The 72,089-nt window shown below is 47.2% G+C and overlaps 2 protein-coding genes across 3 annotated transcripts; one reads left to right on the forward strand and one right to left on the reverse strand.

Moving 5' to 3' along the window:
* The first annotated feature begins 1,395 nt into the window (after positions 1-1,395).
* LOC124629546 (protein borderless) lies at positions 1,396-31,733 on the forward strand. Of its 2 annotated transcripts, XM_047162974.1 has the most exons (8): positions 1,397-1,725; positions 22,441-22,672; positions 22,800-23,081; positions 23,152-23,342; positions 30,123-30,570; positions 30,675-30,881; positions 30,954-31,247; positions 31,310-31,733. In XM_047162974.1, exons 1-8 carry the CDS (start codon positions 1,543-1,545, stop codon positions 31,534-31,536), a joined length of 2,064 nt encoding a protein of 687 aa, XP_047018930.1. In that variant the 5' UTR covers positions 1,397-1,542; the 3' UTR covers positions 31,537-31,733. The 2 variants fall into 2 exon arrangements, with proteins under 2 accessions (XP_047018929.1, XP_047018930.1); XM_047162973.1 differs by having other exon boundaries at positions 1,396-1,725; positions 30,675-31,247.
* Positions 31,734-55,887: 24,154 nt separating this feature from the next.
* On the reverse strand, positions 55,888-57,813 carry LOC124629707. The gene has a single exon (XM_047163220.1). It carries the CDS (start codon positions 57,811-57,813, stop codon positions 55,888-55,890), a length of 1,926 nt encoding a protein of 641 aa, XP_047019176.1.
* Between the last annotated feature and the right edge of the window lie 14,276 nt (positions 57,814-72,089).

The raw sequence follows: 72,089 nt of genomic DNA on the forward strand, positions 1-72,089 counted from the left end.
GTAAGTGTATATATTAGGTAATAAGTTAGTTGTATGTTGTATATATTTTTATTATTAAGATATTGTTAAAAGTTATTTGTTAATTGTTAAACCCGAATAAAAATATGTGTTTAATTATTACCTAATTTTAGTTCTCATAGATATTTTGGTCACTTGAAAAAAAAGTAGATATGGCAACTATTTCTATCTTTCGTTTTTATTCTTAACTCGGCTTTTATTGTTTTTAATTAGCTGACCAGCCAAGTATCCGCTACAAAAGTTAGTGGTCAGCTCCCATAGAGCGTTATATCTAAACAATCTAAAGTATTAAATTCAATATTTTTTTCATCCCACCATCTCGGAAATAATTATTTGTTATACAAGAGTGCAAAGTTGCTTTTTATCCGCGTGCTCAATTTTGATGACCGAGCATGCGAAGGATTCTAAAATTAGAATCCTTATTATTGAAACACTCGCTACGCTCGTGTTTCAATTTTAGAATCCTGAGCGATAGCGAGGGAATCAGAAGAGCACAAGGTGAAAAATCTTTGCACTCAAGTGCAACACGTAAGTTTTCATCCCACCATCTCGGAAAGAGTAGTTTTACCCTTTGACAATCTTGATAAGACTTTTCAAACTAATACATATTAGACAAATAAAATACTGCTTAAAATAATTCCATCCTCCGAGCCTTTTTCCCAATCATGTTGGGGTCGGCTTCCAGTCTATCCGGATTCAGCTGAGTACCAGTGCTTTACAAGAAGCGACTGCCTATCTGACCTCCTCAACCCAGTTACCCGGGCAACCCGATACCCCTTGGTTAGACTGGTGTCAGACTTACTGGCTTCTGACTACCCGTAACGACTGCCAAGGATGTTCAATGACAGCCGGGACCTACAGTTTAACGTGCCATCCGAAACACAGTCAATGGTGTCTAAGATATACTTAGAAAGTACATACAAACTTAGAAAAGTTGCATTGGTACTTGCCTGACCTGGGATCGAACCCGCGCCCTCATACTTGAGAGGTTGGTCCTTTACCCACTAGGCCACCACGACTTTTTTCAATTGAAAATAATTAATTAAGTAATTTTTATTATTGTTTTTACATAAGTAGATTTTTAACCTCGTTCCATTTTTGAACTGAGTTTTCAAATAAATGAACTTTAATAGGTATAATGCGCGCCATTTTGTTTTTTTGAGTTTAGAAATTTCCTCGATTAGGTGGGATGAAAAGTTACGTGTTGCACTCGAGTGCAAAGATTTTTCACCTTTTGCTCTTTTGATTCCCTCAGAAACTCAGTTTAAAAATGTATTGTGAGTGGGTAAGTACCTAGTTAGACTAGCAAGTCGAAGAAGTTAAACGTAGCCGAGCGGGAATTAGCGTCGTTTCCTGCTTGCGAGTAGTTGCGAGCGCTCGCCTTTGTGTGCAGGCGGCGGCGCTTGCGACGCGCTGTGTGCGCAGGTGCGGCGCGAGGTCGCGCGGACCTTCCTTGCGCAGACTCCGTGTGGGAGCGGTCAATCGATCCCGCGCTCCGCTCGCGGCCACTCCTGTCCCGCTGACATGTGCGCGCGCGCGTGGGCGCCCGCGCTGTGCGCGCTGGCCGCGGCCGCTGCCGCCGCCTCGCTGCTGCCTCTGGACGCCGAGCGTCTGCACGCCAGCGTCGGGGGCTTCGCTGTCATGAATTGTCACCTTGACTTTCCCTTCGGCAACGAGATTCCTTATCACTTGCAATGGGATAAAGATGTAAGTAAGTGACATGCTGTATTCTAAATGACCCCAAATAGCTACAGTAGGTACGATCCGTTATTAAGTATATTACGATTAATCGTAACGATCCATTTGTCGCGTCTTGCCTCTCCACTCACAAAACTGTTGGTTTGAAACGATAGATTGTACTTATAGCTTGTGGTGCTCTTTGCTCAGTCTAGCTACGTAGTCAACAACAACAGGCATGTTATTGCGGGCTCTTGTAGTTGGAGCTATAGCTATAGCGGGTAAGGTACCCACAATGTCGGCAACCGTCACACATCTACTTTTTAGGGTTCCGTACCCAAAGGGTAAAACGGGACCCTATTGTTTCGCTCCTCTGTCCGTCCGTCCGTCCGTCCGTCCGTCTGTCACCAGGGGCCCGATTCTCCTAATTTTACTTAAGCAACATACGATTCACATTCGACTGTGATCCAATTCCGACTCGATTACGATTGAAGCGTATGTGGCATTCCGCTAATTTTTCTTTTTCTTTGAAATAAACGTTTTTATCCTTTTATGTCGTTCAATAATGAAACGAACGAATCATTTTGTCTGCAAATGATTTACGATTGCAATATGATTGTAGAACAAACTACCGTATATACCAAAATCACCAAAATAGCAGACCAATCGCAAACCAATCTAATGTCGTTGGAATACGATTGATCTTATATTAGCAGCAGAATGCCCGATTTGGTTAAAACTACTATTGCGATCATATTGCGATTCGATTTCTATTCAATTTTGACATTATTAACATAGGAGAATCGGGCTCCAGGCTGTATCTCATGAACCGTGATATGGCTACGACATATATATACCTAGTGTACATATTGTTATTTAAATAAACAAAGCATATAATAAAATGTGGGACCCTATTTCTTTGATCTGGAGTAGCACCAAATTTTTTAATATCTAAGGGATCTATCAGAGAGGGAGCGGTCCTAATTGGCAGCGATCGCGCGATGGCGCGATGCGTTTTTCATCTCACTTGCGAGGTTCCGAGGTTCAAATAGGACACTCTGATGAAATCTGGGGCCCGATTCTCCTAAGTTAATAATGTCAAAATCGAATAGAAATCGAATCGCAATATGATCGCAATTGCAGTTTTAACCATACCGGGCATTCTGCTACTAATAAAAGACCAATCGTATTCGATTGACATTTGATTGGTGTGCGATTGGTCTGCTATTTTGGAGATTTTGGTCTTTACGGTAGTTTGCTGTTCAATCATTTTGCAATCGTAAATCATTTGCAGACAAAATGATTCATTATTGAATGACAGAAAAGGATAAAAACGTTTATTTCAAAGAAAAAATAGCGGAATGCCACATACGCTTCAATCGTAATCGAGTCGGGATTGGATCTCAGTCGAATCGAGTCGAACGTGAATCGTATGTTGCTTAAGTAAAATTAGGAGAATCGGGCCCCTGTATGTTTGAACTCATCGCACGACGAGAACGCATCGTGTCATCGTGCGATCGCTGCCAATTAGGACGACGCCTCAAGCGGTCAGTTTTGCGTTCTTTGTGTTATACGTTACATAGATATGCTCACACAGGAGGCATTCTGACCGCGTTGGTCAAGTAGAAGTACCTAGTCGTAGTAGTAGTCGAACGCAAAACTGACCGCTCTGTCTGTAAAGCTGGGTACTCACTTAGATAGAAGTGTAGCACGTAACGTATCAGATACGGTATCAACCTGCAAGTGGGTACGGCTCGTCCACGGTCCTCACGAGCACACTGCGAGCCGCCTTTGTGTTCGCAGTGAAACCGCCACTCGGCGGGTCACTGCGAGCTTACAGCGCTCCACGCGCGAGCGGCTCGCAGCGAGCTCGTGCCTACGTATCAGATACGGTATCAAGTGAGTACCCAGCTTTAGAATCACTATCACTATATAGTTACCGGCACGGATATTGAGCTCTCGGCGGAAGAGTGGGGATCGCTTTGCGCTATGCTTTGTGCACTGTACACATCTATACTAATATTATAAAGCTGAAGTGTTTATTTGTTTGAACGCGCTAATCTCAGGAACTACTGGTCCGATTTGAAAATTTCTTTCAGTGTTAGATAGCCCATTTATCGAGGAAGGCTATAGGCTACTTTTTATCTCGGTAGGGGAAGTAGTTCCCACGGGATGCGGGTGAAACCGCTGGCAGAAGCTAGTAAGAAATAAACCAATAAATCGCTTCTGCGCAGGTGAAGGCCAGGGCTCAATATCCGTGCCGATACCTGTATCTTTGGAACGATTATTCTTATTAAAAGAAAAATCAGTTCTGTGCGAATTTATGTTATTTGATCACTATTTATGTCGAACGAAATTGTCTGGGCTGTAGTACCTACCTAGGTAAATAGGTAGGTATACCTACATATAATATGCGCTGCCACCCGTCCTCGCATCCATCTTAGCGAGCTCACGTCGTAGGTCACAAACAAACAAAGTGAATCATGGTTGTAGTAACTATTATAGTAATATGTGGTTGTAGTTCTCCGGTGGTGTTAACAAATAGCCAGCTGCACACAGCTGTCATACCTATTTCATAGCCCATATAATACGAGTGCTTATCAATGGCGTAGCGTGGCTATCCGCCGTCTGGGGCAGGAGCCACTTTTGCCGCCCCCAAGTTTAAGTGGGTATAACGTATTGGCGCATGCAGCTCGCGGCCCGGGGCCCGATTCTCCTAATTTTACTTAAGCGGCATACGATTCACATTCGACTGCGACACCGTGATCCAATCCCGACTCGATTACGATTGAAGCATATGTGGCATTCCGCTATTTTTTCTTTGAAATAAACGTTTTTATCCTTTTCTGTCATTCAATAATATCTGTCTGCAAAAGAAATTAATTCGCATTATTGTAAACATAGACCAAACCGACAGCTGCAAACCCTTCTTCATTAAACTCAAAATACTCACATTACCATCTATTTATATTCTAGAAATATGCAAGTTTGTTAGGAAATACAGTAACTTCTTCACAACCCGAGGAGACAAACACAAAACCAGATCACTTAGACATAAGAACATGCTCATGCTACCTACTTCCCGTATGACATTACATTCAAATAGTCCATATGTAATGGCAATAAAAATATATAATAAATTACCAAATGCTATAAAAAACGAACCAAATTATAATGTATATGTAAATAAAATTAAGGAAATCCTAACTAAAAAGGCATACTATACAATTCAAGAATACATGAACGACAAAATAAATATTAGTCATACATAAACAATATACACACTACAATACACTAAAATAGCTAATATCTAAATAATTTCCTAATATATATTTATACAAATATAAAGAAATATAACATATAATTTTAATTGTAAATTAACTATTCCTATTATACCTAATGTTTAAAACTACCGCCATAATAATTTAGAATTAGTTTTAAGTATTTTAAATGTTCTGGCATTAAATGCCAAATGTTGCTGTGCCCTAACAGGGTCCACAAATGTACGTAGCTGTAAGCTTTTGTAACACCATGTGAAACTCGTGGAACGCAATAAATGATATGAATATGAATATGAATAATAATGAATCATTTTTTCTGCAAATGATTTACGATTGCAAAATGATTGTACAGCAAACTACCGTATAGACTAAAATCACCAAAATAGCAGACCAATCGCACACCCATGGGCGTAGCCATACTGGGGCAAGCTAGGGCACTTGCCCCACCCTGGGCCCTGGCTCTGACCTATAAGGTGTCTGATTAAACAATGTTTTTTTTACTAACTCTAACTAACAACTTTAACAATCATATTTACTATCCGTAAGTTATTGCACAAAAAAATTGTCAACTTTGAAAAGAGCGCGATCAAAACAAAATACACACACATTTGAAAGCGAGCCGTATTCCCTAAAAGAATAGTTGCTATGTGGCGTAGCGAGCCGAGCCGTCCATCTAATGCAAAAAATATTGCATTGAAGGAGATGGAACTGGTAGAAGTGATCAAAATTTCGGAAATGCAATTTTATCCTAGTGTAAAAACCGCGCTTGCTATTTTGCTTGCCCAGCCATGTACGACCTGTACAATAGAACGATCGTTTAGCACAGTGGTTCTTAACCGGTCGTCCGCGGACCACTGGTGGTCCCTGGAGGCATTTCGAGTGGTCCGCGAAGCTTAGCTGCGCGACGTTGCTATACGTTAGGCATCTAACTTTATTTTATCGACTTATCTATGCGAGCGAGGGGGTTTTCGTATGGACGTAAATCGGGTGTGTCGTACCTAGTACCCCCCAGCGGCGGCCCTAGCTATGGCGCCTCGCCATAGGCTATGTGCGGCAGGTTTATGCGAGGCCCTTTGTCCTACGTGAAAAGTATGTGTTGCGAGAGTAAGCTGGTGTTTTGATTTAACTAATCGTCATGTTTGAGAAGAAATGCTCAAGTTAAACAAATTGATAAGATTTTATTTTTACTACAGTTAATATTTAAAGAATCACAAAATTAACAAATATTAAAATGATCTGATGCTTGCGACTCTTTCTCAATAATCGCATGAATGAGCAACATCATTTTCGATCGAAAGAATAGCAAGGGCTGAAAGTCGATCTTGTGTCATCGAATTCCTTAAACATGTTTTAATAATGTTAAGCCTCGAAAAAACTGCTTTTTCGACATTATTATTTTATTATTCGAATTCTCAAGACTATTTCGGTAGTGGGATAAATTTCAGTTAAATTATTTTTTAATATATATTTCAGCACCGAGATAATATTCAGCTCTTCGTATAACTGATTCAGGGCCGTCTCCAGCTCATGTAGCGCCCGGGTGCAATCATGACCCACCCAAGCGCCCCCTATGTATTGAAAGATTGTGATTTGTGACTTGAGTAGTTCGAACGTCGTAAATAAGAAAGTTCATACGAAAACTAGGAGTTATTTTCTTGTTAATAAAAGGACTTAATTAATCCAGTCGGCGCTACCTTCTAGGTTCGGCTAAAAAAGGATGAAAAAAATAAAACCAGTGGAAAGTAAAGCACCCGCGAGCGTAGCGAGCGCAAAAATTTTGAGCTTTGGGTCACTAAAGCACCTAAACTTGTATAATAAACAACAGAGCAAGGTGAAGTCGTTAGCGTAGCCAGCGCGAAAATTTTTGAGTTTTGGAACATAAAAGTACTCTAATCAGTAATCTAATAAGTTAGGAGGAAAGGTACTGATATGTGAACAGCCGCGAGCGTAGCGAGCGCGAATTTTTTAAAATTGTTTATTTAAGGACTCTCAAATTAAACTCGGAATTAAGCACAAATAATAAGAATCCGTGACTGGATCGAGAGCCAGTTGTTTTTGTTACTTTGGTGTTCCAACTTTTTGTTTAATTGAGGACTCAAAAAGTAAACGCAGAATGAATTAGAAATACAGAAAAAAATCTCATTTTTTTTCTTGGATCAGATATATATTTTTTAATTAAATTTTTTTTATATTAGTGTGGGTTGCAGCGCGAGGCCCCCTCAAGCGCGAGGCCCTGTGCGATGGCACAGTTCGCACACCCCTAGGGCCGCCACTGGATATATGTCGATTAACACAAAGAAAAAAGAAAAATACGTAAAAATAAAAAAATGCATTTTTCAAACAAAGTTAATAGAATAAAAATGTGCGAAAATTAGAACACCATATAGAAGTCAGTCATTACAAACAGCTGAAATTCTCCCTTGAAAACTGACAGCTGTCAACTGATCAAAACATCTAGACACACGGCAGTGTGTCCGCCAAGTTCGAGCAAAAAAGGCGACACACCGGCCGTGGGTTATATTACACGAACCATTTCGGGCCAAATTCGACCCCCCTGTAACTCAAAATCTATTTTATTTACGCATATCAAATTTCTAGTATCTGTTGAGACCCCCTCACTTATCTAAAATACAAAATTTCATTAATATACCTATTGTAGGTCTTGAGATATTGACGTCAGAAAATCGCTATTTTTACTATACACTGATTCACTTATTCACTGACTCACTCATCAAAAACCTAGACCACTTCCAATGGTCGTATTGACTTGAAATTTGGCATGGAGGTAGGTCTTTATGTCAAGGTAAAGGGAAAAATCTGAAAATGGCCAAGTGTGAGTCGGTTTCAAAATAATGAAGGTGTTTTATACCCGGTGTAAATTTATACCCCTAAGGAACTAAAACGAACTAAATTTATCTATATTTATATAATATATCTTCGAATGGTACAAAGGTTTGTATTTAGTCAAAGTAACGTAAAAATCTGAAAACGGCCAAGTGTGAATCACTTTCGAAAATAACAAATGTGTAACTTTGATCCACGAACATAATATATGATAACATGTCATGTCAGTCAGTTGGTAAATCTAGTCATAGTTAATCTAGTTCATTTCTTTGTAAGAAACATAGTGCATATTAAAAAATCTAAAAAATAGTATAAATGAGACATTTCTTTAACTAACTTCATCATAAGAAAAAAATAAAATAAACAACCTTACAAAAATAAATGAAATCCCACCCAAAACAAAAATGTGAAAGACTGCCAAGTTCGATAATATGGGAATGCTTCGCCTATAAAAGAAGTGAGATCTGAATAAGTACCAAGTTCCATACACATACCTCAGTTAAAAATAGTTACTTTTTAATGATGATTACTTGGCAAGTTTTAATAGAAAATTAAATACTTGATTCATTGCGTTTAGTAGGTTTATAACAAGGTGTATGAAAACTTGCCAAGTAACATCATTAAAAAGTAACTATTTTTAACTGAGGTATGTGTATGGAACTTGGTACTTATTCAGATCTCACTTCTTTTATAGGCGAAGCATTCCCATATTATCGAACTTGGCAGTCTTTCACATTTTTGTTTTGGGTGGGTTCGATACTCCTAACTTTATCTCTGCTTTACACATGATGTTGTAAATTATGAAAACGAAAAATGAGTCCTGTGGCTAAACCACTGAATGGATTATGTTATTTTTTTTATAATTCGCTATAGAATATCATGAAGTACATGTGATAGAATTTAATGTGATTATGAACGACACACCCGATATAGGTACTCGAAGTGCTTTGACTATGCTTGATAAAGCGAGCGACCTTTTGTTTTTATCCGCATACTCCTTACTTTTAATTTTCCACAATGCAGGATAATCTCTATAGAGAGATATTAATAGAAAAACAAAATCACGCTCGGTAATTTGGTCGGCGCTTGCCGCCAAAGCATATCGTCTCGGTTCGGTTCGATGTTCCGGCCGCAAATGAATAAAACTTGTCAAGTCGCATCAAGCGCAAGGTAGTTCAAGTGCCGTCAATCAAAATTTTTGTCAAGTATGGTCCAGCCCGTAGATACTTGACGGGACTTGTCAAGTCAACGCTGTAATATTCACTTCAAGCACGTAGGCTGGTCCAGTGCACTTGATCGTCTCGCGGACCCATAAGTAAAATTAGCAGAATCGTGCCCCAGATGCTATATCATTGTGTGTATTTTTATAAGTAGGCATTTTAATAATAATTTTGTTCACTGGCTTCTAAAACTGACTCGACGCGACGAGAGTAACCTAAAACGTTGAAATGTTTGTGAAAGCTAAACGTCAAACAAAGTTATGGGTCTGATAAACGGCCAAATATGGGCAGTTAAGTTATTCTCCGTTTAGACTGAGTTTAACTTAAGATGCGTTGATCGGAAACGCATTTGAAGGAGTTATCGAACCAGTAACTCTAACGGAGAGATAAACTCTCGTTAACTGGACCTCAGGGGCCCGATTCTCCTAAGTTAATAATGTCAAAATCGAATAGAAATCGAATCGCAATATGATCGCAATAACAGTCTTAACCATATCGGGCATTCTGCTATGCTATTTTGGTGATTTTGGTCTATACGGTATTTTGTTCTACAATCATATTGCAATCATAAATCATTTGCAGACAAAATGATTTATTATTGGATGACAGAAAAGGATAAAAACGTTTATTTCCAACAAATAATAGCGGAATGCCACATACGTTTCAACCGTAATCGAGTCGTGATTGGATCTCAGTCGAATCGAATCGTATGCCGCTTAACTAGAATTAGGAGAATCGGGCCCCAGAAAGCGGGCATAAGACAATTGCCTGTCTTTTTGGCTTTTGATTACTTACCCGTATTCGACTGCTAAAGCTTTTGCCAAAGATTTTCTAATGTCCGACGGGACTCACCAATTTACCGTGCCTTCCGGTCTGAAGAAATACACATATATATAATTATTATAGATGGTCATCTATCCTACGACCAAGGAAGGCGCAGGACGTTAGTCGTGGTGGCCTGGGGCACATCCGACTGAGATTCAATCACGACTCGATTAGGATCGAAGCGTATGTGGCAATCCGCTATTTTTTCTTTTTTAAATAAACGTTTTTATCCTTTTCTGTGATTCAATAATGAATCATATTGTCCACAATTTGATTGTAGAGCAAACTACACTATAGTATAGACCAAATGGCAGACCAATATCGCAAACCAATAATATATCATTGGAATACGATTGGTCCTAAATTAGTAGCAGAATGCCCGCTAAGGTTAAAACTACTATTGCGATTAAATTTTGACATTATTAACTTAGCAGAATCCGGCCCCTTATGGGTCAAGAACCAACCTCTCAAATACGAGTGTCTGGGTTCGATTCGACTTTTTTTAAGTTAAACTGTAGGTCCCGGCTGTCATTGAACATCCTTGACAGTCGTTACGGGTAACTGGGTTGAGGAGGTCAGATAGACAGTCGCTCCCTATCTCTTACTCGTACTGAGCTGCGTCCGGTTTGACTGGAAGCCGACTCCAACATAGTTGGGAAAAGGCTTGGAAGATGTTGAGCCATCCATCATCATCAGCATCGATCGACCCGTGCGGCTGATACTAATTAAGTACCTAGGTATATGATACTAGGTAGCCACGGTAGTAGCTCAAGATGGTACTACCTCTGTAGTGACTTTGTGTGCTTTACGCTACTCTCACTCTGCACAATAATTACAGCTCCAACTTAGGTAAGTATGGAGCATTAGAATCCCGATATTTTTGGAATCCCATTTTTGTGACGTTTAAAATTGGCTTGGTACTTAATCTCGCGACGGGTGTACCTAAGAGCCCGTTTGTTAATACATATAGATTAGTCCCCATTGCTGTTTTAACGATGATGGGGTGATTAGTGTGTTGGCTAATGAGATGTGCGAGCTCGGCACGGACGGGTGGGCGGCAGCGCGCCGCGCCCTGCGCTTGCTCCGCGACAATGCACAATGTTCCGTCACAAAGCGAAGAGCGGCGCGCCTCTCGCGTGCGCGTCACCGCGCTCGCGGCTCGGACGCGTGGACGAAATCAGCTCACACCTCATCTTATGTTCGTAACTAGCGCCGACTCACAAATTACCTCGTTGTGATGCTTATTTAGTCATCCTCGTCGCAGCGATCATCCGACGACTACCTACTTCAGTCGTTAACTAGCTTAATGAAGCAACCTACTTGGTCGCGTTACCAATTGTGTGCTATGCTGTTTACCACACTTGCGACTAGGTGTCATGCCACAGATGACAAGGTAGGTACCTATATCGGGTGTGTCGTTCATAATCACATTAAATGAAATGCGTTAATATACTGGTTAATATATGTCAATTAACAAAAAGATAAAAGAAAAATACGTAAAAATAAAAAAATGATTTTTTCAAACAAAGTAAATGGAATAAAAATGTGCAAAAATTAGAACACCATATAAAAGTCAGTCATTACAAACAACTGAAATTCTCCCTTGAAAACTGACAGCTGTCGACTGATCAAAACATACGATACTTCTAACTTTATCTCTGCTTTACACATGATGTTGTAAATTATAAAAACGAAAAATGACTCCTGTGGTTAAACCACTGAATGGATTAGGTTATTTTTTTACAATTCGCCATAGAATATCATAAAGTATATGCGATATGATTTAATGTGATTGTGAACGACACACCCGATATATACTTATTAATTTTATTTATTTACGAATTTTTGTACACACGCATATAAAGCAAGACGACAGGAAAGAAAGAATTTAATAAGGTAAGGTATTTAAAAAAAATATCTTTCTGCATTCCTGCGAAGGGGAAATAAGAATAAAAGAGACCCTGCGTGGTCATGATGTCTACGTAGATTTTTTGTACATGTTAACGGAAATGTATGTAATCCGTCATTGTATACAATTTCTAGGAAATCTGTGAATTTCCTAAAACCGCCCGGAAATGTGTAAAATAAATTACATTAGACACATTTCCTAGGAAATCTATACATTTCCTAAATAGTAATCGGAAATGTATATTTAAGATATCAAGGGGTAAGTGGGAGGGAGGTACCGAAGCGAGGGTATTGCATTATCCGATCGGGCGCAATGTTACCTGATTGAAGCGAACCATGCAAGAAGGCATGCAGCATGGAAACATACATGCAACATGCAGCAAGCATGGCTTCTGTCACGGCTCCGGCGCTACGGGGCTCCGGCGTTTCCATGCGAGCTTATCATCGCAGATGGTTTTCACGCTCACCACCGCAGTTTCGGCTTTTTATTTTATTAAAAAGAAGCCTGTTTAATTAGCACCCATATAAAATACATCAAATCTGACAAAGCAGCGAGGTGGAAAATAACTTGTATTAATTACCATTTACATTCATAGATGGAGTTGTACATTTTCCGTAATTCACCTTATTGTTAATCTGGGTGTCATTTTTCCATAGATATGATATTTTAATAGTGATTGTCAGTTTGCCGTGCAAGGAAAATTGATAGTAGGTACTAAGGCGATCTTCACACTGCCCCGCATCATGCTGCGTATTGCGTGTCGACGCACCTACGCGCGTTCCTGCGAGAGTGTAGATCTGCATCATCGTGTGGGTTTTTTGCGCACTCATTTGCGTAGGTGTGTTTTGTAGATTCACGCATGGTGGTTCTCATCGAGTTCCATTTTCAAACACACACATCACGCCCATTCAAAATCACGCGCGGCTCTGCGGGATTCAGTGTGCCATGCCTTGCATCTCGCCCCGCACCTACGCGCGGGGTGCATGTTTCTCTGCGTGTATGCGCGTGATCCGCACGAACGCGCGTATTTTCAGTGTGTTGGACTGTGCGTGTTTTCCATACAAACGGAGATACTTTCAAACAACGGAAGAACACGCATCCACGCGCTACGCTGCATCATGCGGGGCAGTGTGAGAATCACCTAAGCTAAATCTAAAACAATGCCATCTAAATGGCTTTTTAAATATTAACGTCAAAAATTTCACAGAACCATTAACTATCTTTTAAGGTCATAGATGGAGTTGTGTATTTTTAACCGACTTCCCAAAAAGGAGGAGGTTCTCAATTCGTCGGCAACTTTTTTTTTTGTTTTGTATGTTCACCGATAACTCGGAGACGCCTGGACCGATTTGCAATTTTTTTTTGTTTGATAGGGTTTACCTCCCAGGTGGTCCCATAATCACCAGGTCAGGATCTGATGATGGAAACCCTGAGAAATCGAGGGCAACTTTCGAAAATTATAGGCATACGCAGGGTAAAAACTTGACACTAAGGCGTATGTCTGATAACACTATGCAATGGTGAAGGTTTGGAGCTGACCAGATGATGGAGACCAGAGAAGGTCGAGGGCACTCGACAACTGAATATGTAAACTACCTCGTGTTTGGGCTTATATTATTCGTTTCCACTGACTTCTAGGCCGATGCACCTAAGAATAGTTTTTTTTTTTGCTTTTCATGCCATAAATAAATTAAGCTGGGGTTTTGTTAGTTTAGTTAGCTAATCTTCCAGGAATGTGGTGGCATAAAAGCAACTTTAACTTTGAATGAGTACCTACTTTTGAGTAGACCTTCAATAAATTTTATTGTGGTGAAAAGCATGTAACGCTTAAGGATCGTAGAAGAAAGGAGGAAGATTGATCTCTCGCCAGGGCTGCTTGGCGTGAGGCAAGGCTCCTGTAGCTTGAGAAACAAGCCCAAACACAAAGTGCAGATTAAAGAAATGGGACCTTCTCGCTTTAATACCATACGCACGTTAAATACTTTATCGCCTCCGGAAACGTACAAATAATGCGTCGCCTGCCAGAGAAATATATTTTCATTAAACTTCTGATTTGTCAGATCCGAGCTGAGTCTAAAAAAAGCCTTTTAAATAACTATGTTGGATGTCATTCAGTTACAAAGACAGAATTGCCGTCAAACGTGTTTTGGCCAAATGTGCCCCGCCTGGAAGAGCGCCGCCGTGTCCCCGTGGCGTCAATTGGCGCGGTGACCTCTTGCACCCGCCCCTGGTTCAAGCCATGGTCTGGCGCGAGTAATGGGATGCCGTTGCCTCCTTCTGCGTAGCAGGCATTCGGCAGCAGAACAACTGAAAATTTGCATTTCTCATCGCAACCGCTGCGGTGTACGTAAAAGACTCCTCGGGAGCCGGGAGTCGAGAGACGACTCCCGGCCACCGTTGACGTGGGTTTGTGGGTGGTGAGTTTGGATGGTTCGTCGTCCTTCCGTCTCCTAGGAGACAACAGATCCATGTCAGCGGCGCGCGTAGTTCCACGCACCCCTTAAGGAGAGTCAGCGAACCCCAATGGGGCCCACCAGGGCCAAAGCCTACCGGGGCTGCGACATTGCTTGAAAGAGTTACCGGTGATCTGGTATACTACATGGTGGGTTTTAGTCAGTATGTGTCTGACACTCATTCACGCTGCACCTACAGCCAGACCAGTCATCTTCAGTAAAGTGGATATGGTCATCTTCATCACGTATTTACCAACTCATAGTGCTTCTCTAACTTTATATATCGAATTTCCGTTTGTGCATAGCACAAAAACCAAAGAGTCGGCCTGCTAACGGCAGCTTTTAAACTAAGCAAGTGTAAAAGTAACCAGAATTATATTCATCCATGTTGAATAATTGAACACATTTTCAGAAACCACAATAACAGTAGGAACCAAAGCGAATGATCTTTTCATAAAGATCTGATTGACCCGAGGTGATCAAGTCAGGTCTGGTCTGTTCGCTCATCAGATCTTTGAAAGCGGTTCGGTGGATAGCTACTGTCGCCCTGTTTACGTGTGACACAAAATAATGGTATTTAACTTAATTTTGGTCCTCCGCAAGAGAGCGAACGTTTGTGCTATTTATAAATACCGATGTGCAGTAGTGACTCACAGTATAAACAGCACTTATGATTCTTCTGATTAGCTGGCTCCTCCAAGAAGTGACAAATTGCGAGCGCACATTCTGAAAATATTGGCAAAACTGCAGGCTTCAAGTACACATGAATTGGACTTCATCACTGATACTACATTGCCTGTTCGTGAACTAATGCACAAACATTTCGGTAGACTCCCAAGTTAACGTAGTGAGTACTTAGTGAGAGTGAGTGCACATAAACCTACCCTACCTTTGAACTGTATCAACATTGCAAAGTTTTGACTGTTAGACAGCTCTTCATTCTAATGACAGTTCTCAAAAAACATTCTTTAACACACAATTCAATTAGTAATTCCCAGAATAAAAGGATCCCCACTGTATGCACAATAAACAGGTACAACACCAGTTTCTCACATAATTTTTTTGGTTTTCTTGGGACATTCCTTTACCATAAAATATACCAAAAATTACATATTGTTACCAATACTAAATTACAATGTAAGAAGAAACTGACTACATGGCTTCAAAACTTAGATTATGACTCAACAGAAAAATTATTAAAACCTATAAACTAAGCTAAATTAGTAATTATTTATAGTAAAAACAAAAAACCTTCATTGTAGGACTACACGTCAAACACTATTGATACCTATGCTATTTATATAATATGTCGGAGGCGTCATCAGGATGGCACTATCGTCCGACATCAGTTAGGGTAATCAAGCAAAGAGATAACTCAAAGAAACTCAAAACTCAAACAAACTCAAACAAACTCAAAACTCAAACGTTTATTCAAATTAGTCAGAACAAAAGACAGCCCCCAAAACGCCCGGCCTTCGCCACTTCCTATGTGTTTTGGCTGGGGAGAAGAAGTGGCGGAATAAACTCCCAGCAACACATGTCTGTCTGTTAGGTTAGAAGAACCATTACAATAACCTTTACACTTTGGATCTACAACGGTACTACAACGCTAGGCAATAACACTAGGTACACTAGACCCTACGTCAGTAGGGTAGTTTCGAGATGTGCGCAGCACGACGACTCGACAAAGACTCGACGAAGCCTCGACCAAGACTGAACCAAGACTCGATCAAGACTGAGCTCCGCGGACGCCACGCTGACCGCCACGACTCTGCCAAGCGCGCCAAAATGTTGTTTCACCGGAAATGCCACCAGAGGGCGCGCTTGCGTCTCGTTTAGTGTCCGTACTATTGACTCTCTCCAACATATATATTGATAACTAAATGCAAAACATAAATTAGATATTAAAAAAAAAAAAAAAAAACTAAAGAAATTGATGATATTACCTAAAATATGAAACAAAAATAACTAATAATATGAAACTAAAATATGAAACAAAAATTAGAATTATTAAATACACCACTACTAACTACCTACTAAAATAAATTTATAAAAAATAAAAGTACTTTGCTAACTAAAAAACTTTCTAGGATTAATTCATCTGCCCTACCACAAATTTTATATCCTAAACTAATCTACTCTTTTAGGCCTGTATTTTTTTTTTTAAGTCTTGATTAGTAATTAAACTACATTTGATCTCAAAATGACTACACTTTTAAGTTACTATTAATTAGAAGTTCGCAATCGTATGTATTGTGAATGTAATTGTACCCACGGAAAAGTGGCTCTTAATATTAAGTTAATTTTGTGTTATTATTATTTACTAGCTGTTGCCCGCAACTTCGTCTGCGTGGGCAATATAGAATCGTCAAAATACTACTTATCCCGTAGGTGCATTCTTTCACGTGACAGTATAATTAGGATTAGCACTTAGCAGTCGCATAGATTCATTGATCAAGGTTGTGTTGTGGATGTGACCATTTATCTAAACAAAAGAAGTAAAGTTTGTGACGTTGTTCAGCCAATTTGGAAAATTATTACGTATGGTGCGTAAGTAATTTTCACAGGAAACAGCTATAATCTATGTCTACATGCTTTGAGTCTGACAAAGCTGTCATTTGTACATTTTCTGCAGCTGCTGCGACTAATCAGAAGCCAGAAAGTCTGTCAGACTTGCCATGGATATCGTCTTGTGTAGTTGACTGGATTGAAGATAGGTAGATAGGTAGTCGCTCCAAGCAAAATATTGGTACTCAAACAGATTCGGTGACTGGAAGCCAACACCAACATAGTTGGGGAATAGCTGGATGGATGATAAAATGAGTCATCATCATCAGCAGGCGCATAGGGTAGGATAGTTTCACTTACTCACTATGGTAAGTCTGACCCCACATTAGGCGTGCGCGATCCTCGGGCGTGTGAGTAGCGCGGGCGTCGCGAGCGCGCTGCGTGAACGTCGCGTTTTGCTGCCCTGCGGCATGTGTGAAGAGTGCAAGCGACGCGCTCGCGGCGAGCACGCGGCGCTCAAGTTGCGTTTTTACCCCTTCGCCCGCTATCCCCGCCGCCCGCTAAACGCCTTAGCACTTAAACGTCAAGGAGAGCGGCGCGTGCGCGCCGCGAGCGCGCTGCAAATGCCGCAGGGCAGCAAAACGCGACGCTCACGCAGCGCGCTCGCAACGCACGCGCTGCGCCCGCGCTTCTCACACGCCCGAGGATCGCGCACGCCTAATGTGGGGGAGGCCTAAGCCGGGACTCCACCGAAATGTTTGCATTAGTTCACGAATAGGCAAAATATACGTATCTGTGAGAGTCCACTTCATGTCTTCGTACTTGAAACCTGCAGTTTTGCCAAGATTTTCAGAATGTACGCTCGCAATTTGTCATTTCTTGGTGGAGCCAGCAAATCAAAAGAAACATAAGTGTTGTATACTGTGCGTCACTACTGCACACCGGGAAAATTTCGCTCTTGTGGAGGACGTTTATATACCATACTAGCTTCCGCCAGCGGCTTCGCCCGCGTGGTGTGTTGATAAAAAGTAGCCTATGTGTTAATCCTGGGTATCACCTCTCTACATACCAAATTTCAATCAAATCGGTCCAGCCGTTTTTGCGTGATTGAATAACAAACATACATCCATACATTCTCACAAACTTTCACATTTATAATATAAGTAGGAAGGATTATGTGTCACACGTAAACAGGACGACAGTAAGTATCCACCGAAACACTTTCAAAGATCTGATGAACGAACAAATCAGACCTGACTTGGTCACCTGGGGCCAATCAGAGCTCTATGAAGCGATCATACGCTTTGGCTCCTACTGTTATTGTGGTTTCTGAAAATTCATTCACCTCATTCAACGATGAATATAATTCTGATGGTACTATTAAGAACACTTGCTTAGCGCAGAAGCTGACGTTGACAGGTCAACTCTTTTGACTTCTCGAATAGGATACCATTGGTTTTTGTGCAATGCACATCTGCAATGCATTCTGGATTAGGATAGGATATAGGTGGATAGGATTTGCATCAGAGAACAATTCTGTCTTTGTGATTAAATGACATCAAACGTAGTTTTATATAAAAGGTGTTTTTTAGGGTTTTTAGACTTGGCTCGGGTCTTACTGAGACTGTTCGTAATCGTGAACAGTGTATTTGCGATCAGAAGTTGAAAGTAAGCATGTCTCTGGTATGCGGCGCGTAATTTGTACGTTTTCAGACGCATAAAGCATTTTACGTGTGTATGGTATTAAATAGAGAAAGCACCCATTTCTTATCTGCACTTTGTATCTGGGCTTGTTTTTAAAGCTACAGAATCCTACATTACCTACCTCACGCTTAGCAGCGATTGCGAGAGATAGATCCTCATTTCTTCTAGGATTAAGTTTACATATTTTACATCAGAAAAAATAATTAAGGTCTACTTAATACTACTCACTCAAAGTAATTTGTTTTAAGGCCACCACATTAGTGGAAGATAAGCTAAACTATGTTTATGAAAAAATCCTGATATGAACTCCATCTGTAACTTTAAATGATAATTAATTGTTCCACTAAAGTCATCATTTTTGACATAATGTTCAAAAAATAATTTAGATGGCACCGTTTTAAATTTGGCTGAGAACTATTAATTTTCTTTTCATCAAGGTAATAATTATAGTTGGATTTTGATGTGGCACGGCAAACTGACAAACACTATTGAAATGTCTATCGAAAAATTACACTACGTGTTAAAATATGGTGAATTACGGAAAATACACAACTCCATCTGTTGAAATAATAATCCTCTATAAAGAATGTATGGTAATATTGTCATTTACCACCTCGCTTCTTTGACAAATTTGTTGTATTTTATTTACCACAGATGGAGCTACTTTAACCTTGGCTAAACAAAATTTTCATATTTTTTTTTCTTCCGAAGTTACTTATAAAGGTGTGATTTTCTGTGTAAAGATTAATAATAATAATAGGCCGATCAACTAATATAAGTACAACATTCAAATGTACAGTTTTGACAAATAGATTGCGTGTCGTAATATTTTACATCTTGAATTCACAAAATTAATCATATCTTTTGATAGAGTGAATCGATTTCGATGAAACAAAAACTAAGTAATACCCCAAGTTACGTAGAATTTTTGTATATAAGCATTGTCTGCATTTAATTCGTAGATTTTACGTGAATCGCGAACAAACAAACAGATAAACAGACAAACAGACAAAAATGATGGAAATGGGTTCTGTTAGTTATCCTTTAACATGCTGGCTATTTTTTTTGTCAATTTCTTCAATGTACAAAAATTACTTTTCTACAGATTTATTATATGTATAGATTATTAATAACGCGTATTCATAAGTGGAAAAAGCTATAATTATATGTTATGTGTTATATATTTAAATGTTTATTTGCAATAATAAGTGCAGTGACTTATGTTTGTTAACGTATTCCTATTTTCTGTTATTTTAATTTATCTATGGTATAAGCATTACGATAATAAGCATAGATGTATCTTAGATTTCTCTTTGCCTCTCTCCTTACAAAATGTACTGTATAAAATTCAATAGGATTAATGGTGATCTGTAACACAGGGGTAACCTTAAGCAGTCACCATTCTCTTAGAAATGCAACTTGTATTTAATGTACTTTTAACACTGTAATTGAAGAGAAAAATAAAGATTTTTTATTTTTATTTATTTTATTATAAAATCCCCGTAATACAAGTGTTTAGTGTAGTTAGGGCTGCCATCCGTCCGGGTTTCCCCGGATTTGTCCTCGTTTGGAGGCCGTCCGGGGGCCGTCCGGGCGGGGTTTCAAGAAGTGTCCGGGGAAAACCCGGACAGTTTTCATGTAAGGAAGCACCTCATTGGATTTAAGTATGTGTTAATAGTAAATGGATTACAAATTAGGTATTATTTTGTTTAAAAAAATCGTACTCCTTCGGGGAAAAAATGCGATTTACGCCAAATGTCCGGGTTTTTTTAATGTTTGTCCGGGTTTGGTGAAATTCGAGATGGCAGCCCTAAGTGTAGTGTACCTACTGTAGTGAAACTATACGCCTGCCCCATGACTCTGTCATCATGAACCCAGCTATTCCCCAATTATGTGGGTGTTGGCTTCCAGTCAAGCCGAATCTGTTTGAGTACCAATATATTACTTGGAGTGCCTATCTGACCTCCTCAACCCAGTGAACTGGACATCACGTTATCCATAGTAAGACTGTTTGACAGACTTTTTGGCTTCTGATTAGTCGCAGCAAGCAGTCAAAAATGTACAAATGACAGCTTTGTCAGAACTTTGTTTCCTGTGAGAATTACATACGCCCCTTTTTTTTAACGACGTCAAAAATCATCAAATGACCCCTCCCGCTGTAGGTTAGCAATAGCGAGGGAGTGTCAGACTCTTACTGTCTAAAACCGTCATGTTCCATCGTTGGCCTTTTATGTACCAGTGCCGCGGTTACTCTTTTGAACAATCCCGCAGCCCCGGCAGGCCTTGGCCCTACTGGGCCCCGCTGGGGTTGCTGACATCTCTTTAAGAGTCGCGTGGAACAACGCGCCGCCGACAGGCGTCTGTTGTCTATCCAGACATGAGCGATGAGCTACCCGAATCCACCCTCCACAGACCCACGCCTACGCCACGTGGCCTGGAGTCGCCTCGCGAACCCTTCTTCGCTGTCGAAAAATTTGTTTTTTTCATCCCTACTAATATTACATATAAATGTGCAAGTAACTCCGTCTGTCTGTCTGTCTTTCACGTCTTAAACACTGAACTAAGTTTAATAAAATTTGGTACAGAGATAGAGTTGACCTTGAAAAAGAACATAGAATAGTTTTTATCTCAGACTTTTGAAGAGTTCTCTTGGATATAAGCGAACTTGACGCGGGCGGAAGATAGTAGAAAATATCAGTGCCACCTAGAGTCATAATTTTTTGAAAATGAACACAGCAGTTAACCTTAAGGCGCGTACGCACGTACGAACACGAACATAGCGAACACAAACACCAGACCCGAACATTTGGTTCGTACGTATGGACGGCAAGCCGCGTACGCACGTACGAACAAATTTGTTGCGTTACATGATATGCAACAACTTGGTTCGCACGTGCGTACCACTATCGAACATCGAACACTCTGTTCGTCAAACATGTTCGCGGCGATCCTTGTAGTGTGTTCTGTATGGACGGCGTTCGAAGCGCTTTAATAACTTCACAATCGACCACTTCCAACGGCACCGTCATGGCTACTAAGATAGAGTTCACGACTGTTGTTCGCGAACTCGACTCGAACTATGTTTGCGTACGTGTTCGAATATGCCGTCCATACATACGAACCAAATGTTCGGGTCTGGTGTTTATGTTCGTGTTCGTACGTGCGTACGCGCCTGCATATTCGAACACGAACGCAAACATAGTTCGAGTCGAGTTCGCGAACAACAGTCGTGAACTCTATCTTAGTAGCCATGACGGTGCCGTTGGAAGTGGTCGATTGTGAAGTTATTAAAGCGCTTCGAACGCCGTCCATACAGAACACACTACAAGGATCGCCGCGAACATGTTTGACGAACAGAGTGTTCGATGTTCGATAGTGGTACGCACGTGCGAACCAAGTTGTTGCATATCATGTAACGCAACAAATTTGTTCGTACGTGCGTACGCGGCTTTAGATAGACAACGACTGTCCGATAGAGCAGGGTCACGAGCCGCGCGAGGCGGGCGTGGGTCGCGGGGCACGGGGCGCGGGGCGGGGGACGCGTCGAGTGCCGCTCCTGCGCTAATGTGCGACTGTCTCACCAAGTAGACAATTACGGGTCCCACGCGCACTCGGCCGTGGTAGGTATCGCGGGGCTGCTGGCGCATGCGCACATCCCACGCGCAGCACCCGCCCGGCCCCGGCTCGCGTCACGCCACGCGCTGCTGCCATCGCATCTCCGATCAAAGCATTTCATTTATGCGCAGGTGTATGCGCGATTAAACATTAAAAACTTAAAAAAAGTTTTTTTTTTGTTTTTAATAAATTTTTTGTTATCGCTGACTAGGTCTTAAATGAAATGATACTCATATTGTAGAACTGCATTAAAAAGAACTACTCCGCCATCTTGGATTGTCCGCCAAAAGTACAAACATCCGAATTGAAAACCTCATCCTACTAAGGGTACTCCTAAGGTCATTTAAATATTGAAATAGTGTTGCAGTAATGGCGTGGTATTGCAGGGAGACACGATATTCTCGTGGTACAGCGGCGCGGGCACGGCGCGCGTGGCGGACCGCTGGGGCGGGCGCGTGCGCCGCGTGCTGGACGGGCGGCTGGGGCTCGGTCGCGGCTCCATCAACGTGAGCGCCGTGCGCGAGACCGACGCCGGCCTGTACCGCTGCCGCGTCACCTTCCCCAACCGCACGCCGCCCGCGCGCAACAACGGCACCTTCTACTACCTCGACGTGGACGGTTAGCATGACCCATCGCAATGCTTAGCTATTTTTTGTTATTTTTTGTTTTTGTTGTTTAATGTTATTTTTTTATTTATTTTATATGAGTGGCTTCTGAACTGACTCGAGTGCTCCCTACTCTTCAGGAGGTAATCTGATAGTGACGCCGCCAATGAACGTGACCGTGCTGGAGGGCGAGCGCGCCGAGCTGGAGTGCCTGCCGAAGAGTCCCGAGGCGGCGGTGGAGTGGTTCCGGGAGGGCACGCCGCTAGGCGAGCTGCCCGAGCTGGCGCTGCGCGCGGAGCGGCCCGCCAACGGGTCCCTGGTGCTGCGGCGCGCCGCGTCGGGGGACCCCGGCGAGTACGAGTGCCGCGTGCAGGACCCTGCCGGCGCCATGCAGAGCGCCAGTGCCTTCCTCGACGTGCAGTGTGAGTGTCACGCCGCGCGCTCGCAGCCGCCGCCGCCCTCCTCTCTAATGTTATGTCGTTTCTGTTCTAGATAAAGCCAAAGTAGTGTATGCTCCGAAGGAACGCTACCTACCGTACGGCAAGCCCGCAAGTCTGGACTGCCACTTCAGTGCTAACCCACCGTTGACTAATTTGCGCTGGGAAAAGGACGGCTTCCTCTTTGACCCCTACAATGTCCCTGGAGTGTTCTATAGTAGGAATGGAAGTTTGCTGTTCAATCAGGTAAGTAAACAGTTTACTCGGTACCTACATCATATTAATTTACCTTAAAACTAATACAAGTCTCTAGACATATAATCTGTATGTTACTGTAAGAGCCCGTATTTATTGGTTAATCTCAGGATCCAGTAGTCAGGAAGTAAAATATCACATTCTTTGATACTGACTCTGGTAATAGCCTACACGATAAATGGGCTATCAGAACGGAAACTATATTTTAAATCGAACTAGCTAATTTACAGGTCCTGAGATAAGAGCGCTCAATCAAAATCAAATGTATATTCGCGAAACATTTCGAGCGGAGATAATCTATGCGCGGTTCCAGGCACCGGCTCTTGTCGTGGTAGTCGGCAATCAGTTTACTGTTGCTCGAATTTGACACCTTTGGAAAACCAAGTGAAAGATCCGCTAGTATGAGGCGTCGTCCTTTTAGGAGATGAATTATAAACAAGAAATTTATGTCGACTGATTTATTTGAACGGGCGGCGCCCTATTTATATGTGTACGCCTGCGACAGCGAAAATCAGCTTTTGAAAATTTAAAATTTTGAATTTGACATTTGAACTTCATTGTATTTTTCTTCATGACTATTGAAGGTTGCGAGTCGAAAAGGTTGTATGCGTTTCATGTCGCTACATCACTCCCCCCTAAGCGAAGCGAACGTTTGGTTTAACTGTGCGGCCGGAACGAGTGACGATTGTGTCACGCTGTGGTTTTGCCGCTGCTGCTGGTTGTGGCACTATGCTCGGGAAGCGTGATGGCGACGCTTGTTGCTTATTCTGCATGCTTGAGGAAGTGGGAGTGATTTCCTCTTCGTTAAGTAAGTATGCCGGTTTCAATCTGTCGATAGAGACGACTGCTGTACGCAAAGGCATCTGGATGGTAAATTGTTTTTCTCCTCGATGTATGACTTCGAATGGACCGTCGTATGGCGGGGTCAATGGACTCTTCACCATGTCGTTGCGCACGAAAACATGAGTACACGTCGCTAAATCTTTATACACGAATGTGTTTCTGTTGTTGCTATGTGACTTGTTACTCGGTGAAAGATTTGCCATTGATTCGCTCAGACAGCGAACAAACTCTGCGTCTTCAATTTCCGGCGGTGAAGGCTCGAAAAAATCCGACGGTATTCTGAGTGTTGATCCGTAAGTCATCAGAGCTGGACTGACTTGGGAGTCCTCACGTAAGGCGGAACGCAGTCCAAGCAAAACGGTTGCAAGTTCCTCGCTCCAGCGAGTGCCTGCACTTCTCGCCATGAGTGCGGCTTTTAAAGTTCGATGCTAGCGTTCGACTTTCCCATTTGCTTGTGGGTGGAAAGCGGTGGTTCGAATTCTAGTGATGCCGAACTTCTTCATAAGTGCCTTGAATAATGCAGATTCGAATTGTCTTCCTTGGTCCGTTGTTACACGTAGTGGGCAGCCAAATCGTGATATCCATCCTTCGTACATCGCTTTAGCAACGGTGTCGGCAGTGATGTCACGCATAGGAATTGCTTCGGGCCATCTTGTGCAGCGGTCGATCATCGTAAGAAGGTATCTGTAGTCGTTTGAAGGAGGCAGCGGTCCCACGATGTCTACGTGAACGTGTTCGAAGCGAGAGGATTTTTGAAAATTGCCTAGCGGACTGACAACGTGACGTTGAATCTTGCTGCGCTGGCAACCGATGCAGGCTTTTGCCCATAGGCCAACTTCTTTGTTCATACCCGGCCAGAAAAACTTTGCAGACATTGTTTTTCGAGATGTTCGTACTCCCGGATGACTTAGTTCGTGTTGTGCTTTGAAGGCTGCAAAACGATAAGCCACTGGTAGGTAGGGACGAATGTTGCCGGTAGATGTCTCGCATACGACGGGTCGTTGACCTCCTGGCCATCGGATGCGTGAAAATTTGAGTTTTGGGTTGGCCATGTAGGATTTCAGTTGGTCGTCCTTTTCCTGGTCTTGGGCGAGTTGATTGTAATCAATGGTAGCGTGTGAGAAATCTATCTCTTCTATGCGTGATAAAGCGTCGGCAGCTTCGTTGTTATCACCGTGCACGTATTGAATTTTTGTGCAAAACTGGCTAATGAAGTGGAGTTGGCGTTCTCGTCTTGGAGTATCACTGCTGCTAGGCGTTCTTGTTAGCGCGAAAGTTAATGGTTTGTGGTCGGTGAATATTGTGAGGTGATTGCCCTCTATCAATCTTCTAAGATGTTGAACAGCGGTGTACATGGCTAATAATTCGCGATCGTACACGCTGTATCTTCGTTGAGTTTCGCTCATGGATTTTGAGAAAAATGCCAGTGGTTTCCAAACGTTGTCGACCTTTTGTTGAAGGACGGCGCCGATGCTAGTATTCGATGCGTCAGTGTATAAACTTAGCGGCGCGTTGGGAATCGGGTGCGTTAGCGTTGTTGCTTCGAGTATGCTTTGTCGGCATTTCTCAAAAGCTTGTTCTGCCTCTTGTGACCATTTAATCGGAGTTTTGTCGTTTTTCTTGCTGTTATGTAGATATTTGTTCAATTCGTGTTGACTTTCAGCTTGATGAGGTAAACAACTGCGATAGAAGTTCATCATTCCAAGAAATCTTCGCAGTTCTTGAACTGTTTGAGGTTTCGGATAGTTAACGATTGCTTGTATTCGATTCTGAGTAGGTTTAATTCCTTCTGACGAGACTTCGTATCCGAGAAATTCGATGGTTTCCCTGTCGAATTCACATTTTCCAATGTTTAGACTGACGCCGAAGGAATCTAGGCGTTCGAGTACCATTTGTAAGTGCTGGCGATGTTCTTCCTTGTTTCTCGAGAATACCAGCATGTCATCAACGAAACAAAATACGATGTCGTCTAGTCCTCGAAGGACTTCATGCATGAAGCGTTGGAAGGTTTGACCGGAATTTCTTAAGCCGAAAGTCATGCAGTTGAATTCGAAAAGGCCAAATGGTGTTATTATTGCCGTTTTCTGTGCATCTTCTTTTGCGATAGGAATCCAATAATATGCCATTTTCAGATCGAGTTTTGAGAATATCTTCTTGCCGTGAAGTTGGTATGTAAAATCTTGAATTCTCGGTATGGGGTATCGGTCGGGAACGGTGACTGCGTTGAGTCTTCTATAATCTCCGCATACTCGTAGTGAACCATCTTTTTTCTTGACAACATGGAGTGGACTCGCCCACGGACTGCATGATGGTTTGCATATTCCCATCTCTATCATGCGTTCGAACTCGAGTTTCGCAGCTTTGTACTTGTCGGGAGGAAGAGGGCGCGGCCGAGAGAATATTGGAGGGCCGGTTGTCTCTATATGGTGTGTGACGTTATGTTTGGCTGGCGTCTTTAGTGACATAGGTCGCAGTACATCAGGATATTTTTTTAGAAGGTCGTGGTAGGCGTGGTCGTGATTGATCGTGAAAACGGTTTCCTCGCAGTTGTTTATTCTTATTGTACTTATACTGAGATCGGTCACTCGGTCTATGAGTTTTCTTTGGTGAAGATCGACTAGTAATTTGTGGTGAACTAAGAAATCTGCGCCTAGTATTGAAGTCTTCACCTTGGCGACGACGAAAGTCCACCTGAAGCTTCTTCGTAAGCCTAGGTTGAGCTCTAGAGTGCGCTCTCCATAGGTACGAATTTCTGTGCCGTTGGCAGCGAATAATTTGTAGGCCGTTTTTGCGGGCTTTGAGTTTTTTGCATTGCGAGCGGCCAATATTGATATGTCCGCTCCTGTGTCGATGAGGAATTTCTCTCTGCTGACGATGTCGGTCACACATAAGCGGCGGCTAGTTTGGTTTACATCGACCTCCGCCGCGGTCGATGTATTATTTAGTTTTCCGGCTTAGATCTGGAACAGGGTGATTCACATTTGCGCGCATCGTTGCCGAATCTGAAGTAATAGTAGCATAACCCATTATCGTCGCTCGGCTTGCCAGATGCTCGCTTTTGGCGGGAAACGCTGCGTTGACGCGACGATGAGCGATAGCGAGAACGGGAGGGAGGGTGGCGGCGGTATGTCGCGCGCCGATGGCTTGAACGTAGCTCGGCGACTTCAAGTGTTAACTTCTCGATTTGCTTCGAAAGTATGTTTATCTGTAGGTTGGTTATGACGTTTTGTTGAGCACGGTCGGCTGAAGTGGATGGATCATTTGTAGCGACGGCGGCGATTGAAGCAGGTTCATATTGTTCGAGCATCTTGTCGGCCATCGCAGCTATGGTTTCAAGCGATGATTCCGTGTTGATGGAAAGTACGGAGCGCACATATGCGGGTAACTGCTTCAGCCACATAACCTTAAGTGCTTCTTGGGACAATAATTTTCCGCCGAGATCACGCATTGTCCGAAGAAGGTGGCTTGGTTTTTGATCGCCGAGTTCGAGGCCACTCAACAGCTTCTGCAGTTGGCGATCGTCAGACTCTTGAAAAGTCGCTATCAGTCTTTCCTTCAAAGTCTGGTACTTGCCGGTAGCCGGAGGCTCCAGTATTAGGTCCGTAATTAATTCCAGGTTGTTGCAACCCAGTAGTGGAACGACAAGATTAAATTTCTGTTCATCTCCTAGTTTGCTGGCGGCGACAGCTGCTTCAAATTGCGCGAACCACAGCCGAGGATTCTGTCGCCAGAACGGTGGAAGTCTTGCCGGCAGGGATATCGTGGCCACGTCATTGCTGGCCGTGATACCGCCCTGAGCGTCGACGAATTCTTCATTTGGTCTCGACGTCATGGTGTCGATGGCTCTACTCACGGAGCGACTTCACGATCAATCACGTCGGGGTCACCAATTTAGGAGATGAATTATAAACAAGAAATTTATGTCGACTGATTTATTTGAACGGGCGGCGCCCTATTTATATGTGTACGCCTGCGACAGCGAAAATCAGCTTTTGAAAATTTAAAATTTTGAATTTGACATTTGAACTTCATTGTATTTTTCTTCATGACTATTGAAGGTTGCGAGTCGAAAAGGTTGTATGCGTTTCATGTCGCTACATCCTAATTGGCAGCGATCGCACGATGGCGCGATGCGTTTTTCATCTCACGATCTCACTATCTCACTTGCGAGGTTCAAATAGGACACTCTGATGAAAGAAGATGGATCAAAATTGCCCCACGTCCTATAACAATGTGACGTATCTCAAAAAAAAGATAAAAATGTTTAAAAAAATATGACATACTCTCTAATTCATTTTTTTTACACCTTCATACGAAAAAAATGCTTTAAAAATTGTTCAGGCGCTGTTATGAAAACATCGTTCATAGGACTATTTATGGACTATTTTATTACATTATTTTTTTGTTTGATAGGGTATACCTCACAGGTGGTCCCATAATCATCAGGTCAGGATCTGATGATGGAAACCCTGAGAAATCCAGGGCAACTTTTGAAAGTTGTAGGCATGCGCAGGATAAAAACTTGACTATAAGGTGTATGTCTTACAACAATATGCAACAGTGAAAGTTTGGAGCTGACCTGATGATGGAGACGAAAGAAGGTCGAGGGAACTCGACAACCGAATATGTAAACTACCTCGTGTTTGGGCTCATATTATTTGTATTGAATAGACCTTTGCAACAGTGAAGGTTTGAAGCTGACTTGATGATGGAGACCAGAGAAGGGCGAGGGAACTCGACAACTGAATATGTGAACTGCCTCGTGTTTGGGCTTATATTATTCGTATTGATAAGAACTTTCCATTTATGCGGATAGTGACAACTGTGCTTGTCACTGAAAAGCCAAAAATAAAAATAAAAACTTTTTACAATAAAAAAACTTCCAAAAACACTGAAAAGCAAAAAAAAAATAGTCTTAGGAGCATCGGCCTAGAAGTCGGTGGGGAAATAAACTTAGGTACATCCTTTAGACACCGACTTCTGAGGTAGTTTAAATATTTTCTTGTCGAGTTCCCTCGCCCTTCTCTGGTCTCCATCATCAAGTCAGCTTCTAACCTTCACTGTTGCAAAGGTCTATTCAATACAAATAATATGAGCCCAAACACGAGGTAGTTTACATATTCGGTTGTCGAGTTCCCTCGACCTTCTTTCGTCTCCATCATCAGGTCAGCTCCAAACCTTTACTGTTGCATATTGTTGTAAGACATACACCTTATAGTCAAGTTTTTTCCTGCGCATGCCTACAACTTTCAAAAGTTGCCCTGGATTTCTCAGGGTTTCCATCATGAGATCCTGGCCTGATGATTATGGGACCACCTGTGAGGTATACCCTATCAAACAAAAAAATATTTTAATAAAATAGTCCATAAATAGTCCTATGAACGATGTTTTCATAACAGCGCCTGAACAATTTTTAAAGCATTTTTTTCGTATGAAGGTGTAAAAAAAATGAATTAGAGAGTATGCCATATTTTTTTAAACATTTTCATCTTTTTTTTGAGATACGTCACATTGTTATAGGACGTGGGGCAATTTTGTATGGATTATGATCCGTCTTCTTTGTATGTTTGAACTCATCGAACGACGAGAACGCATCGTGTCATCGTACAATCGCTGTCAATTAGGACGACGTCTTAGATGAAAAACGCATCGCGCCATCGCGCGATCGCTGCCAATTAGGACGACGCCTGAAGGCGTTTTTACTATAGTGCAGAGATTTGTCCGATAGTGCACTGTCGTTGAAATGGCATTATGTCAGAACCTGCACGGTGAAGTGTTTTCGTCCAATAGGGGCAGGACCGTTATCGTTGATTTCCACGGCACGGAGGACTCTCACTAGTTAAGAAAACGACTCTAGTTAGAGTCAGTTCAGGCATTTGGGAGAGCTTAACTTTGACAATGTATTGATGTAAAGTGCCCCGCTTGCAGGTGGACGAGTCGCACGAGGGCGAGTACTCGTGCACGCCGTACAACGCGCTGGGGTCGGAGGGCGCGTCGCCCGGCGTGCGCGTGCGCGTGCAGCGGCCGCCGGCGCTGGGCGCGCGCCCGCAGCCGCTGTACGTGGCGCGGCTCGGCGCCACGCTCACGCTGCCCTGCGCCGCCGCCGCGCGCAACCACCACGACCGCCCGCTGGTGCGCTGGGCGCGCAAGGACGGCGCCGAGCTGCCGCCGGGCCGCCACCACCTGGACGACGGCAACCTGACCGTGGTGGACGTGGCGGAGGAGGACCGCGGCGTGTACGTGTGCACGGTCAGCAACGAGGCCGCCACCGTCGACGTGGAGACCGAGCTGCTGGTGGAGAACGTGCCGCCGCGCGCGCCCTACAACCTCACCGTGCGCGCGCACACCGACTCGCTGCACCTCGCCTGGGTGCCAGGTCACTACAGATATACTGGCTCAGACACGATATTAAATCGATGACCGTCGGCGGCGTCCCGGGCCTTTAACCGCACCGACGCCCAAAAATTACTTTGATTTCAGGTCATAATGGTCTGGAAGTGGACTACAACGTTTGGTATCGCGAGCGCACCGTCAGCGAGTGGCGCACCATGAAGATCTTGACGAGAGGCGTCACCGAGGCCACGCTCGTCGGCCTGCGCCCCGGCACCGAGTACGAGCTGCGAGTGCTCTCGCAAGACCTCATCGGCGACGGCCTCTTCAGCAAACCCGTATTCGCAAGAACGCTGGGTAACCTTGCGACCGGCATGTCTCCGTCTGAAAACCAATCTACTGAATTAAACATCGCATCGTATTACTCAGGTTCAACCGACGGAGACGTAGGCGAAACCGAAAACGCTGCAGAGGTCGAGGAGACGATGGAAGCAATAGAAGGAGAGCAGATCGCTTATGCCGCTCCCACCACCGAGGAGAGCGCCGGCTCGGGCGACGGCGCCGAGCTGGAGGTGACGGTGCGGCTCATCGACGACGGCGCGCTGGTGCGCTGGCGCCGCGAGCCGCTCGACCAGTCGCGCTGCACCGTGCGCTGGTACGAGGGCGCCGCGCCGGGCGAGCGCCTGCTGGCCACCGGCCACACGCTGCACGACTACATGCTCGGTAGGTGCGGCGACTGCGGCGGCGCGCGGGCCGCGGGCGCCACTGACGCTGTCTGTCCGCAGTGAGCGGCGCGGAGGAGGGCGCGCAGTACTGGGCGCGCGTGCAGTGCGCGAGCGGCGCGCGCGGCGGGGCGGCGCTGCGCGTGCCGGAGTACGCGCGGCTGCGCGGCGTGGCGGCGGGCTGCGCGGCGGCCGCGCTGCTGCTGGCGGCGCTGGCGGCGGCGCTGTACGCGGCGCGGCGCCGGCTGTGCGGCCGCGCGGCGCCGCGCTGCGACAAGCGCGCGCGCTGACGCCGCGCCGGCGGCCTCGTCCCTGTGATCTATATGCACTCTTTGACTCTTCGTGCCGTGTATGGATGTTTTTTTGAAGTTGATGTTGTTATTTATTAAAGTATGTCTGGGTATGAAGTAGAAACTAGTTGATTAATATTTTATTTTTTTCTTAGGTAATAAGCTGATGTTGTAAAATAAAAAAAAAAACAACCTTATTTTATTTTTATTTTTTACCCCAATTATGCCCGATATGCTTGTTCGACCAATCCCCATTGAGTTAGTGAATGTTACAGCCTTTTATCGTCCCACTGCTGGGCACAGACCTCCTCTCACACGGAGAAGGATTGAGCATTAATTATCAATACATAAGGGGAGTATATAAAGGGAGTACAAAAGGAATACATAAAGAAGTTTACAGATTAGAGAATATAAGGGATTCCATTATAGGAGTACATTAAAGAAGTTCATAAATCCTTGTGTACTCCCCGTACATAAGGGGGTATATAAGGAGAGTACATAAGGAAATATATAATGGGATTAAAAAAGGAAGTGCCTATACAAGGGGAGTACACAAGGAGAGTATATAAGTGGAAAACATTACATCCCATAGGGTTTCAGTCATCAGATCCTAACCTGGTGACTATGGGACCAACTGGCAGCTATTCCGCGTGGAACAAAAAAACCACGTAAATCACGTAGGTACAAATTGACCACATTTGGTACAAATTAGGCAGCACTAACTTTAATTTCTGTGTGAGCCGGCATTATAACCTCGAAATGCTAAACATAAAACAATAGTCTCATAAAATGTCACTAATATGCCTACTTTCCAAAAACATACATAATAGTGTCAGTGTACTTACCGTTGCTACAAGAAATCCTTATGTACCCACACATCCTTAGGTACACCCATAAAATAATACAAGAACGCCGCAATTTTCTTTTTGTTTACTACTTACAATTTACTCTTAATTTGTGTAATCGAATCCAAAATGGCAGCGTTTGCGTCATTTTAGTAGTACTGCTTTTTAGTGTTACCAATCCCACCCAAAACAAAAATGTGAAAGACTGCCAAGTTCGATAATATGGGAATGCTTCGCCTATTAAAGAAGTGAGATCTGAATAAGTACCAAGTTCCATACACATACCTCAGTTAAAAATAGTTAATTTTTAATGATGTTACTTGGCAAGTTTTCACACACCTTGTTATAAATCTACTAAACGCAATGAATCAAGTACATAATTTTCTATTAAAACTTGCCAAGTACATCATTAAAAAGTAACTATTTTTAACTGAGGGGTGGTACCTATTTCATTTATTTTTGTAAGGTTGTTTATTTATTTTTTTTCTTATGATTAAGTTAGTTAAGGAAATGTCTCATTTATACTATCTTGCAGATTTTTGAATATGCACTATGCTTCTTACAAAGAAATGAACTAGATTAACTAAATGGACTAGATTTACCAACTGACTGACATTGACATGTTATCATATATTATTATGTTCGTGGATCAAAGTTACACATTCGTTCTTTTCGAAACTGACTCACACTTGGCCGTTTTCAGATTTTTACTTTACTTTGACTAAATACAAACCTTTGTAACGAATTTCAGATCGGTACGACCATTCGAAGATATATTATATAAATATAGATAAAGGATGATGGGCAATTTTGTATGAACCCTGACCTGATAACCAATAAAGTTCTAATGTGAATTAGTTACTGAAATAAAACAGTTCATGTCAAGAATCGACCGGAAATAAGTACAGTCGGGCACAAAAGAGTTATACTTTATGCACCATTTTTTTTGTTAAAATAAAATCCATAGTAGAAAAATTCATTGTATGAGGTATTTTCGTCAACGAATCACTTATTTAAATAAGCCTAGGGTAGATTATCAATTAAAATCGGTCTTAACTAGGCATAATTGTTTGAATAGCAAACCAAAACATAAAAACTTTTACTTCTACCACCGTATATTATTTCCATTATTGGAGATAGCATTTCCTCGTTCTGCGGCACCAGGATAGTCGGCACTGGGTTGTCGAATTATTAGAAAAGTAGCGACCCACCCCAGCTTCGCACGGGAAAACAGTATTTCCTCACTACTTAACGGATGTTATTACACATACAAACCTTCCTCTTCAATCACTCTATCTTTGAATATAATAATATATTAGAAAACCGAATCAAAATCCGTTGCGTAGTTTGGAAGAGTTAAGCTTTCAAAGGGACGTAGGGATATAAGGACTGAAAAAGCGACTTTGTCTTATACTATGTAGTGATGCACAAATAGTAAAAAAACGGTCAAGTCCGCAAGGATACATGAGTAGATAATCAGTAGAATAAAGTTAGGTTAGGTTAGGTTAAAAAAAAAATGAACTTTGTTTTCAGTTAATTTAGATATGTTTTTCGCATTGTGGTTGGTGACGGCAGCTTGCGCGATTTGATACGTTTGCTGCCGTAGTAACATAAGATGTCGCAATTTGTTTATGCAAAAAAGGAGTAATATTTGATATTAATAGGATATAAATAGATAAAGAAAATAAATATACAAATAATTAAATATATTATTTATGTTCCATTGTAGGCTTTTAGACCCGAATATATGTGACGCACAAACTCCGTATAACTTGCCAGCGCTTCCTCTTTCTTAAGTAGTTCTGGCAAGCTATACCCGACGGGTCAATGTCATAGTACGCGCACAGTGACTCATGGCGCACTCGGCCCGCAGCGAACCTCGGACAATCTGTCAGCAGGTGCGTCACTGTCTGGGGTGTACTGGTGTTGCAGGGACAGCAGTCGTCCGGCGTGATGTGGAATCGACGTAGGTACGTTTTATGGAAGCCGTGGTTGGTGAGTATTTGTGTTGTGTGGAAGTGAATGTCTGTGTGTTTTCGGAATTGTTTGATGTCGGTAAGATTTGGAAAAATATTTTTGGTGTACTGTCCTTGTTCACTGGATGAATAACGTGCCTGCCAGAGGTCCAGGCTATGCATGCGGAGCTTATGTTTTACATACGAGATTGGGAACGAGCTGTAGTCAGGTGTTTTGTGAAGCTGAGTCGCCAGTTTTGCCGCGGCATCGGCAGCCTCGTTGCCGACATTGCCCCTGTGTGCCTTGACCCATTTTAATGTGATCTGTTTTTTTTCGCGATGCGTGTGTATAATTTTGTGTATCTGTGTGACGAGTGGATGTGTGTTGCTTCTGTCTGCTATTGCTAGTAGTGAAGATTGGGAGTCTGTGTAGATGACGGTCTTTTGATATTTGCGAGTCGCCCATTTGCAGGCCTCCAGGATGGCGAAGAGCTCAGCCTGGAAGACCGTGCAAGAGTCGTGTAATTTGAGTTTTTTGGTTATGGTCGGTTGTTCTGAGCCACCTGGGTCAAAGCACACAAAAGCAGCTCCCACAGCGCCACTGTCCAGCTTGCTGCCGTCGGTGTATATTTGGTGCGTTTCGTCCGTTTCTTCGTGGTCTAGATGAGATTTAGTGATTCTCAGAGCTGGGTGCAGTAGTTCGCGTACAGGTGTGGGTCGCTCTTCTGGCAAAAAGGGAGTGGTGTTGGTAAGGCGAGTTTGCTCGATTTGATTCGTTGGAGGCTGGCCAGATCCTTGCGTGCGCTCTTTTGCCTTGCCACTTGACCCCATATTCCCGCAGCGTAGGTGATGATCGGCTCGATGACATGCAGGTATATGGTGCGTGTGTTTTCGGGATGTGTACCCCAGGTTGGCCTCGCATAGATGCATAGTTTGTTGTAAATGCGCGAGGCCTTATCTAGCACGTATTTTAGGTGTCTTTTGAATAAGAGCTTTTCATCAATGATGATGCCCAGCAATTTGATTTCAGGCACGAATGTCAAGTCCGTGCCGTCCATGTGGAGCTGCGCAGACCTGGCCTTCGGCGTGAAAGCAATGACTTGTGTCTTTGCTGGGCCAAAATTGAGTTTCACTTTAGTTCCCCAGTTACTAATTTCGGACAGGACGGTATTTGACATGCTCTGAAGTTCTTCATTGTTGTCCGCGGTGACTATGAGGAGGACATCATCCGCAAAGGCCTGCATGTGGCATCCCGCTGGCAGCTGCATGTCTAGGAGGTCGTCCAAGATCATGTTCCATAAAACAGGGCCACACGCAGACCCCTGTATGCACCCCTTAGTGAGTATCTTGCGCGCTCGCACTCCGGCGTGATCCAACGTGACCACTCGGTCCCTGACGTAGTCCTTGATGAGCCCGTAGATGTTGTTGGGCACATCAAGGTTGGCCAGACGTTGAAAGAGTGCAGGCCACCAAGCGTTGTCAAATGCCGCCCTGATGTCTAAAGAGACAGCGATAACTAGTTTTTTCTATTGTTCATCAAATTCAACGCGGTGTGAACGGTTAAAGTCGTGTTTTTCTGTTGCCGAAAGCCAAATTGGTTGTTGTTTAGTTTGTTCTCCGACTCCGCTTTATGGACAAATCTTTTGATGAACAATTTCTCCAGTAGCTTCCCGAAGACTGGCAGCAGGCCTATGGGTCGAAAAGATTTGAGGTCTGTATGGTCGTCTTTGCCCGGTTTGGGAATGATTTTTACATAGGCCTCCTTCCACGCTCCGGGAAAGTACCGGAGATTAAAGACACCTATTAAGAATATCCGTCATGAGACGGGGGTATATTTTTGTGAAGTGTAAGCAAATATCTGATATTAGGTTGTCCAATCCGGGAGCTTTTCTCGGGTTTATGGAGTTTAGTTGCTCAAGCACCTCTTCCTCCGTGAAGGGAAGATCATCCGGGGTGTTCATAGAATAATTTTTGTAGTGTGTGCGCAGCTGTCTTTGCTCCGGGGTTTGTTCCGGGGAATCATTGGGGTAGAAGTGCTTGAGCAAGGCGTTTGCAGTTTCTTCTGCATCAGCCGTATACCTATCTCCTATTTTTAATGTAGTGGGAGGTCTTCTTGGTGCTGTTTCCTTAAGGAGGCGATTGGTGAGGGACCAGACGTTCTCTCTGGTTTGTAGCTCGCAAAACTTACGAAAGCTTTCGGTGGATGCGCGTTTCATTTCATCACTATACTGCTTCTTTTTGATGACCTGTTCCTCAAGCAGGGCATCAAGGGGTTGGCCAGATAGTTTTGCCGAGTGAATTTGCCGGTGAAGGCTTATGACTTCCCCCTTGAGCCGCTGCAGCGTATCGCTCCACCAAGGAGGCTTCTGTTTGGCTTTTCCACTTCTGATGGGCATTGTTTCCTTGCTGCAATCTCATATCAAGGATGTTATACGACTGATGAGAGCCTCGAGTTGTTCCTTATCTAGGTTACTGACGTCGCTGTCGAGTATGTCGGAAAGTGCCACCTCTTGCAGCACGGCATCCCTGAATGCTGCCCAGTCCGCTTTTTCGGTGTTAAACATGAAAGTTGAGACGTTGCCTGTACCGGATGATGTTGGTTTCTCTGTGTTTATGTGAAACTCTATGGCATTATGCTGTGACGTGGTGCAGCATTCAAGGTTAACCCTTCACTCTCCGACCATATCGAAGGCTTGGCCGGACGCTAATGTCACGTCTATGATAGACGATCGATCGCGCCCGTGCGTCACTGTCTCGAATGTCGGAGTGTCGCCAGTGTTGCAGATGTACATGTCATTAGTGAGTGCTAATTCCATTAAGTCGTTGCCTCTCGGATTTGATCTCGTGCTTCCCCATGCTGGGTGCCAGCCGTTGAAGTCACCTCCGAGTATGCACTTGTAGCGCGATGTAGTTTTGAGGAAGAAGTCGATGGCTGCTAGCGTGGATGATGTATCGTCGCTTGGTTCCACATAAGCGGACCCCAGGTACAATTTCTGATGACCGGTCTTGACTTGAATGACACATAGATTGGCAGTCGATAGACTGGACTCTTCCAAAACTACAGCCCGCCCCTGCTTCACAAGAATGCACGCTTTGACGTTCGAGTACTGGTAGATGTCTATTCCAGAAATCGGCTTCACCTCTTTGCCAGAGCCTATATAGGGCTCGGACAGCAAGGCGATGTCGTATTGGCCATTATAAAAATATGTAAAAAATTCGTGGAGACTATTTTTAGATCGATCAATGTTACACTGTAATATTTTAATGCGTTTATTGTCCATAATCAGTACGGTTAATAATTTTGTTTTTGACTGCCCGGAGCAAAGACAGCTGCGCACACACTACAACAATTATTCTATGAACACCCCGGATGATCTTCCCTTCACGGAGGAAGAGGTGCTTGAGCAACTAAACTCCATAAACCCGAGAAAAGCTCCCGGATTGGACAACCTAACATCAGATATTTGCTTACACTTTACAAAAATATACCCCCGTCTCATGACGGATATTCTTAATAGGTGTCTTTAATCTCCGGTACTTTCCCGGAGCGTGGAAGGAGGCCTATGTAAAAATCATTCCCAAACCGGGCAAAGACGACCATACAGACCTCAAATCTTTTCGACCCATAGGCCTGCTGCCAGTCTTCGGGAAGCTACTGGAGAAATTGTTCATCAAAAGATTTGTCCATAAAGCGGAGTCGGAGAACAAACTAAACAACAACCAGTTTGGCTTTCGGCAACAGAAAAACACGACTTTAGCCGTTCACACCGCGTTGAATTTGATGAACAATAGAAGAAACTGGTTATCGCTGTCTCTTTAGACATCAGGGCGGCATTTGACAACGCTTGGTGGCCCGCACTCTTTCAACGTCTGGCCAACCTTGATGTGCCCAACAACATCTACGGGCTCATCAAGGACTACGTCAGGGACCGAGTGGTCACGTTGGATCACGCCGGAGTGCGAGCGCGCAAGATACTCACTAAGGGGTGCATACAGGGGTCTGCGTGTGGCCCTGTTTTGTGGAACATGATCTTGGACGACCTCCTAGACATGCAGCTGCCAGCGGGATGCCACATGCAGGCCTTTGCGGATGATGTCCTCCACATAGTCACCGCGGACAACAATGAAGAACTTCAGAGCATGTCAAATACCGTCCTGTCCGAAATTAGTAACTGGGGAACTAAAGTGAAACTCAATTTTGGCCCAGCAAAGACACAAGTCATTGCTTTCACGCCGAAGGCCAGGTCTGCGCAGCTCCACATGGACGGCACGGACTTGACATTCGTGCCTGAAATCAAATTGCTGGGCATCATCATTGATGAAAAGCTCTTATTCAAAAGACACCTAAAATACGTGCTAGGTAAGGCCCCGCGCATTTACAACAAACTATGCATCTATGCGAGGCCAACCTGGGGTACACATCCCGAAAACACACGCACCATATACCTGCATGTCATCGAGCCGATCATCAATTTTGACGAAGTTAACAATGCACTCTCTAAGGTTGTTCATTGGTTTAATGTCAATAATCTTCTTTTAAATGAGTCTAAAACGAAGTTAATTAAATTCTCAACGCCCAACGTAAGGCAGTTACAAACTAATGTACAACTAAATGGAGTAGAGTTGAAGCCTGTTGAGTCAACGGTATTTCTTGGTTTGACCGTTGATTCCAAACTCCAATGGGGCCCACATATTGTTAAACTGTCAGGAAAACTTAGTTCCGCCGCCTATGCTATTAAAAAGATCCGTCTAATCACCGATGTGGACACAGCCAGAATAGTTTATTTTAGTTACTTTCATAGTTCAATGACGTATGGGATCCTCCTTTGGGGAAACTGTGCGGATGTTGAGACTATATTTATTTTACAGAAAAGAGCTGTTCGAGCCATTTATAATCTGGGTCCAAAAGTTTCTCTCAGAGAGAAATTCAAAGAAATAAATATTCTGACTGTTGCCTCTCAATACATTTTTGAAAATTTAATGTACGTTCGTAAAAACATAACTGACTTTGTTCAAATGTCAGATGTTCATAGCATAAATACTAGGAATAAACATAATCTTGCTGTACATGCTACTCGCCTCCACAGAGTAAGCAACTCGTTCATGGGTCAATGTATACGCTTTTACAATAAACTTCCCAAAGCGGTTCGTGATTTGCCTATCAAGAAATTTAAAAATCATATAAAATCCAAACTTTTGAAAAAAGGATATTACAAAATATCTGATTATTTAAATGATAAAAAAGCTTGGGAATGAGCTGCTCGCTTAATGAGTGATATCTTTTCAAATGCCTGTGTATTGTTACTTTTGACATTTAAATATATATTATCATCAGATAACATTTTATTAATGACATTGTTTATTGACATTTATATACTAAAGTTCGGCCATTCAGAGAATGCGTTCCTGACACGTCGCGATTGAACTGACGACGTAACTTTGCAATGGCGTTGCAGTTACGATAAAAATATTTTTGCTGGTTGTTTACCGTTTTAACAATTGAGGAGCATTAAAACAACATTATTATATCAATAATCAATGAATGTAGTTACGTCGTCAGTTCAATCGCGACGTGTCAGGAACGCATTCTCTGAATGGCCGAACTATACTAGCTGTTGCCCGCAACTTCGTCTGCGTGGGCAATATAGAATCGTCAAAATACTACTTATCCCGTAGGTGCATTCTTTCACGTGACAGTATAATTAGGATTAGCACTTAGCAGTCGCATAGATTCATTGATCAAGGTTGTGTTGTGGATGTGACCATTTATCTAAACAAAAGAAGTAAAGCTTGTGTCGTTGTTCTGCCAATTTGGAAAATTATTACGTATGGTGCGTAAGTAATTTTCACAGGAAACAGCTATAATCTATGTCTACATGCTTTGAGTCTGACAAAGCTGTCATTTGTACATTTTCTGCAGCTGCTGCGACTAATCAGAAGCCAGAAAGTCTGTCAGTCTTACCATAATATGGATATCGTCTTGTGTAGTTGACTGGATTGTAGATAGGTAGTCGCTCCAAGCAAAATATTGGTACTCAAACAGATTCGGTGACTGGAAGCCAACACCAGCATAGTTGGGGAATAGCTGGATGGATGATAAAATGAGTCATCATCATCAGCAGGCGCATAGGGTAGGATAGTTTCACTTACTCATGGTAAAGCTGACCCCACATTAGGCGTGCGCGATCCTCGGGCATGTGAGTAGCGCGGGCGTCGCGAGCGCGCTACGTGAACGTCGCGTTTTGCTGCCCTGCGGCATGTGTGAGGAGTGCAAGCGACGCGCTCGCGGCGAGCACGCGGCGCTCGAGTTGCGTTCTTACCCCTTCGCCTGCTATCCCCGCCGCCCGCTAAACGCCTTAGCAGTTAAACGTCAAGGAGAGCGGCGCGTGCGCGCCGCGAGCGCGCTGCAAATGCCGCAGGGCAGCAAAACGCGACGCTCACGCTACGCGCTCGCGACGCACGCGCGGCGCCCGCGCCACTCACACGCCCGAGGATCGCGCACGCCTAATGTGGGGGAGGCCTAAGCCGGGACTCCACCGAAATGTTTGCATTAGTTCACGAATAGGCAAAATGTACGTATCTGTGAGAGTCCACTTCATGTGTTCGTACTTGAAACCTGTAGTGTTGCCAAGATTTTCAGAATGTACGCTCGCAATTTGTCATTTCTTGGTGGAGCCAGTAAATCAAAAGAAACATAAGTGTTGTATACTGTGCGTCACTACCGCACACCGGGAAAATTTCGCTCTTGCGGAGGACGTTTATATACCATATTTTGTGTCACACGTAGACGTGTAAAGTGTTTCGGTGGATACTTACTGTCGTCCTGACAGTAAGTATCCACCGAAACACTTTCAAAGATCTGATGAACGTCAAATCAGACCTGACTTGGTCACCTGGGGCCAATCAGAGCTATGAAGCGATAATACGCTTTGGCTCCTACTGTTATTGTGGTTTCTGAAAATTTATTCACCTCATTCAACGATGAATGTAATTCTGATGGTACTATTAAGAACACTTGCTTAGCGCAGAAGCTGACATTGGCAGGTCAACTCTTTTGACTTCTCGAATAGGATACCATTAGTTTTTGTGCAATGCACACCTGCAATGCATTCTGAATTAGGATAGGATATAGGTGGATAGGATTTGCAACAGAGAACAATTCTGTCTTTGTGATTAAATGACATCAAACGTAGTTTTATATAAAAGGTGTTTTTTAGGGTTTTTTGACTTGGCTCGGGTCTTACTGAGACTGTTCGTAATCGTGCATGCATCGTAAGCATGTCTCTGGTATGCGGCGCGTAATTTGTACGTTTTCAGACGCATAAAGCATTTTACGTGTGTATGGTATTAAATAGAGAGAGCTCCCATTTCTTATCTGCACTTTGTATCTGGGCTTGTTTTTAAAGCTACAGAATCCTACATTACCAACCTCACGCTTAGCAGCGCTTGCGAGAGATAGATCCTCATTTCTTCTAGGATTAAGTTTACATATTTTGCATCAGAAAAAATAATTAAGGTCTACTTAATACTACTCACTCAAAGTAATTTGTTTTAAGGCCACCACATTAGTGGAAGATAAGCTAAACTATGTTTATGAAAAAATCCTGATATAAACTCCATCTGTAACTTTAAATGATAATTAATTGTTCCACTAAAGTCGTCATTTTTGACATAATGTTCAAAAAATAATTTAGATGGCACCGTTTTAAATTTGGCTGAGAACTATTAATTTTCTTTTCATCAAGGTAATAATTATAGTTGGATTTTGAAGTGGCACGGCAAACTGACAAACACTATTGAAATGTCTATCGAAAAATTACACTACGTGTTAAAATATGGTGAATTACGGAAAATACACAACTCCATCTGTTGAAATAATAATCCTCTATAAAGAATGTATGTTAATATTGTCATTTACCACCTCGCTCCTTCCTTTGACAAATTTGATGTATTTTATTTACCACAGACAGATGGAGCTACTTTAACCTTGGCTAAACAAAATTTTCATATTTTTTTTTTCTTACGAAGTTACTTATAAAGGTGTGATTTTCTGTGTAAAGATTAATAATAGGCCGATCAACTAATATAAGTACAACATTCAAATGTACAGTTTTGACAAATAGATTGCGTGTCGTAATATTTTACATCTTGAATTCACAAAATTAATCATATCTTTTGATAGAGTGAATCGATTTCGATGAAACAAAAACTAAGTAATACCCCAAGTTACGTAGAATTTTTGTATATAAGCATTGTCTGCATTTAATTCGTAGATTTTACGTGAATCCCGAACAAACAAACAGATAAACAGACAAACAGACAAAAATGACAAAAATGATGGAAATGGGTTCTGTTAGTTATCCTTTAACATGCTGGCTATTTTTTTTGTCAATTTCTTCAATGTACAAAAATTACTTTTCTACAGATTTATTATATGTATAGATAATTGTATTTTTTTATTTTTTATTTTTTTTTTTATTATTGTGAATGTGAGTATCGTGTATGCGAGAAACATTATATATTCTTATAACATAAATACTGTCTGGCGGGTTTGAGTATTTTTGAATGGCCTACGCAAATGTTCTGCAGATCTGGTATCGTCGTGTGACAGGTCGTTGAGCTCCCTAAGATATGGTTTGAGCTACACGACGACTGATGCATGCGTGCCGTCTGTTGGGACTGGTCAGCTCCAGCCTGATGTGGCTCTTTCCTCAAAAGGCCATTCCAGACCGCGTACATGGTGACACTCACACATGATATTACTTGATTTATAACATGTTTGGACTTTAAAAGAGACTATGACCCTTGAGTTTGTTTCGGCGTTTCTTCTCAGGGATCAGTCAGTTAGGAAATGCCGACCTCAGCGTTCTTAAAATGACGTGTAAAAGTGATGTAATGTCCAACTTGCAAAATAAACGATTTCATTTCATTTCATTTCATTTCATTTCATTTCATCACCTACGCTGCGGGAATATGGGGTCAAGAGGCAAGGCAAAAGAGCGCACGCAAGGATCTGGCCAGCCTCCAACGAATCAAATCGAGCAAACTCGCCTTACCAACACCACTCCCTTTTTGCCAGAAGAGCGACCCACACCTGTACGCGAACTACTGCACCCAGCTCTGAGAATCACTAAATCTCATCTAGACCACGAAGAAACGGACGAAACGCACCAAATATACACCGACGGCAGCAAGCTGGACAGTGGCGCTGTGGGAGCTGCTTTTGTGTGCTTTGACCCAGGTGGCTCAGAACAACAGACCATAACCAAAAAACTCAAATTACACGACTCTTGCACGGTCTTCTAGGCTGAGCTCTTCGCCATCCTGGAGGCCTGCAAATGGGCGACTCGCAAATATCAAAAGACCTAGGTTAGGTTAGGTTAGGTTAGGTTTGGGTTTTTTTTTTTTTTTTTTAATTGTACCCGCCATCTTGGGTACTGCCGTGTACCTCTGACGTAATCAGAGACTTTGTATGTCTTTTTATGTTTTTTGTTTTCTTTGTTGTGGAGAAAGACGCTCCGGATTAATCCAAAGCGTTTCTCTCCACGACAATTTTACAAATTTGTTCAGCATACAAAAGGAAATCATTTCTCAATTTTTTATTTGCGATGACCTCGTAGGCTCCACTAACTGCCACGTCTGTTTCGAGTCTTTGAGCGAGGTCGAAGCGTTTTGCTTCGAACATCGGGCACTGGAACAGCAGATGCTGGACAGATTCTTCAACCGCAAGGTCGCAGACACATGACGGGCTCTCCCGACACTTGAAGCGGTGCAAATATTGGGAGAACCCCCCATGGCCCGTAAAGATGCTGGTGAGAGTTCCCTGCGGTTGTATTTTGCGCACCAAGCGATATGCCTCCCTCGCATCCGGGAAGAACACTTTCGTGACAGAGGCCGTCTCGCCAGTTTTGTATCTCCGGTTCCATTCGTCAAGAGAGTCTCCACGAAGTTCACTCCTGACGAATGAGACCGGGCACCGGTCATAGTCAGGCTTCCTCCGGCTCGAGAGTGCTGCTTCTTTTGCTAGCTCGTTGGCGCGCTCGTTGCCATCGATGCCGGCGTGGGCCTTGATCCAGAACAAGGTCACAGCTTTGCCACGGGTCAAGGCCACGCTGAGGTTTCGGCGTGCCTCGATTGCGAGGGAGTGCATAGACCCGGGATTGGTCACAGTCTGCAAGGCCGCCCGTGAGTCGCTGTAAATGCCGCAGCTCTCCGCTCCGCTGTTCAGGGCTTCGCTAGTGGCCCTGCATATGGCCAGAAGTTCAGCCTGGTAGACTGTGCAGTACGCTGGCAAGCTCAAGCAAGCGAATTTTATGTTATCCGAGTCAGGAGACTACTGGGATGCCAAATCCATCAAAAAATAATTTTCAAAGATTTGCGACTAAAGGGCGGGTGGGTGGAGCATTTTTAGACGTTTGGTGCGGCGTAGAGGGACGTGCGATACGTCAAAAGACGCGTCTCGGCGAGCCCTAGCCAGTTGTCCAGAAACTGGAATAGGCTTTCCTAGAAATATGAAAAATTTTGGCGAAAAACTGTAAAATTTAGTGTTTTTTAATAGAAAATATTTAATTTCGACGTCCAAACCTACCCTAAATCGTGCAAAATGCAGTCAGGAAGACAGGTCGGAGTGGTAAGTATTTAATAAAATTTTTACAATGAAAAAATCTAGTCAGAATTTTGATAAATAATTAATTTTGTGTTTTTACAGGTCGAGAAGGGTGGGGGTGTCAAAAAATCGGGTCACACCGCTTCGATCTCGTTTGAAGGGTTATCGCGTGCTTACAAGCCTGTTGTAGCTATTATACGCAAAAAACCGCATCAAAATCGGTCTCCTTTTGAAAAAGTTATCGGTTAGGTTAGGTTAGGTTAGGTTCTACGAGGCGGCTTGTGTCCTGGCCGGATCCCCGCCCTGGGACCTAGAGGCGAAAGTACTCGCGTCATTATACCGATGGCGCGAGGAAGAGCGGGTACGGGGCTCGATGCCGGTGCAGCGGGAGATCGAGCTGCGCCGAGAGGAGCTCCGTCAAGTCCTAGTGGCGGAATGGCGGCAAAGGCTGATGCGCCCTACCGCCGGCCTTGCTACCGTCGAGGCGATCCGGCCAGTACTCGACGACTGGCTCGGGAGAGGGCACGGCTCCCTGTCATTCAGGGTGACGCAGGTACTGTCGGGGCATGGGTGCTTCGGCAAGTTTCTGTATCGCTTAGACAGGGAGCCGGACGCTCGGTGTCATCACTGCGTCCATTGCGGGGAGGACACGGCGCAACACACGCTCGCTGAGTGTGTAGCTTGGGAGGAGCAGCGCCGTGTCCTCACAAACGAAATCAGAGACGATCTGTCGCTGCCGGCTGTGGTGCGGAGGATGGTCGGTAGTGCAGAGTCGTGGGACGCGGTGGTTTCCTTTTGCGAGGACGTGATGTCGCAGAAGGAATCTGCGGAACGGGAGAGGGAGATTTTGACTCCCTTCCCCGGTCGCAGAAGGCGCACCGGGCGCAGGAGAAGGGCGGACAACGCCCTCTTCCGCCCCCCATGAATGGGTTCAAGGGCGAGGGACTTGGGGAAGTTCCCGCCCCTACTCAGTGGTCCCGAGGCGGTGGCACGCGCGTGTGTCGGCGCGTGCCCCTGAGATGATGCACGGGGTAGGCGAACACCTCACTACCCCGTGCAAGAGACGAGGCCCGTGCGAGGGCCAGCACTAGTGTGGGGCTGCGGAAGAATCTGGATTCCCGCGGCCACGCGCACACAAGGGGGTTTTAGCCGGTAGGAGTCCGGCATACCTCTCCGCCTTTCCCCAGGCGTAGGAAGTCCATGAGGATTTCCCCCTCCCATAAAAAAAAAAAAGGTTAGGTTAGGTTAGCTTTTTTTTTTTTTTTTTTTTTTTTATAATGCACCCGCCATCTTGGGCACTGCCGTGTACCTCTGACGTAATCAGAGTCTTTGTTTTTCTTGTCTGATTCTGTGCTTCGTGGCATCTTGTTATGAAGAGAAACGCCTCGACTTAATCTGACGCGTTTCTCGCCACTACAATTTTGCAGATTTGTTCTGCATAGGCTATAAAATGCTCTCTGGTCTTTTTGTCTGCGACGAGCCCATAGGCTTCGCCGAGTGTCACATTTTTCTCAATCATTTGAGCGAGGTTGAAATGTTTAGTTTCAAACATTGGACACTGGAACAATATGTGCTGGACGGATTCCTCAACCGCAGGGTCGCAGACGCATGACGGGCTCTCCCGACACTTGAAGCGGTGCAGATATTGGGAGAACCCCCCATGGCCTGTAAAGATGTTTGTTAAGATTCCCTGCGGTTGTATTTTTCGCACCAGACGATATGCCTCCCTCGCGTCCGGGAAGAACACTCTCGTGACGGAGGCCGTCTCGCCCGTTGTATACCTTCGGTTCCATTCGTCAAGAGAGTCTCCACGAAGTTCACTCCTGACGAATGAGACCGGGCACCGGTCATAGTCAGGCTTCCTCCGGCTCGAGAGTGCTGCTTCTTTTGCTAGCTCGTCGGCGCGCTCGTTGCCATCGATGCCGGCGTGGGCCTTGATCCAGAACAAGGTCACAGCTTTGCCACGGGTCAAGGCCACGCTGAGGTTTCGGCGCGCCTCGATTGCGAGGGAGTGCATAGACCCGGGGTTGGTCACGGCCTGCAAGGCCGCCCGTGAGTCGCTGTATATGCCGCAGCTCTCCGCTCCGCTGTTCAGGGCTTCGCTAGTGGCCCTGCATATGGCCAGGAGTTCAGCCTGGTAGACTGTGCAGTACGCTGGCAAGCTGAGTTTTCGGCTCCGCAGTTCGGTCTGGTTGTCCCATATGGACAACGCAGCACCGACTTTGCCCTGGAACTTGCTGCCGTCTGTGAAGATTCTGAGCGACTGCACGTTGTGTTGGTCTACCAGGCTTCGGTCATCTAGACACCTGAAGTTCAGGTCCATACGCAAGGCGGGGTGTGGTAGCTCTGCAAATCCAACCACCCTCTCAACCTCCCGGTCTCCCAGTACTAGCCGGGTTGACCCCTTGCGAGCCTCGTATAATCCGGCTGCTTCCTTGACGCGTAGGTCCAAAGGTAGTAACCCGGCGAGTAGTAGGGCCGAGTTTAGGGAGACGGTGCGGTAGGATTTGCAGATCTTCTGTGCGAAGCCCCGCTGGACGGTGTTGAGGAGCTTGCGGACACAAATTTTTTGAGCGGCGGGCGACCATGCGGCCGCAGCATAGAGGATGACGGGTTCCACTGCTGCCGTGTAAATTGCGCGGATGACGTCTGGGTGCAGTCCCCAGCTTATTTTTGCAGCTCGTTGGAGTTGCTTCGCTATATTTAGGGCCTTCCTACAGACGTTGGCGACGTGGGTGTTAAAGGTCAGCTTATCGTCTATAGTCAGGCCCAAGATATTTATTTCGCGAGACATGCCAATGTCGACCCCACCCATGCGCAGAAGTGGGGCGTCATGCTTCAGCTTGTTCGTCAGCAGCATTGCGCAAGTCTTGTGTGGCGCGAACTTGAGTTTGTTCCTGACGCCCCACTCCCGAACAAATTCGAGGGCGGCATTGGCATGTCGCTGCACCTCCAGCGCAGTATGTCCGGCAAACAGCAGAACCACGTCATCGGCGAACGCCTGGCACACAACCCCGCGGTCATGTAAGTTCTTGAGGAGGGGATCTAGGAGGACGTTCCACAGTATCGGCCCGCTGATCGAGCCTTGGACGCAACCCTTTTGCGTGTTTCTACAATGTTCGACTCCGGCATACCTTAGTCGCACACATCTGTCGCCAAGGTAGCTGTCGAGTAGCCGCCTAATGTTGACCGGACACTTTTCCTCCGCCAGTCTGACCTTTATGGCTGGCCACCAGGCGCTGTCGAAGGCACCCTCTATATCCAGCGAGACGATGGTGACCAACTTTTTGTTTTTTATTTCAACCTTTATTTGGTTCACTAGATTATAGAGGGCGTCTTCGGTGCTCCTCTGGGACATGAAGCCGTACTGGCGGGTACTCAGCCTCGGTACTAGGTGCCACTGGAGCCTCGTGACAACCATCTTCTCCAGGACCTTTCCTAACACGGGCAGGAGCCCGATCGGCCTATATGACTTGGCGTTTGTATAGTTGTCCTTGCCCGGCTTCCTCAGTACCACAACTGTGGCTTCCTTCCACTTCTTGGGGAAGTGGCCCAGACTGAGGCATTTGTTGGCCAGGGCAAGGAACGCCTCGGGGTCCTGGAGAATTGCCTGGCGACAGATGTCCGCGGTGAGACCGTCCGCGCCTGGCGCCTTTTTAGGGTAAAAAGAGGACACTGCCGTTATGAGCTCATGCGGAGTAAAAGGCGGGTCATGTTCTTCATCATGATCCCGGTCGTTTACCCGCATGGCCAACCACCGGATGTCCTTTTGTTCTTCAGTGTCCTCTTCTCCCAGGTCGTGCGGATAAAAGGTCTCAGCCAGGTGCGATGCGGATTCTGCCGGAGTCAAATATACACCACTTTTAATTAGGGTTGCGTCCTCGTGCCGTGTTGCGGTACGCCCTATCACCCTGTAAATACCCTCCCACATCCCCTCCCTGTCCTGCTTTGTGCAGAACTCCGTCCAGCTCCTCGTTTGGGCTATCATGGCTTTAATTTCATAGTTTGTTTTGTGTTGCAGGTACTCTTCGACGACGGACTGCCTTCGGATTGGAGCGGCACAGCGGACTCTTCTCTTCCTGGTGGCGACCTCCTTCTTCAGGCTTGCGAGCTCCTGGGACCAGCACGGCAAGGTAATTTTTTCCGAGTTTTTCTTTTTCGGTATAGTTTCCTGACATGACTTTTGTATTATTTCTAAATATTTGTTTATGGTTGTTTCTAAATTTTGACTATTTTCAATTTCTTCAAATTTTGACTGATTTATGTTTTCTTCTATTTTAAACTGGGCCAGTTTCTCACGAAACTGGACCCAGTTTGCTTTTTTGGTGTTGAACGTCCTAGTAGTGTACGTAGTAGGTGTACGTAGGTGGCGACTTCCCAGCTTCCGCCTGACCGCTCTGAGGTGCTCCAGGTACGAGTCCATGGGCTTGTCCGGTTCGAAGTACACCGATGCTGCTGCGATTTCCCAGGCTTGGGTCCGGATCCTCACCACGACGATGTTATGGGTGGTGAGTTCTGGGCACTGTATGACGTCGAGGTCGTGGTCGAACACTACAATGGCAGCTTTTACAGTGCCCTCTCCCTCCTCCGAAGCCTGATAGATCCGCGCCCCCCGGTAGCTCCGCATTCTCCGGACAGAGCCCACGTAAGGCTCTTGGATGAGAGCGAAAGATGACTTCGACCGTGAAGCGGCCTCAAGCAGCTCGGCGGTCGCCAGCTGCTTTCTTTGAAGGTTGGCTTGCAGAACTTTGTATGACCTGGTGTCCACTGCGGCGCCCTCAGCAGTATCCGATTTTTGACCTGGCCAATGCGTCCCATCTGCGTCACACCGGGCAGTCCGGGCTGAACGCATTATGCGTCGTTCCCTCCAGCCCGGCTCTAGTGCAGTTACAACAGGATGGGGGCGCATTGGCTTTCGCTTCTGGGCAAGAATTGCGTAAGTGAGGGCCACCGCAGTGGCTGCAGGTTTCCTCTTTTTCTGTGCAAAGGCGTCTGCCGTGCCCATATCCTAAGCATAGGGAGCATTGGACCAGGGGAGATTGGTCTTCCACCCTGATCCGCTGCATGTCTATATACACGGCAGACGTCCCCGTCAATCTGCTCCAGAGGGTGGGGGAGACTCTCGCAACAATGTGGCACATCAGCTGGTTCCGGGCCCTTTTCCTATATTTTATTATGACGCGGTCATCCTCAGCCGCAAGGTCGGCGAAGAGCTTGGTGTTCTGCGTCCTCAGGGCTTTCGTGACGTCCTCGTCGGTGTTGTAGCTGAGGACGTCCCTGAGGATAATGAGCGGGTCTAGGTTTGCTGCGTCCTGGACGGTCAGTTGTTGACCGGCCGACCTAAGCTTTTCCCGGACCCTGCTCCGCTCCTCCTCGTCCCTGCAGCTGATGACGACCTTGCTGTCCTTGGCCTTTCTGACCCTGTCAATGCGGTAACCCCCTTCTTTGGCGTTAATAGCAGTGCGGATTTTATCCAGCACCTGCTCGCCAGTTTCTTGTTTATCGTTGGAGGCGACCACAACCGAGTGTAGTGTTGGTCGCGGTGATGCTGCGAGCGGCTTTGGTGCCGCCAACACTCCCGCGTATGTGGTCGCGTCCAACGCTGTCGTGTGTTTGGACAGACTTTGTTGGAGTTCCTCCATTTTTTCGGCGTTCTCCTTCACAAGGCCCTATCATGATAATCCTGATCAAGCTTACAGCCTTTTATTCAACTTAATTAATTGTGAATTTAAAAAAGTTTTTACTACTAAGTCCATATCTGTTTGTGATCAGGCAACATTTAGTGATTGGGCAACGCCGGGTATTTACAAAAGTAGACAGAAGTTGTTTGAATTATACTATGAAAGATCATTCAATCAAGATGAAACATTTAAACAGTACGTTAAAAACTATTCAAAAATATTTAAACGAGCCTGTACCTCTGCAAAATCAGTACACATAAAACAGAAAATAAAAGCTTCTGGAAATAAAATAAAAACCACCTGGAATATAATTAATTCAGAAATAGGCCGATCCACTGTACGGAATCGAGACTTTCACTTAAAAATAAACAATGTAGACATTAAGTCAGACTCGGAGGTAGCATCTGAGTTTGAAAATTTTTTCACCAATATCCCCATTTTAACAACCAGAACTCTGATGGCATCTCCCAGTTCGGCTCTTACAATATTAAAAAATTGTGTTGCGGAATGTGACAAAGGTTTTGAATTCACGGTTGTCAGCTCTAAGGATATTATTCAAGCGTATAAAGATCTCGATGAAAAAAAGACTGCTGACCTTTGGGGATTGTCAGTTCAGATAATCTCATCGATAATTGAAATAATTTCACCTTATTTAGCAACTGTGTTCAACTCTTGTGTTGCATCAGGTGTTTTTCCTGACTTGATGAAACTTAGTAAAGTAATTCCATTGTTTAAATCTGGTAGTACAACCGATCCATCAAATTTTCGGCCAATTTCAATTTTACCCACTTTGAGTAAAATTTTTGAGAAGTTAATATTACGTCAATTGTTGAGCCATTTTAATAGAAACAACTTGTTGCACACTAAACAATTCGGATTTACCAAGGGTCGTTCTACTACGGATGCGGGCGTGGAATTGCTTAAAAATATATTCGAGGCCTGGGAGAATTCGCAGGATGCGCTCGGTATTTTCTGCGACTTGTCCAAGGCTTTTGATTGCGTGCACCATGATATACTCATCAGGAAACTTCACCACTATGGTATCAAAAACAAGGCTCTTGACCTTCTGACTTCTTATTTGCATAATAGAATTCAGAGGGTGGATGTCAATGGTAAGAGGTCTTCTGGATCTACGGTCACCATGGGGGTTCCACAGGGTTCAATTCTAGGCCCTTTTTTGTTCCTTATTTATATTAATGACCTCCCTTATCACGTAAGGGATAATCACAAGATTGTGTTGTTTGCCGATGATACTTCACTCGTTTTTAAAATCAAGCGCCAACTCGACAATTTTGACGAAGTTAACAATGCACTCTCTAAGGTTGTTCATTGGTTTAATGTCAATAATCTTCTTTTAAATGAATCTAAAACGAAGTTAATTAAATTCTCAACGCCTAACGTAAGGCAGTTACACACCAATGTACAACTTAATGGAGTAGAGTTGAAGCCTGTTGAGTCAACGGTATTTCTTGGTTTGACCGTTGATTCCAAACTCCAATGGGGCCCACATATAGTTAAATTGTCAGGAAGGCTTAGTTCAGCCGCCTATGCTATTAAAAAGATCCGACTTATCACCGATGTGGACACAGCCAGAATAGTTTATTTTAGTTACTTTCATAGTTCAATGACGTATGGGATTCTCCTTTGGGGAAACTGTGCGGATGTTGAAACTATATTTATTTTACAGAAAAGAGCTGTTCGAGCCATTTATAATCTGGGTCCAAAAGTTTCTCTCAGAGAGAAATTCAAAGAAATAAACATTCTGACTGTTGCCTCTCAATATATTTTTGAAAATTTAATGTACGTTCGTAAAAACATTTCTAACTTTGTTCAAATGTCTGATGTTCATTGCATAAATACTAGGAATAAACATAATCTTGCTGTACATGCTACTCGCCTCCACAGAGTAAGCAACTCGTTCATGGGTCAATGTATACGCTTTTACAATAAACTTCCCAAAGCGGTTCGTGATTTACCTATCAGGAAATTTAAAAATCATATAAAATCCAAACTTTTGAAAAAAGGATATTACAAAATATCTGATTATTTAAATGATAAAGAAGCTTGGGAATGAGCTGCTCGCTTAGTGAGTGATATCTTTTTAAATGCCTGTGTATTGTTACTTTTGACATTTAAATATTATTATCATCAGATAACATTTTATTAATGACATTCTTCTTATTGACATTTATATGTTATAATTGTATTTTTTTTTTTTTTTTAATTTATTATTATTATTGTGAATGTGAGTATCGTGTATGCGAGCAACATTATATATCCTTATAACATAAATACTGTCTGGCGGGTTTGAGTATTTTTGAATGGCCTACGCAAATGTTCTGCAGATCTGGTATCGTCGTGTGACAGGTCGTTGAGCTCCCTAAGATATGGTTGAGCTACACGACGACTGATGCATGCGTGCCGTCTGTTGGGACTGGTCAGCTCCAGCCTGATGTGGCTCTTTCCTCAAAAGGCCATTCCAGACCGCGTACATGGTGACACTCACACATAATTATTTCATTTATAACATGTTTGGACTTTAAAAGAGACTATGACCCTTGAGTTTGTTTCGGCGTTTCTTCTCAGGGATCAGTCAGTTAGGAAATGCCGGCCTCAGCGTTCTTAAAATGACGTGTAAAAGTGATGTAATGTCCAACTTGCAAAATAAACAATTTCATTTCATTTCATTTCATTTCATTTCATTTCATTTCATTTCATTTCATTTCATTTCATTTCAAGCCTACTGTGGTCTGCCAGTGAGGAGAGCAGCTGGGAGTACTCTTGACTGCAACGTTCCGGTGGCACCGCATCGACAGTGGCTGGCTGCTCCTTTTTTGAGGATATAAGGCCCCTCCCCTTATCCGCTTCCCCATCCCTCACCATGCGATAGAGGGTGTCAATAGCCATGGTGACATCCTCCTTGATGTCGGTCCGGAGGTTCCGGCTTTGGCCAAGGGCAATCTTGGCCTTAGTCACCAAGTTTCTGGCTTCTTGCACCCTGCTGACGGAGGCTGGGGGTTTTGGGGCCTCTGCCGCCCCAGCGGGCCTCTCTGGAGCTGGTGACACGCTCTTTAGTGTTGTGATCTTTTTAGGTTTCACTGGGGCGGCAGGTGCCGAGCTGGACAAGGGGGTTTGGCTGGACTCCAACACCTCGATGCTCCTCCTGACGTTTGTGTTTGTCGGCTGAGCCGGGCTCACATTTGAAGAAATGCCAGGAAAAGCATCTTGGGCTGGAGGAGCAGTCTTCCTGTTAACGGGCGTTCGGATCCCAAACATTATTCAAATTTTGTTTGCTGGCGAAGGACAAAAAGACAATTTTTTGTGATGGATGGCGGCGTCCGAGCAGCTAGCTGTGTGGGCACCTTAGCAGGGCTACTCTTCTTGCTAGGAAGAAGGGTTCAAAGGGCCCTGGTTAGCCTGTGGATACTTCACGAAGCTAATTGCCGTCGCGTGCTCGTCCTTGTGCAATGCACCGTCCAGTGTATAGGGCTGGAAGGTGCTGTCAACAGTTTCAAAAGTAAAATCAGAACGGATCAAAAGATCTAATAATGTTTTGTGATGATTGTATAGGTTTTGGTTAGGTTAGGTTAGGTTAGGTTTTTTTTTTTTTTTTTTTTTTTTGTGGCAGGAGTGGGAAATCCTCATGGACACCCCGAGGGGTAGTGCCGGACTCTTACCGGCTAAAACCCACTCCTGCCGTCCCGTGTTCCCCTGACGTGATCAGGGACCTGTTAAGTCTATATTTTATATATTATTACTATTATTATATTATAATATTTACATAATATTTACAAAATATTTACATTAATTTTATAAATTAAAAATAAACTTATATATACAACTTAAAACTAATAGTAATAATATTATTACTTAGTTTAATTTTTGATGATACGTGGAATCTTAGATCGTATTAAATATATATTTGTATATAATAAATATTCATATATATTTAAATTGTTGTATATATTTATATTAAGTAGTTCATGTGTATTCTACATCATATAGTATCAGTATTTATACATAATAAAATCTCAGTTTTGTATATATTAGACTAGCTTTCCGCCCGCGGCTTCGCCCGCGTGGAATTCGGTTCACCCCTCCCGCTGTGGGTTAGCAGCGGTGAGGGAGTGTCAGACTCTTACTGACTAAAATCGTCGTGTTCCGTCCTAGGCCTTTTATATACCAGGGCCGCGGTACCTCTTTCGAACAACCCGCAGCCGCGGCTGGCCCTGGCGCTACTGGGCCCCACTGATTTCAAAACAGACTAATTCGCGGCGAACCTTAACACCACGATACAGAAAAGCACAACGCCATCTATCGAGCTATCGGGAAGCTCGCGATTGAACAATGAGCTACAGGTTAAAGCGCGAGATATCATTGCACTTCTTACGTATCTTAAAAAAAACAACGTCACCACGTTTTAAAAAGCTATCATTCCACTTCTTATGTATTTTAAAAACACATCGTTACCACGTTTTAAAAACACCCAGCGCCATCTATCGCATACCTCAAGAACGAAATAACTTAACTAATACTTATACCAATTAGTAATTCGTTGAATTATAGTTAATTCAGGATAAGTAGATGTAAAAAAAACAGTTAAGACGATAAAACAAATCGTACGTCATCCCTCGGGAATTCCTCATTTTCGAGGATTCATTATCGTATCATTTAGCTTCTAAATTTATATGTTCATATTCGTTTGCAATATATAAGTAGATGTAAAAAAAAACAGTTTAGACGATTAAACAAATTGTACATCATCCCTCGGGAATTCCTCATTTTCGGGGATTCATTATCGTATCATTTAGCTTCTAAATTTACATGTTTATATTCGTTTGCAATATATTACCTTGTTTTAAACGACACACAGCGCCATCTACAATCCATCCATCAAGCAAACAATATTTTTGTTTTCCCTCGGGAATATCTATTTTTTTCGGGATAAAAAGTACCCTATTATTTAATCCGGACTTCTAACTTTACGTCTGCAAAATTTCAAAGCAATCGGTTCAGTAGTTACGGCGTGAAAGCGGAACAAACAAACAAACAAACAAACAAACTCACTTTCCGATTTATAATATTAGTAAGGATTATAAATTTTTGTATATAGTTGTATAATTTAAATGATAAATATTTGTGTATAAATGTATAAAATAAATGTTGAATATTTGTGTATATATGTATATGTAATAAATTGACGATCTTTTTGTATACCCCATGCTTACCAGGCCATATTACTTCTAATAAGGTGGAAGCATGGGTCAGGTTTCCTTATTCCTACGTATGGTTTTGTTTGCTATTGCTTCGGCATACTCCAGTAATTTTTCACGTGCTTTTCCTTTGAGCATTATGTGTCTGATGTTTTGCAAGCTCAGCTCTATCTCTAGCTCCTGCTCCAGTGTCCACCTTTCTCGTGCGAAGATAGGGCATTCCAGGATGATATGGGGGACAGACTCGATCGCACTGGGGTCGCAGATGCACGATGGGTTCTCCTTACACTTGAAGCGGTGCAAGTATTCGGAGAACCCGCCGTGCCCCGTCAGCACTTGTGTTATTACCCCACGTGGTAGAATTTTTCTGACGATCCTGTACGCGTCCGCAGCGTCGGGCAAAAAGATCTTTGTGACCCCCGCTGTCGCTCCGTTTCCGTATCTCCGATTCCATTCGCCCTGCGACTCCAATCGGATCTGCCGCTTGACGAATGAAACCGGGCAGAGGTCGTAATCTGGCCTGGTTTTGTTCTTTAAAGCCGCTTCCTTGGCCAGGTGGTCGGCGCGCTCATTTCCCTCCAGTCCAGCGTGTGCCTTTATCCAGAACAAGGATGTAACTTTGCCCTGGGATAAAGCCACGCTGAGGTTCGCCCTTGCTTCCACTGCCAGGGCGTGGAGGGCACTCTGGTTGGTGACCGTTTGCAGGGCTGCTTTCGAGTCGCTATATATGCCAAAAGTGCCCTCCTGGCGCCGCAGTATTTGCCTGGTGGCTACGCATATGGCCAGGAGTTCTGCCTGGCAGACAGTACAGCAAGACGGCAGACTGAGTTTCGAGGACTTGATCTCGGCCTCTCTATCCCAAAGGGAGAGTGCTGCGCCGACCTTGCCCTCGATCTTGCTGCCGTCTGTGAAGAACCGTATGTCCTGGCTGTTGTGGGTTTCCACAAGTGACTGGTCTACCAAACTCACGAACCCCATGGCCGTATGTTTCGCCGGGTGCGGCGTATCTGCGAACGCTACCACCCGTTCCACCTCACGACCAGCCAGCGAGGTCACTCCCTTTTTCATTTCGTACAGCGCGGCTGCTTCCTGTATTCTAAGGTCGAGCGGGAGTAACCCCGCCAGCACAAGTGCCGAATGCAGTGAGACGGTGCGGTAGGCTCCACACAGCTTCTGGGCGAACCCTCGCTGGACCGAGTTTAGGTGCTTTTGCACACCGACTTTCCTGGCTGCTGGCGCCCAGGCGCTGGCCGCGTAGAGGATCACCGGCTCCACCGCCGCCATGTATATGCTGCGGATAACCTCGGGGTGTAGACCCCAGCTCACCTTTGCCGCTCTAGCCAATTGTTTGTAGATATTAATGGCCTTCTTACAAACATTTGCGACGTGCGTGTTGAAGGTGAGCTTGTGGTCCACGGTAAGCCCTAGTATCTTGATTTCTTCGGACATACCAATGGCGACCCCGCCCATGCTCAGGAGGGGGACATCATACTTTAGCTTCCTGGTTACGACCATAGCGCATGTTTTGTGTGGCGCAAATTTCAGCTTATTTCTGATGCCCCACCCCCGAACATACTCGAGGGCGGCATTGGCACGTCTCTGGATTTCGAGTGCCGTATCCCCGCTGAAAATGAGGACGACGTCGTCGGCGAACGCCTGACAGTAGTCGCCTCGCTGTTCGAGACCTTTGAGCAAGGGATCCAGCACCAGATTCCAAAGGATTGGGCCTCCGATCGACCCTTGCACACACCCCTTGTTCGTGTCCCTGCGGCACTCCACCCCAGCATACCTGACCCGGACACATCTGTCGTTGAGGTAGCTGTCTATCATCCTTCTTATGTTTACCGGGCACTTTTCCTCAGCCAGTCTGGTCCTGATAGCCGGCCACCATGCGCTATCGAAGGCTCCCTCTATATCAAGGGAGACAACAGTGATCAGTTTTTTGTCATTTAATTTCTCCTTGATGTGTTGTATCATGGTGGGTAGAGGGAGTCCTCGGTGCTTTTTTGTGGCATGAAGCCAAACTGGCGAGTACTAAGCCGCGGGATTAGGTGCCATTTGAGACGAGCTACCATCAACTTTTCCAGGATTTTGCCCAGGACAGGTAATAGGCCGATGGGCCTGTACGACTTTGGGGCGGTGTAGGTGTCCTTCCCTGGCTTTCGGAGGATCACCACTGTGGCCTCCTTCCAGGCTCCGGGGAAGTGTCCCTGCTCCAGACATTTATTGGCCAGAGCGAGGAAAATCCCCGGATCGCGGAATATGGCTTGAGCGCAGATATCGGCAGTGAGACCATCTGCCCCGGGAGCTTTTTTCGGGTTGAAGCTATCCACCGCCTTTTTAAGTTCCTGTAGCGTGAACGGTGGGTCATGGTGTTCATCATGCGACCACACGTTCGAACGATCGGCAGCTTCACGAGTACGGCGGTGGTCCTCGGTTTCGCCCTCTTCCGAGTCCACAGGGTAGAAGGTCTCCGCCAGGAGCCGCGCGGAGTTTTCTGGCAAAGGCACATCCTCACATCTCCTAGCGGTGCGACCGATGACCCTATAAATCCCCTCCCATACGCCCTCCCTATCCTGTTTCTCGCAGAACCCCTTCCAACTCTGCACTTGTGCCCTTTTGGCTTCGAGCTCATATTTATCTTTTGCTTGCAGGTACTCATCCACGACCTTTTGTCTCCGGATCGGTGCAGCGCAACGTATGCGGTGTTTCCTGGTGTTGACCTCTTTCTTCATCTCGACGAGCTCGGTTGACCACCACGGTAAGTTTACTAAACTACTATTTTTAATTTTAGGTATTGTATCCTGACTTGTTTTAATGATGTTATTAATATAATTTTGAATGAACTGGTCTAAAGATGTTATGTTATTAATTTTGTTAATTTCTTCGCTATTTATTTGATGCACTTCTTCCAATTGGGCCAATTTCTCACGAAATTGACTCCAATTGGCTTTTTTGGTGTTGAATATTCTAGTTTGCCTGTTGATATTAATACCTTTTGATTTTTCTAATTTAATTTTGAAGACTATACCGTTGTGGTCCGAGCTCGTGATGCCGCTCTCGACTCTCCAGTCCTCGATTAGACCAAGGAGTCCCTCCGAGCAGGCTGTGAGGTCAACAAAGCTGGTGTACTGTTTTCCTCCTCTGATGGTGTCGAAGGTCGGAGTATTGCCGGTGTTGAGCACCTGCAAGCCCATGTCCTCGAAGCTGCCAGCAACTTCTTCACCCCTGCTGTCGATGATTGAGCTACCCCACCAGGTGCTCTTTGCGTTCGCATCGCCCCCGACTATAATATTTAGGTGACCCATTTCCTCTCGGATCCGCCTTAGTTGCTCCAAGTATGGCTCTATGGGCTGGTCCGGTTCAAAGTAGAACGAGACTACCGCAATCTCCCAGGCGCGGGTACGGATCCTTACCACCGTGATGTTGTTGGTGGTAAGTTCTGGACACTGTAGTACGTCTAGGTCGTGATTGAAGACGGCTATTGCCGACTTTACAGTTCCTTCTCCTTGGTCGGCGCTCTGGAAGATTCTCACTCCGTGGTAGTCTCGCATCTTCCGAATCCCGCCCACATACGGCTCCTGGAGCAACGCCAGAGCAACTTTCCTATCGCCGGCCTCTATGAGCAGTTCTTGCGTGGCTAGGTTCTTTCTCTGGAGGTTGGTTTGGATGACTGAGTACTCTGGGTCAGGTCGGGGTCGAATAGCTGGCTGGCTGATTCCGGGTGCGGTAGACTCAACCTTAGCAGTAGGCGACTGACAGACGGGATAATGCATCCCACTTCACCCGGACGGGGCACTCGCTGTCGAAGGCATTGTGATCTACCTTGGGCATTTTCGCCAGAAGGCAGTTGCGGCATTTGGGAGGTTCGGCTGCTTGCCTGGAGGGGCAGTCTGCTCGGAGGTGGAGGTCTCCGCAATGAATGCAGACATCGGCTGTTTCCGTGCACATCTTCCGGGTATGACCATAGCGCAGGCAGCGCGTGCACTGCACCAGAGGTGACTGATCCAGTACACGTACCCTCTGCAGGTCGATGTGCAGTCTTCCCGCCGATGTCAGCCTCTGCCATAACGCTGGGGACACCTGCAGAATGATGTGGCACGTGTGAGGATTTCTCGTCCTACGACGGTATTTAATACTCATTCTAGCATCCTCTGCAGGTACGTCCCCAATCAGGTGGTGGTTTTGGCGTTTTATTGCCTGGATGACTTCCTCGTCCGAGTGACAGGAGAGGACGTCCATGGTGATAATGAGCGGGTCCTTGTTCTTGACTTCTTCCACCATCAGGTTCCCTGCTCTCTTGATCCTCTCCGTCGCCCTCGTCATTTCCTCCCGGGATCCAAAGCCCACAACTACCTTCCGGTCCCTTGCCTTCCTCAGCCGTTCAACCCTCGTGCCCTCGTTTTTTGCATCGACCGCCGTCCTCAGCTTCTCGATGACCACTTCACCGGTGTCTTGATCGCTGGTGGATGACACGATCACCGAGTGCAGTGGCTCTCGGAATTTTATTTTCGATGTTGCGGCGATCTCTGCGAACGTCGGTCCCTGGCCAGCCACGTAGCGCGGCGCTTCTTTAAGTTGTTCCGACAGAGCCTGCGTGTGCTGCTTGCAGTCCTCCAGGGCCCGGTTGTGGCTCCGGAGCGAGTCCATGAGTTGATTCACAAGCTCTGTCGGAAATTCTTGTCGAGGAGTCTGCTGTGGTGGGATGAATTCCGCTATATTTTCCAACTCGGCACTGGTTTCCCTATCTGCCCCTGCCTCTTTTACGAGGTGGTAGAGTCTCTCGGCTGCCTTGGTGATCTCATAGGCTATTTCCTTTTTTAAGTTACGAGAGCTCACCACCTGCATTTTGACTTTTGAGAGGCAGGCTTTGGCTTCGGTCATCCTGTTCATGTACCGAGTTGGCTGCGTTGCTTGAGAAGGTGGCGACGACAAATTGGTTGTTTGCTCAGACCGAGCCTCTTGTGGGAGGATTGTTTTGGGCCTGAGCTTAGGTGGAGATCTTTTCGGGGACTTTGGCTGAGGTGAAGGTGTTTTCTGAGGGCGGGCCTCGCTGAAAATCTCAGCCTCCCGCTCTTCAGGACTGTGACAGACTGATGGTCCTGCCTCAGCCACAATTGAACTCCCCGAATCCGACCTCTCTACTCTGGCCTTAGGCTTCTTCGCCACTGGAGTTCTCATGCCGAACATTTTCAGGGGAAGGGTAAATATAATAAACTAAATCCCTGTAAAGGGGGGATAAGTCAAATCAGATATAAAAATAAAAGTATAATAAGGTATGTAATCGTTAGCAATAATAAACGTTAAAAGTCATAAGTTAATGCAATAAAACAAGTCTGTGTTTATTGAAAATTTGTCATTTAAATACTAACTAAAGCTAAGTGCAGCGGTCAAAAGACTCGTTGCACGGCGTTAGGCACAATATTTTGTCAAGGGGTTGGTCCCCAGTCAGATTGTGAGGTAGAGAGCCACTTAAATAAAAGATAACTTTTTCTTTGCTTGGATTGGCCCTACAACCTGCACAAAGCCGATTAATTTGAGTTAAGGAGCCCCGATTACATCAAAATTAATATTTTCAGAAAGGGGGTATGGCTAGAATGCCAAATCCGTCAAAAAATATTTTTCGAGAAATTTGTCCCAAAGTCCTAACCCTTTCCTATAGTATTTTTTAAATTTCTATAAATGCGACTAAAGGGCGGGTGGGGCATTTTTTGACGTTTGGTGCGGCGTAGAGGGACGTGCGATACGTCAAAAGACGCGTCTCGGCGAGTCCTAGCCAGCTGTCCAGAAACTAGAATAGGCTTTCCTAGAAATTTTGAAAATTTTGGTCGAAAAACTGTAAAATTTAGTGTTTTTAATAGAAAATATTTAATTTCGACGTCCAAACCTACCCAAAATCGTGCAAAATGCAGTCAGGAAGACAGGTCGGAGTGGTAAGTATTTAATAAAATTTTTACAATGAAATAATCTAGTCAGAATTTTGATAAATAATTAATTTTGTGTTTTTTTACAGGTCGAGAAGGGTGGGGGTGTCAAAAAATCGGGTCACACCGCTTCGATGTCGCGTTTGAAGGGTTATCGCGTACTTACAAGCCTGTTGTAGCTATTATACGCAAAAAACCGCATCAAAATCGGTCTCCTTTTGAAAAAGTTATCGGGTTAGGTTAGGTTAGGTTGGCAGCCGCCGACATCAAGGAGGCGGTTGGAGACCTCCTCAACCGAACGGCCTCAGACGAGGTCACTAAGTTGCAGGAGGAGAACAGCCGCCTCCGAAGAGATCTGGAGGATCTCCGGCGGCAAGTGGCTGCGCTGAGCGAGCAGCAGCAGCCACAATCTGCCGCCGTCGCCACTCCGCCCATGGCGACTCCCACTCCCGCACCGGGACCGACAAGCGCGCACACCGACGATGAGGTCGAGCGCATTGTTCGGCTCTGCATGCTCCAGTGCGGGAGCATGATGAACGCTCGCATCGAGGCCATCTCTCGGCGCCTTCCGCAGGAGCCAATCCTCCGGCCGACATTAGCGGCGGACAAACGGAGGACGGAGGAGCCGCCGAGACCTGCGCCTCAAAAGGGGAAGCCCGCGGAGGGTGTTGAAAAGCCCGTGGAGGGAACCCCGTCGAGTGTTCAGCCCACGACTGCCGGGTCCAAGGGTGAGACCTGGGCGAAAGTCGTGGGCCGCAAGAAGGCCCGCAAAGCCGCCAAAAAGGCCGCGGCACCAGCAGCAGCGCGCGCCGCAGTTGCGCAGCCTGCGCGACGGACTGCCAAAAAGACCGGCGGTCGCAATGCGCCGGCGATACGTGCGCCTCGTTCTGAGGCTGTTACGCTAACGCTCCAGCCCGGAGCTGCGGAGCGCGGCGTTACGTACCAGTCGGTGATTGCCGAGGCCAAGGCCAAGATAAAATTGGCAGATCTTGGCCTCCAGTCCGTCACCCTCAGGCAGGCTGCCACGGGTGCGCGGCTGTTTGAGGTGGCTGGTGCTGCGAGCGACAGCGTCGAGAAGGCGGACGCTCTGGCCGCCAAAATGAAGGAGGTCCTCAACCCAGAGGACGTCCGGGTCTCCAGGCCAATGAAAACCGCAGAAGTGCGGATTGCTGGCCTGGACGACTCCGTGACCTCTGAGGAGGTGGCGGCGGCCGTTGCTCGTGGCGGAGAGTGTCCGCCGGACAAGGTGCGGGCCGGCGACATACGCGTTGACGCTACCGGACTCGGCGTAGTCTGGGTTCGGTGCCCTGTAGCGTCGGCGAAAAAGATCGCCGATAGTGGCAGATTGCTGGTTGGCTGGGTTGCAGCGAGGGTGAAACTCCTGCAGCCCCGGGCTTTGCGGTGCTTCCGGTGCCTGGAGAAGGGGCACGTCCGGGCAAAATGCACCGCCGAGATTGACCGCAGCGACCTCTGTTATCGTTGCGGTCAGCCCGGCCACAAGGCGGCCCAGTGTTCCGCGGCGCCAAACTGCTGCTTGTGTTCGGCTGTGGGGAAGCCAGCGGGACACAAAGTGGGCGGAGGGGCCTGTGGCGCGCCTGCCAGCAAGGCCAAGAAAAAGAAGAGGAGCTCTAAGCCTGCCGGGGAAACCTCGCCACCCCCGCAGGCCAGTAGCTCCGCGGCCGACTCCCGGCCCAGGACCGTTGCCGAGGGAATGGAGTGTCAATAATAGGGCACCTCCATTTCCTCCAGGGCAACATCAACCACTGTGCCAGAGCTCAGGATCTTCTCCTCCAGAGCATGGCAGAGTGGTCGATTGACGTGGCTGTGGTCGCCGAGCCGTACTTCATCCCCGCCCGTGACAACTGGCTGGGGTGCGCTGACGGTTTGGTGGCCATTATTGGCGGGACTCTGACCGACCCGTCTCGGGGCCGTGGCTGGGTTGCTGCGGTCTCGGGCGGCATCGTCATTGTGGGGGCGTATTTCTCCCCCAACAAGAGTCTCGCCGACTTCGAGGGTTTCCTTGTCGAGTTGGGCGCCGTCGTAGGCCGCCATCACCCTCGCCCCGTTCTGGTGCTCGGGGATCTCAACGCCAAGTCATCGGCGTGGGGATCTCCGGTCACTGACCCTCGGGGCGAGGTGCTGGAAGAGTGGGCGGTGACGACCGGTCTGGTCGTCCTGAATCGGGGCTCGGAATACACGTGCGTGCGGCAGCGGGGCGGGTCGATAGTGGACGTCTCGTTCGCTAGCCCCTCTGTCGCCAGCCGAGTCCGCGACTGGCGTGTCGCCGTGGAGGTGGAGACGCTGTCGGACCACAGGTATATCCGGTTCGACGTCTCTGCCCAGACCGCGAGCGGCCGCCATCCAACAGCCCCGATCAACGACGGCCCGCGCTGGGCGCTTAAGTGCATCGACAAGGAACTGCTCGAGGAAGCTGCCTTAGTCCAGTCCTGGATTTGGGAGTCGGCGACGGACGGCCCCGTCGACGTCGAAGCGGTGGCGCTGCGGTTTCGCGGGGCGATGACGCAGATCTGCGACGCGTCCATGCCCCGCGTCCGCCAACAGTCCGCAAGGCGCCAGGTGTACTGGTGGACCGCCGAGATTGCGCAGTTGCGCATCGCGTGCGTTGCGGCTCGCCGCCAGTACACACGATACCGGAGACGACGTCGACGGGTTTCCGCCGAGGAGGACGCGCTGTATGAGGTGTACAGCGCGTCCAAGGAGACTCTGTGGCTGGCCATCGGCGATTCTAAGTCGCGTGCCAGGGAGGAGCTGCTGGGGTCCCTGGATCGGGATCCGTGGGGCCGCCCCTACCGTTGGGTACGGGGCAAGCTGCGTGCATGGGCGCCTCCACTGGTGCAGAGCATGCAGCCCCAGCTGCTAGGGGCGGTCGTATTGGCGCTCTTCCCTGAGCGAGCGGGACACGTTCCCCCGACGATGGCTTCACCCTCGGCCACAGACTCTCCCGAAGAGGAGAGCACCGATGTCCCCGAGGTGACGCAAGCAGAGACGAGAGCGGCCGTGTCGCGGCTCCGGGCTAAGAACACGGCGCCCGGACCCGACGGAGTTCCTGGCCGAGCTCTCGTCCTGGCTCTGAAGGAGCTAGAGCCCCAGCTGAGAGGGCTCTTCACGGCATGTCTCGAGCAGGGTCAGTTTCCCAGTGTGTGGAAGGAGGGGAGGCTGGTCCTGCTCAGGAAGGAGGGGCGCCCCGCGGACTCGCCGTCCGCGTACCGGCCCATAGTGCTGCTCGACGAGGCGGGCAAACTCTTTGAGCGTGTCATCGCAGATCGCCTCGTCAGCCACTTGTGCAGAGAGGGGCCGGACCTGGACGACAACCAGTTTGGTTTTCGTCGCGGGCGCTCCACCGTAGACGCCATAATGCGCGTGAGAGCCCTGGCGGAGGAGACGGTGTCCCAGGGTGGGGTGGTGTTGGCGGTGTCTTTAGACATCTCCAACGCGTTCAACACCCTGCCCTGGAGCTGTATTCGGGAGGCACTGAGATATCACCGCGTGCCTCCCTACCTCCGTCGCACAGTAGGGGCCTACCTAGAAGGTAGATGCGTCACATATCGGGGACATGACGGTGCCGGTCGGCACCTCATGACGTGCGGTGTTCCACAGGGATCGGTGCTGGGGCCGCTCCTGTGGAACATCGGTTACGATTGGGTGCTGAGAGGCGAACTCCCGTCGGGCGCCGACTTGACGTGTTATGCGGACGACACGCTTGTCACTGCCCGGGGGAGCTCGCACAGGGAAGCAGCGTTGATAGCCACGGCTGCGGTGTCACAGGTGGTGAACCGCATCCGGCGCCTGGGCCTGGAGGTGGCCCTCAACAAGTCGGAGGCCATGGTGTTTCATGGCCCCCGACGCGCGCCGCCGTCGGGATCACACATCGTGGTCGGTGGAGCCCGGATAGCTGTCGAGTCCACCATGAAGTATCTGGGATTGGTGCTCGACAGCCGATGGGAATTCGGCCCCCACTTCCGGCGGCTGGTGCCCAAGCTGATGGGTGCAGCGGGCGCGCTGTCAACGTTGCTTCCTAACATGGGGGGCCCGAGCGCCGCCTGTAGGCGGTTGTACGTGGGAATCGTGCGGTCCATGGCCCTATATGGGGCCCCTGTGTGGGCGATGGACCTGGCGGCCAGCACTCTAGCCATTCTGCGCAGACCGCAGAGGGCGATGGCCGTCAGAGTCGTCCGCGGGTATCGCACGATTTCCTACGAGGCGGCTTGCGTCCTGGCCGGATCCCCGCCCTGGGACCTAGAGGCTAAAGTACTCGCGTCGCTGTATCGGTGGCGCGAGGAAGAGCGGGCACGGGACTCGAGGCCGGTGCAGCGGCAGATAGCGCAGCGCCGAGCAGAGCTCCGTCAGGTCTTGGTGGCGGAATGGCGGCAGAGGCTTCTGCGCCCTACCGCCGGCCTCGCCACCGTCGAGGCGATCCGGCCAGTGCTCGACGACTGGCTCGGGAGAAGGCACGGCTCCCTGTCGTTCAGGGTGACGCAGGTGCTGTCGGGGCACGGCTGCTTCGGCAAGTACCTGTGTCGCATAGGCAGGGAGCCGGACGCTCGGTGCCACCACTGCGTCCATGGCGGGGAGGACACGGCGCAACACACGTTCGTTCAGTGTGTTGCTTGGGAGGAGCAGCGCCGTGTCCTCACAAATGAAGTAGGAGGCGATCTGTCGCTGCCGGCCGTGGTACGGAAGATGGTCGGCAGCGCAGAGTCGTGGGACGCAGTGGTGTCCTTCTGCGAGGACGTGATGTCGCAGAAGGAAGCTGCGGAACGGGAGAGGGAGATTTCAACTGCCGATCCCGCCCGCAGCAGGCGCTCCGGGCGCCGGAGGAGGGCAGACAACGCCCTCTTCCGCCCCCCATGAACGGGTCCAGGGGCGAAGGACTTGGGGAAGTCCCCGCCCCCTATTCAACGGACCCGAGGCGGAGGCGCGCGCGGGTGTCGACGCGCGCCTCTGAGGCGTTGCACGGGGGAGTTTAACACCTCACTCCCCCGTGCCCGAGGCGAGGCCCGCAAGGCGGGCCAGCACCAGTGCGGGGCTGCGGAAGAATTTGGATTCCCGCGGCCCCGCGCCCACGTGTAAGGAGGACACAGGGGGGTTTTAGCCGGTAAGAGTCCGGCACACCCCTCCGCCTCTCCCCAGGCGGAGGAAGTCCATGAGGATTTCCCCCCGAGAAAAAAAAAAAAAAAAAAAAGGTTAGGTTAGGTTAGGTTGGGGTGCCTGTCAGAAAACCTCCCCGTGTGCTCGGCAACTGCTGGTCCCTGTGGACACGTCCTAAGGGAAGAGCAGTCACCGGGCCGGTGCACCCTGGGCACGGACAATAATCTCTTCGCGGGGGGTGGGATAGAGGAGATTGTTGTCCGTGGCTAATTTCGACAGGAGCGGAGGAGTCGCTCCCGAGGGCTCCCTATCTGCACTCTGCAGCAGCAGAGTGCACGACTAGGGAGCGAGGTGGGGTAGATCGCGGGCCGTTGTACAGTCCGCGGTCTACGGGTCTCCGCGGCGTGCTCGTCGTGGTGACCGAGGTGGGGAAGGCCGCAGGTTGCTCCTCAACCTGCGGTATTGGGGCATCCGTGGCGAGGTGCTGAGCCACGGTGCCAAGTAGGTTAAGTTAGTTTTAAGTTAGCCGTAAGTTAAAAAAAAAAAAAAAAAAAAAAAAAAAAAAAAAAAAAAAAAAAAAAAAAAAAAAAAAACCAAAGAGAAAATTACAAAATAACAAAAAATACAAAAATATATTAGGTTTAGTCTTAGGTTAGTGTCCTAGTTGTAGATACCGAGCAGCGGGCGGTGTATCCTGCACCGGAGGCATCCGCTGGCCTCGGGGGGACTAAATACCCTCCCAAAAAAGAGTGGCCGCATCGCCTTGGGGAAGCGATGTGTGTACCACCCATATCGTAAATGGAAATGTCAGATATAGAGTGTGTCTTGTCTTGCGATCCGGCTGACGCCCGGCGCTCGCAGGTATCCGGGCCTGCGAGTGTTAAATTGGTTACCGAAGGACGCGCAGGGGTAGGCGACCAGGCCCCTGTAGCGGATGTGGCTACTGGAAGCACCGATTCTATGTCATGTGACCCGGCTGACAACCGGCGCTCACAGGTATCCGGGCCTGTGAGTGTGAAATTGGCGACCGACGGACGCGCAGGGGTAGGCGACCAGGCCCCTGCTGCTGATAGTGCTACTGGAAGCACCAATCTTGGCACGGTCTTGAGCCAGGGGGGCTGCAGACCGTGCAGTGTGGTCCTGTCCGACGGGGAGTCGCGCGGAACTGCCTCCAGATTTTGGAGGAAGCGTCCGCGCGATGAAGTCTCGGACCGAGATGGGTCGATAGGCCTATCCTCAAGCGAGGAGGACCTATCGGCCCCAAAAGTGCCGACAGCTCGGCGGGGCCGAAAACCGGCACCAACAGGAGGGGGGGGCCTCTTTGCGGCCGCCGAGGGATTCGCGGGGGCGGTTTCTGCGCTCCGCTACTCCGGCGGCCAGCGAAGAGAGTGATGTTGGGGTCAGGAGCGAGGACCCTGGCGGCGTGAGCTGTGTTTCCCTAGGAAGCACGAAAGCAGAGCTCAACGCCGCCAAAAGAGAGCAGCGGAGGGCGGTCGCGGTCGATGAGGTGACAGAGATGGCCCGACGCGCCCGCGAGCGACGTGCCGCTTTGGCGGCTTCAGGGGAGATGTCGGCGGTGGCGTTAAGCCAACAAGTGTTGGGCGGCGTGGATGTCGTCCTGAAGGTTGCCACGCAGTCCGGCAACCTGAAGGGCACATTCACCCGCGCCCTCAAGGAGGCAGCCGCCGACATCAAGGAGGCGGTTGGAGACCTCCTCAACCGAACGGCCTCAGACGAGGTCACTAAGTTGCAGGAGGAGAACAGCCGCCTCCGAAGAGATCTGGAGGATCTCCGGCGGCAAGTGGCTGCGCTGAGCGAGCAGCAGCAGCCACAATCTGCCGCCGTCGCCACTCCGCCCATGGCGACTCCCACTCCCGCACCGGGACCGACAAGCGCGCACACCGACGATGAGGTCGAGCGCATTGTTCGGCTCTGCATGCTCCAGTGCGGGAGCATGATGAACGCTCGCATCGAGGCCATCTCTCGGCGCCTTCCGCAGGAGCCAATCCTCCGGCCGACATTAGCAGCGGACAAACGGAGGACGGAGGAGCCGCCGAGACCTGCGCCTCAAAAGGGGAAGCCCGCGGAGGGTGTTGAAAAGCCCGTGGAGGGAACCCCGTCGAGTGTTCAGCCCACGACTGCCGGGTCCAAGGGTGAGACCTGGGCGAAAGTCGTGGGCCGCAAGAAGGCCCGCAAAGCCGCCAAAAAGGCCGCGGCACCAGCAGCAGCGCGCGCCGCAGTTGCGCAGCCTGCGCGACGGACTGCCAAAAAGACCGGCGGTCGCAATGCGCCGGCGATACGTGCGCCTCGTTCTGAGGCTGTTACGCTAACGCTCCAGCCCGGAGCTGCGGAGCGCGGCGTTACGTACCAGTCGGTGATTGCCGAGGCCAAGGCCAAGATAAAATTGGCAGATCTTGGCCTCCAGTCCGTCACCCTCAGGCAGGCTGCCACGGGTGCGCGGCTGTTTGAGGTGGCTGGTGCTGCGAGCGACAGCGTCGAGAAGGCGGACGCTCTGGCCGCCAAAATGAAGGAGGTCCTCAACCCAGAGGACGTCCGGGTCTCCAGGCCAATGAAAACCGCAGAAGTGCGGATTGCTGGCCTGGACGACTCCGTGACCTCTGAGGAGGTGGCGGCGGCCGTTGCTCGTGGCGGAGAGTGTCCGCCGGACAAGGTGCGGGCCGGCGACATACGCGTTGACGCTACCGGACTCGGCGTAGTCTGGGTTCGGTGCCCTGTAGCGTCGGCGAAAAAGATCGCCGATAGTGGCAGATTGCTGGTTGGCTGGGTTGCAGCGAGGGTGAAACTCCTGCAGCCCCGGGCTTTGCGGTGCTTCCGGTGCCTGGAGAAGGGGCACGTCCGGGCAAAATGCACCGCCGAGATTGACCGCAGCGACCTCTGTTATCGTTGCGGTCAGCCCGGCCACAAGGCGGCCCAGTGTTCCGCGGCGCCAAACTGCTGCTTGTGTTCGGCTGTGGGGAAGCCAGCGGGACACAAAGTGGGCGGAGGGGCCTGTGGCGCGCCTGCCAGCAAGGCCAAGAAAAAGAAGAGGAGCTCTAAGCCTGCCGGGGAAACCTCGCCACCCCCGCAGGCCAGTAGCTCCGCGGCCGACTCCCGGCCCAGGACCGTTGCCGAGGGAATGGAGTGTCAATAATAGGGCACCTCCATTTCCTCCAGGGCAACATCAACCACTGTGCCAGAGCTCAGGATCTTCTCCTCCAGAGCATGGCAGAGTGGTCGATTGACGTGGCTGTGGTCGCCGAGCCGTACTTCATCCCCGCCCGTGACAACTGGCTGGGGTGCGCTGACGGTTTGGTGGCCATTATTGGCGGGACTCTGACCGACCCGTCTCGGGGCCGTGGCTGGGTTGCTGCGGTCTCGGGCGGCATCGTCATTGTGGGGGCGTATTTCTCCCCCAACAAGAGTCTCGCCGACTTCGAGGGTTTCCTTGTCGAGTTGGGCGCCGTCGTAGGCCGCCATCACCCTCGCCCCGTTCTGGTGCTCGGGGATCTCAACGCCAAGTCATCGGCGTGGGGATCTCCGGTCACTGACCCTCGGGGCGAGGTGCTGGAAGAGTGGGCGGTGACGACCGGTCTGGTCGTCCTGAATCGGGGCTCGGAATACACGTGCGTGCGGCAGCGGGGCGGGTCGATAGTGGACGTCTCGTTCGCTAGCCCCTCTGTCGCCAGCCGAGTCCGCGACTGGCGTGTCGCCGTGGAGGTGGAGACGCTGTCGGACCACAGGTATATCCGGTTCGACGTCTCTGCCCAGACCGCGAGCGGCCGCCATCCAACAGCCCCGATCAACGACGGCCCGCGCTGGGCGCTTAAGTGCATCGACAAGGAACTGCTCGAGGAAGCTGCCTTAGTCCAGTCCTGGATTTGGGAGTCGGCGACGGACGGCCCCGTCGACGTCGAAGCGGTGGCGCTGCGGTTTCGCGGGGCGATGACGCAGATCTGCGACGCGTCCATGCCCCGCGTCCGCCAACAGTCCGCAAGGCGCCAGGTGTACTGGTGGACCGCCGAGATTGCGCAGTTGCGCATCGCGTGCGTTGCGGCTCGCCGCCAGTACACACGATACCGGAGACGACGTCGACGGGTTTCCGCCGAGGAGGACGCGCTGTATGAGGTGTACAGCGCGTCCAAGGAGACTCTGTGGCTGGCCATCGGCGATTCTAAGTCGCGTGCCAGGGAGGAGCTGCTGGGGTCCCTGGATCGGGATCCGTGGGGCCGCCCCTACCGTTGGGTACGGGGCAAGCTGCGTGCATGGGCGCCTCCACTGGTGCAGAGCATGCAGCCCCAGCTGCTAGGGGCGGTCGTATTGGCGCTCTTCCCTGAGCGAGCGGGACACGTTCCCCCGACGATGGCTTCACCCTCGGCCACAGACTCTCCCGAAGAGGAGAGCACCGATGTCCCCGAGGTGACGCAAGCAGAGACGAGAGCGGCCGTGTCGCGGCTCCGGGCTAAGAACACGGCGCCCGGACCCGACGGAGTTCCTGGCCGAGCTCTCGTCCTGGCTCTGAAGGAGCTAGAGCCCCAGCTGAGAGGGCTCTTCACGGCATGTCTCGAGCAGGGTCAGTTTCCCAGTGTGTGGAAGGAGGGGAGGCTGGTCCTGCTCAGGAAGGAGGGGCGCCCCGCGGACTCGCCGTCCGCGTACCGGCCCATAGTGCTGCTCGACGAGGCGGGCAAACTCTTTGAGCGTGTCATCGCAGATCGCCTCGTCAGCCACTTGTGCAGAGAGGGGCCGGACCTGGACGACAACCAGTTTGGTTTTCGTCGCGGGCGCTCCACCGTAGACGCCATAATGCGCGTGAGAGCCCTGGCGGAGGAGACGGTGTCCCAGGGTGGGGTGGTGTTGGCGGTGTCTTTAGACATCTCCAACGCGTTCAACACCCTGCCCTGGAGCTGTATTCGGGAGGCACTGAGATATCACCGCGTGCCTCCCTACCTCCGTCGCACAGTAGGGGCCTACCTAGAAGGTAGATGCGTCACATATCGGGGACATGACGGTGCCGGTCGGCACCTCATGACGTGCGGTGTTCCACAGGGATCGGTGCTGGGGCCGCTCCTGTGGAACATCGGTTACGATTGGGTGCTGAGAGGCGAACTCCCGTCGGGCGCCGACTTGACGTGTTATGCGGACGACACGCTTGTCACTGCCCGGGGGAGCTCGCACAGGGAAGCAGCGTTGATAGCCACGGCTGCGGTGTCACAGGTGGTGAAC

Source organism: Helicoverpa zea, chromosome 4 (genome assembly GCF_022581195.2).
Source record: "Helicoverpa zea isolate HzStark_Cry1AcR chromosome 4, ilHelZeax1.1, whole genome shotgun sequence".
Lineage (NCBI taxonomy): Eukaryota > Metazoa > Arthropoda > Insecta > Lepidoptera > Noctuidae > Helicoverpa > Helicoverpa zea.

What these genes read in the sequence shown, in the direction of transcription:
- LOC124629707 (XM_047163220.1), bottom strand. Translation starts at nt 57,813, where the DNA reads ATGATACAACACATCAAGGAGAAATTAAATGACAAAAAACTGATCACT.
- LOC124629546 (XM_047162973.1), top strand. Translation starts at nt 1,543, where the DNA reads ATGTGCGCGCGCGCGTGGGCGCCCGCGCTGTGCGCGCTGGCCGCGGCC. An exon ending in ACTTGCAATGGGATAAAGAT is followed by an intron (nt 1,726 to 22,440) that starts GTAAGTAAGTGA and finishes GTGGTATTGCAG; the next exon opens with GGAGACACGATATTCTCGTG. An exon ending in CTACTACCTCGACGTGGACG is followed by an intron (nt 22,673 to 22,799) that starts GTTAGCATGACC and finishes CCTACTCTTCAG; the next exon opens with GAGGTAATCTGATAGTGACG.